The sequence below is a fragment of the Salmo salar genome, chromosome ssa27, assembly GCF_905237065.1.
Source record: "Salmo salar chromosome ssa27, Ssal_v3.1, whole genome shotgun sequence".
Classification (NCBI taxonomy): Eukaryota; Metazoa; Chordata; class Actinopteri; order Salmoniformes; family Salmonidae; genus Salmo; species Salmo salar.
Genome location: NC_059468.1, coordinates 28037006 through 28108865, shown reverse-complemented (window position 1 = coordinate 28108865; position 71860 = coordinate 28037006). Strand labels below are relative to the sequence as shown.

General features: G+C 42.4%; 3 protein-coding genes across 9 annotated transcripts; all 3 read right to left on the bottom strand.

The window, feature by feature from the left end:
- Window positions 1–2734: 2734 nt before the first annotated feature.
- LOC106588844 (sorting nexin-10B) lies at window positions 2735–21432 on the bottom strand. 3 transcript variants are annotated; one of them, XM_045709779.1, is made up of 8 exons: window positions 21116–21432; window positions 20709–20867; window positions 8693–8732; window positions 7862–7948; window positions 7580–7680; window positions 6431–6529; window positions 4127–4333; window positions 2735–3911 (listed from the first exon to the last, which is right to left on the bottom strand). In XM_045709779.1, exons 2-8 carry the CDS (start codon window positions 20726–20728, stop codon window positions 3740–3742), a joined length of 726 nt encoding a protein of 241 aa, XP_045565735.1. In that variant the 5' UTR covers window positions 20729–20867; window positions 21116–21432; the 3' UTR covers window positions 2735–3739. The 3 variants fall into 3 exon arrangements, with proteins under 3 accessions (XP_045565735.1, XP_014033799.1, XP_014033800.1); XM_014178324.2 differs by lacking the exon at window positions 20709–20867 and having other exon boundaries at window positions 21116–21431; XM_014178325.2 differs by lacking the exons at window positions 20709–20867; window positions 21116–21432 and having other exon boundaries at window positions 7580–7660; window positions 8693–8738.
- Window positions 21433–34200: 12768 nt separating this feature from the next.
- On the bottom strand, window positions 34201–38055 carry LOC106588845 (chromobox protein homolog 3). Of its 2 annotated transcripts, none has more exons than XM_014178326.2 (5): window positions 37881–38055; window positions 35756–35934; window positions 35357–35525; window positions 35099–35193; window positions 34201–34806 (listed from the first exon to the last, which is right to left on the bottom strand). In XM_014178326.2, the coding sequence occupies exons 2-5, from the start codon at window positions 35932–35934 to the stop codon at window positions 34680–34682; spliced, it is 570 nt and encodes a 189-aa protein (XP_014033801.1). In that variant the 5' UTR covers window positions 37881–38055; the 3' UTR covers window positions 34201–34679. The 2 variants fall into 2 exon arrangements, with proteins under 2 accessions (XP_014033801.1, XP_014033802.1); XM_014178327.2 differs by having other exon boundaries at window positions 35756–35904; window positions 37881–38034.
- Window positions 38056–46964: 8909 nt separating this feature from the next.
- LOC106588843 (endoplasmic reticulum membrane sensor NFE2L1) lies at window positions 46965–58528 on the bottom strand. 4 transcript variants are annotated; one of them, XM_014178321.2, is made up of 5 exons: window positions 57633–58528; window positions 54660–54764; window positions 54310–54417; window positions 53590–54046; window positions 46965–49466 (listed from the first exon to the last, which is right to left on the bottom strand). In XM_014178321.2, exons 1-5 carry the CDS (start codon window positions 58146–58148, stop codon window positions 48694–48696), a joined length of 1959 nt encoding a protein of 652 aa, XP_014033796.1. In that variant the 5' UTR covers window positions 58149–58528; the 3' UTR covers window positions 46965–48693. The 4 variants fall into 4 exon arrangements, with proteins under 4 accessions (XP_014033796.1, XP_014033798.1, XP_045565733.1 ...); XM_014178323.2 differs by having other exon boundaries at window positions 53590–54043; XM_045709777.1 differs by lacking the exon at window positions 57633–58528 and adding an exon at window positions 56651–57620.
- Between the last annotated feature and the right edge of the window lie 13332 nt (window positions 58529–71860).

The following is a 71860-nucleotide window of genomic DNA, read 5'->3' as shown; positions in this document are numbered from 1 at the left end:
AGCTAGTAACTGAAAGGTTGCTGGTTTGAATCCCCGAGCTGACTAGGTGAAATAAATCTGTTGAAGTGCCTTTAATTGCTCCTGAAAAACCGCTCTGGATAAGAGCATCTGTTAAATCCCTGAGAGGACGGGCTGGCTAGGTCTTTGGTTAAAGTGGGCTGCAGGACAGGAGTGGAGGGAGACTGATGCCATCTTATTTGAGCCTTCACCTGTTTTTCCCACTTACCAATGTATGTGCTGCCCAGTATTCCTAACTGCCCCAAATTGACACACAGAAGCACACACAGGTCCTGCTGCTGACAGGTAAATCCTTGGAGCATTTAATAACAGATGAATTACCCCCCCCCCCTTTAAATTAGTACAGCTCACCTGGCAGAACTGACTGGGTGCTGCTGGTGACCAGCTCATGAGTAGCGTAGCAGGAAGAAATACACCCCAAAAAATGAACTCATCAGCATACACAAACCAAGGCGCATGTTCGGTCTGCTGGCCTGTCTTTGTGAGAGGGGAAGTGACATTAGCCAGCAACTGTGATACATTGTCAGAACGCCCAAATCACAGCCCAGTCAGCACTCTGCCAGACCTGACACACACTTTAATAAGCTAGGTAGCCTACACACATGCAGCCCCCCTCCCCGTCAAGGGAGAAATACTCCCAGAGCTTAAGACATCTCTACACAGTGTGTGAGAGAGAAATAGATGGGAAACACTCCTCACACCACTTCAAATACAGAAATTACTTTTTCGTAGGTTAGAACTCACAGAGTAGGTCAGTAAAATGAAGCAGTTGGAGACTGAGGTTAAGGTTAGGAAAAGGGCTAGCAAACAGAGTTAGAGGGGAGAAAGGTTGACTCACCTTGACAAGGGTTTGGACTATAGAACACTGTCCAGCCATCCCTACCACAGAAGACCTGGGATTTCAAACCCACAATATGCCTCAGAAGCACAGACAACACCATGGTACTGACCCAGAAAAGCTACATCTTGGCAATATAGCAGTTTCTCTAAACCCAGAGGTGCAGCATGGCAAGACTTCAGGAAACGCTTGCAAAGCAGACCTGGCTGGAGTTTGAGAAGTCAATAAGAGAAGTGAAAAATTATTCCTTAGTTCATTCTCACAACCTAGAGTCGAGCCAATGTCTTAAGTAGTTGAACATTATTCCAACCTAGTGAAATTTGCAAACCGACACGTTTTCATTAGTCAAAAACGAATCGAAGGCGTGCCGTTAGACCCGATTGTGTTTATGTGCATGAGTTCAGCTAGCCAATGTCGCTTCCAAGTGTGATCAGGGATTTCCTTTGGAGAAGCAGTTTCTGCACAGCTTCATACTGTACTGTCTGACTATAGTTTCAGGATTTCTTTGAAGACAGAGATTCTTTTGAATCTCCAAATCAGACAAACATTGTGCATCTTAAACTGTGGACATTAAATGAAGGGGATGAATATATTGAACTGGTTTAATAGATGTTGAACTCATTTTAGATGTTACAACACCCTCTACAGGGCTGATAAGCACATCTGGTGAGGCATCCAAAAGCCAACTACACTGAATACAAATAAAACGCAATAAGATTTGAGTTACAGTTCATAAGGAAATTAGTCAACTGAAATAAATAAATTAGGCCCTAAACTACGGATTTCACATGACTGGGAAAACAAATATGCATCTGTTAGTCAGATTTAAAAAAAAAAAAAAAAGTAGTGGTGGATTAGAAAACCAGTCAGTATCTGGTGTGACCACCGTTTGCCTCATGCAGCGTGACATCTCCTTAGCATCGAGTTGATCAGGTTGTTTGTGGCATGTTGTCCCGCTGTTCAATGGCTGTGCAAAGTAGCTTTTTATTGGCGGGAACATGCTGTCGAAGACCTCAATTCAGATCCGAAACATACACAATGGTGACATGTCTGGTGAGTATGCAGGCCATGGAGGAACTGGGACATGTTCAGCTTTCAGGAATTGTGTACAGATCCTTGCATTATCATGCTGAAACATGTGATGGCGACAGATGAATGGCACGACAATGGGCCTCAGGATCTGATCACAGCATCTCTGCATTCAAATTGTCGGGGAAAAAAATGCAACTGCTCATAGCTTCTGCATGCCCATCCCATAACTCCACCATGGGGTACTCTTCACAACGCTGACATCAGCAAATCACTGACCCATGACACAAAACTAGGTCTGCCTGTTACAGTTGAAACCAGGATTTAGCCGTGAAAAGCACACTTCAGCGTGCCATCGAAGGTGAGCATTTTCCCACTGACATCCGTTATGACGCCGAACTGCAGTCAGGTCGAGACCCTGGTGATAACGAGCACGCAGATGAGCTTCCCGGGGACTTTTTGACAGTTGGTGCAGAAATTCTTTGGTTGTGCCAACCCAGTTTGATCAGCTGGATGTGGTCCTGGGCTGGCGTGGTTACACGTAGTCTGCGGTTGTGAGGCCGGTTGGATGTACTGCCAAATTCTCTAAAACCATGTTGGCGGCTCTGGACATTCCTGCAGTAGCACGTCAATTGCATGCTCTCAACTTGAGGCATCTGTGGCATTGTGTTGTGTGACAAAATGACACATTTTAGAGTGGCCTTTAGTCCCTAGCACAAGGTGCACCTGTGTAATGATCATGGTTTAATTAGCTTCTTGATATGCCACACCTGTCAGGTGGATGGATTATCTTTGCAAAGGAGAAACGCTCCCTAACAGGGATGTGCACAAATTGAGAAATAGGCTTTGTGCATATTGAACATTTCTGGGATCTTTTATTTCAGCTCATAGGACCAACACTTTACAGGCGTTTATATTTTTGTTCAGTATAGATCACTCATAACAGAAGACATCTAGGCCAGAGAATGGTGGGAGGAGCTATAAGAGGACAGGCTCATTGTCATGGCTGGAATCGAGTCAAATGTGGTTTCCATGTGTTTGATACCATTGCAGCCATTAAAATAAGTCTGTCCTACAGCACTTCCCACCAGCCTCTTCTAAGCCTACTGAAGTTAATGCTGAAGGAAAGCCCAGGGATAACCTTAACAAGAAACCAAAGCACATTTCAACAAAAATTACTTGGACATTCCAGGATTTCAAAGGGCACCTACCACTAAGTCAATAAACCATCAAGTTAGTTCTTAAAAATAAAACATTTGATACTTGGAATACTTAAGATTTAACAAATCTTTTTTTTTTTTTTTTTTAAGTGAGCCTATACAACACTCAGCCTCCCTTGCTAACCTTAGAGCAGTTAAATCGTGCAAATATTATTTTTTAAGTATAATTTAAGAATCTTTCCCAGTATGATTGCAGGTAAACTGATTCCCATAAAAGGAACAAAATGTAAGGCACAAGTTAGACTTCAAGAATGAGATACTGCATTAAGACAACGTTCGGTTTTGGACATTCACTAGCAACACCAGTCGGGCCGCAATAGAGGGTAGGTCAATATAATAAAACATCCTTTAAGAAAACATAGCTCAGTAATTTTAAAAAGACGGATGGGGACGCAGAGAGAATTCCAACAGAACCACATAAATATACCTTTCTACGCCACCAGTTAATCAGAGGTTTGAGAAGCGCATCAAGAACAGTAGCAAACAGTCTTTTGAGTGGTTTCCCAGACAAAGATTAAGCCTAACCCTGGACTAAAAAGAACTTAAAGCAGAATCTCCATTTAGCATGCAGGACTAGGCTTAATCTTTGTCTGGGAAACAGCCCCTTTGTGCGCGTGTGTGTGGAAGTGGTGTGTCAGGGCTCCGTGTGTTCCTGGTCACACGACGACTCTGACAGACCGCTGAAGAATCCCTCATCCCAGATGCGAATGTTGCTGTCAGAATTTTCACAGGTGCTGCAGTCAAAGGGTAGAGGGCTGGGGCTCTGGGGGACCCCCGAGTCATGGCTTGACGTGGTGCTGGTGAGGCTGAAAGCACAGAATAAAAAGGGCAGAGGTCATGTCGGCTTGCATCATTTCTCCAACAGCAGCTGATATCAAATCATGCATTTTTTCATAGACAATCTCTGTTGTGAGTCAATCAATGGATGTCATTGAAAAACAGTCTCAAGCTAAAATTTAGGACAAAATCTGTAGCTTCTTGATATGCCACACCTGTTAGGTGTGGCATACCGTACTCTTACCTTTCGCAGTCTGAGTTGAAGTACACCTTGCTGCCCTTCTCTATGGGGAAGCGTGTGCGGTGACAGTCGGTACACATCTGGATGGCCTGTGCCACTGTGTAGCGTGTCTGGCCCAAGACACATGCCTCCATCTTGGTCATGCTCAGCTGGGACTGGAGGAACAGGTGCACTCTACTGTCAGACAGCAGCAGGGGGTCCTGGACGATACTGGGGACGAGGAGACAAAGATTAATTTGTTGGCTAATTAAAGAACAGTCAAGAAAACTATCAGTAGATACATGCAACTATCAAGAACACCATACAAGCCGTATTTTCAGTTTGTAACCTGGAGCATTGATTACGTCAAAAACAAAGTGTGGTAGGAGATTAAGTGAATTGTTAGTCTAAGCTCTGGTACCCTATGCCAAAGCTCTATGACAGGAGAAACTAGGCGAGAATGAGATCAACATTGTAATCATCAGAACATAAATGGCTTCTGTTTCAAGTGGAGTGGAGGAAATTAATGAAGTTGCTGGTAAAAGCCACTGGATGGCGTTTGGTGCCATAAATCCATGGATATAACCTCTTATACAGGGCAAGCAGAGGCTTTATAAAACAAATGTCATACTGGAGGAAAATCTGAATTCATGTGATTAGCAATTAAATTCATTCATTTGGGATAACAATATCCCCAAAAAATTATTCCTAATGTACAAAAAGGGATCTACACCACAGATTGCTATGGACTGACCAGTAGTGCTGAGTAACTAACCAGTGGTGTAAAGTACTTAAGTAGTACATGAAAGTATTTTTACTTTCACTTTTTTTGGTATCAGTACTTTATTTTACAACTCTATACATTCTACCCTGACACCTAAAAGTGCATTACAGTTTGAATGCTTAGCAGGACAGAAATGGTTCAATTCACACATAAGATAACATTCCTGGTCATCTACTGGCTCTGATCTAACACGTTTTGTTTGTAAATTATGTTGTTAAGTGTTGCATGCCCCTTGCTTCGCCGTAAATGTAAAAAACAAGAAAGTGGTGCCGTGTGGTTTGCTTAATAAAGGAATTTGAAATGATTTACACTTTTGATACTTAAGTACTTTTTATCAATTACATTTACTTTTGATACTTAAGTATATTTTAAACCAAATACTTTGACTTACTCAAGTAGTATTTTACTGGGTGACTTTGACTTTGTCATTTTCTATTAATGCATCTTTACTTTTACTTAAGTATGATAATGGGTATTTGCCACCACTGCAACTAACCGACATTTCATTTTTGGGTTATTAAACTAATTGACTAACGTCAGTTCAATTACTTGAATTCCATTTAGTTTATTTGTGAGGCCAATGCCGTTTCGAGAGAGATATCAAGTTAGGGGCTGTGGGACACACGCCTGAAGGGAGTTGTAGTTTTCATTAAGCAAATATTCAACCTAATTCAGCGTAGAAACATGGTAACTAACTACAATGACCATAACCCATTTGAACCCGATCTAACATCACTGGAGAGACCTGAAAATAGCTGTGCAGCGACACTCCCCATCCAAGCTGAGAGCTTGAGGGGATCTGCAGAATAGAATGGGAGAAACTCAAACATAGGTGTGCCAAACTTGTAGCGTCATACCCAAGAAGACTCGAGGCTGTAGTCGCTGCCAAAGATGCTTCATCAAAGTACTGATTAAAGGGTTTGAATACTTATGCAAATGTGATTTCCGATTATTTTTAATACATTTGCAAAAATGTAAAAACAGGTTTTTGCTTTGTCATTATGGGGTATTGTGTGTAGATTGATGAGGGAAACCATTTAATCAATTTTAGAGTAAGGCTGTAAAGTAACAAAATGTGGATACAGTCAATGCTCTGAATACTTTCAGAATGCACTGTATAGATGTTAGCTTGTCTGGCTGGCTGCTACTGCCTGAGATGAGATGGTGACTTTAAGGAATGAAAAGTAATAAAGTAATCAAATAAAAACTAAATCATATTATTAAGTTATAGTTCATAATTTTTGGCTCCATTTCCATTAGAAAGCGCAAATCATTGTAATGTCAATGCATTTTTTTTTTTAAATCGAACCTTAAATCAAAAGCTGTGATTTTTTTAAATCTAACCCAAACGACTTCCAAAAGCACTAATTGTTCATCAGTATTGACCAGACGACCACTTGAGGTAGGAAAACATCTGACAGTGACTTTGGTTGCATCAGACCCATAGATGGGCTGTGTCTGGATCATCCCGTCAAGCCTTTTGAACATGCTAAACCTGGCAGCCATTCATAAGGCTGAGGAGAGGAATAAACAAGGACACTCACATCTCTAGAAACTGCCGCAGGCCATTCATCCTCTGGTTGACCTTGTAGGGGTTTTTCAGACTGAAGAAAGGGTTCCAGGGAGGCAGTTTGGGCAACTCTCTGGAAAGGGACAACAGTGGCTTTCAATGTGGCACTGTCATAGGAGGCCACCTTTCCAACAAGTCTGCCCTGCTAGAGCTGCACCTGTCAACAGTAAGTGCTGTTATTGTGAAGTGGAAACGTCTAGGAGCAACAACGGCTCAGCTGCGAAGTGGTAGGCCACAAGCTCACAGAACAGGAACGCCGAGTGCTGAAGAGCATCTATCCTGAGTTGCAACACTCACTACAGAGTTCCAAACTGCCTCTGGAAGCAACGTCAGCACAATAACTGTTCGCTGTGAGCTTCATGAAATGGGTTTCCATGGCCAAGCAGCCGCACACAAGCCTAAGATCACCATGCACAATACCGAGCATTGGTTGGAGTTGTGTAAAGCTTGCCACCATTGAATTTTGGAAATACATTCTCTGGAGTGATGAATCAGGAGAATACTACCTGCCCCAATGCAGTGCAAACTGTAAAGTTTGGTTGAGGAATAATGTTCTGGGGCTGTTTTTCATGGTTGGGGCAAGGCCCCTTAGTTCCAGTGAAGGGGAAATCTTAACGCTACAGCATACAATGACATTCTAGACAATTCTGTGCCTCCAACTTTGTGGCAGCATGACAATGCCCCCATGCACAAAGCGAGGTCCATACAGAAATCGTTTGTCAAGATCAGTGTGGAAGAACTTCACTGGCCTGCACAGAGCCCTGACATCAACCCCATCGAATGAATTGGAACGCCGACTGCGAGCCAGGCCTAATTGCGCAACATCAGTGACAGACCTCACTAACGCTCGTGGCCGAATGGGAGCAAGTCCACAGTAATGTTTCTGCACTAGTGAAGAGCCTTCCCAGAAGAGTGGAGGATGTTATAGCAGCAAAAGGGCGATCAACTGCATATTAATGCTCATGATTTTGGAAAGATTCGACGAGCAGGTGTCCACATACACTACATGACCAAAAGTATGAAGTCAACCCCTGGAAAGACAAGTGCATACATCATTGCAGGAGTGATCAAATGATGTAGTGAAGTGGGCCTGCAGTGAACTATCACTATGGATTATACATACATGAGCATAGTGTTGTCCTGCAGACGCTGCCGGAGCCAAACAAACTCACTGTATCGCCTCCGCACACAGGAAGTCTTCTTCCTAAAACACATGCTATTGGTCTTAACACAGGAGGGTGGTAAATCATATTAGCAGAGGGTTTATAGCCAATATTACCCCACTTCAGATTGTCATGAAGTTAGAGGTTACCAAAAAATACACAGCTTCCTCAATCTCTCAGAAGCTGAAGATGTTAATGTTTAATGATGTTCATCAAGTGAAGCGTGCAGTAGTACTACTCACATGTAAATAGATCTCATAGTCAATGTGCGTGTGCCAGAAGTCATCTTTGTGGAATTGTGGCTCCTGGACCCAAACACTGACAAACTCCTGCAAAAGAAAGAACAGTGTTCAAAGGGGAAGTGTGTGGCATGAGTGTGGTAATTTCTTTGCTCAAGAGCAATGAAGTCACAGGAGAGGAAATATTTCAGCTGAAATGTTACCCAACCTCTGTCATCCAAGTGTGATGATTTTTTATTTATTTGTGCTTTTCTATAAACCAATTCCTGTGTTCATGCAAGTGACTGAACGAATCCTCACTATCAGTATCTGCAATTTGGCAGCACGCCCAGAACCTCGTTTAGAGAAAGGAATCTGTTTCAACGTCCCAGCTTAAAGAAAACTTGAGGTATTGGTTGGTCACATGAATATAGCAAACATTATGAATGATAAGCTAAATCATGCAAATATAACTTGTTAGTATTTAAGGGAACTAACGGGACTGCCATGTTAGAGCTCACTTCAGACCGGTACTTTATGCATTGAAGTTTGGCTGACCTCCAGCTTGCTGACAAAGAGTATTAATTTAAGACTTAGTGTGCGGTGTAATAATTTTCACAACAAGGAAAAACTAAACAGTATAGGCAAAAATACACTAATTTAGTGTGAGGTTTAATAGAGAATGAATGTTGACCAGCTCTGCCTTCGTCCTTGACAACTACAGCATGTGCAGGCTTTCCAGACCAGCACTAAAACCCAATAAGGAGTATTAGCGCTGGGGCAAGAACTAAAGTCAGCACATCCTATAGGTCTCCATGAGCAGGATTAGGGAGTCATGACAGGTCTATCACTCACCTGTTTCATTAGACTGTCAATCTCCATCGTAGACTGGAATCTGGGGGAGATGGGACAGGACAGAACTTCAGTCAATTGGCAAACTGGCAAGAATGAGGTTATATGCTTCTCTAGTAACAGTGTTTCTACAGTTATTTTGCGTAAAACCACACTTTTTTTTAAAGGCAATGTTTGGCCAAACACCTTCTCTGGCACACAGAAAGCCTAACCAACCCATTCAAATTCTCCTCTAAACTAGGGCTGGGAATTTCCAGGTATCTCGTGATACGATATTGGGACACTTAGGTGGCGATACAATATGTATGGCGATTCAATTGAAAATTGAAGTACCAAACATATAGCTCAATACATGTCTACTGCAGAGAGACAATAGAAATGAGTTGATCTGTCAGGGAAATAAAACTGAATTATTGGCTCACCATTTAAATAAAGAATGAAAACAAGCTACAGGATGAAAAATACCAGTTTTAGAGCAGGTACAGCCGACTAGCGCTAACTAACACTAACAGAAAATATATTGTTACTTGTCAAAAATAATATCGCAATGTGCAAGAGATTTTTCACCCATCCCTACTATAAACCAGGCCACAGAGTCAACAGCTGTTGATTCTCCTTCAAATCTACATGCACCTGGATAAACCACATTCATATGCCAGAATCATTTGTCAACTTCCTGTATTCAACACAATACATCCTGATATTCTGTTGCAAACTTGCAACCATGGACGCCAATGTGTGTCTCAAGTCAGTTGGTTCTCACCAGTCGGGTCAGAAGAGTGCTGTTCAATGCGAACACATCAGACCCACAAACCAGCAATACAGGTGTACCCCATGGCAGTGTCCTTTTGCCAGTTCTGTTCACCCTCTACACCAACAATTGTACCCCTATAACAATCAGGATGTGCAACAGTAAAATATGCTGATTTAATAGGTGACAATAAGGGATCATCGCTTTCACCTGATCAGTCTACGGCACAGTCTCCCAAAGTCGGTCCTTGGGCCAACCCTGGGTGCACGTTTTGGTTTTTGCTGTAGCACAACACAGCTATTCAAATAACCAACTCATTATCAAGCTTTGATAATGTGAATCAGCTGTGTAGTGCTAGGGAAAAAACCTAAAACGTGCACCAAGGGAGGCCCTAGGACCGAGTTTGGGAAACCTTGGTCTATGGCACAGAAAGAGCATGTTTCGCAAAAATGTAATGTTCAGTCAATTGAGTTCTATTCGCAGGCTACAGTCAAATGTTTAACGTGTGCAATGATGTGCCAAAGGAATCTGTGATTTGAGTGCATTATAAGGTAAATCAGAATAAGCAGCCTCAGTATTTGCAGCCGTTAAGTGATATGTCTAGGTGCCGATCCGTCAGTATTGTGTAACTAATGTTAGGGAAAGATTAATGGAGAAAGCTGATCAGAGAGCAGCGCTACCTTTATTTTGAACTATCAGTAGCAAAAAAAATATGATCCAGCGACGCACTCACAGAACGTTCTCACCGCGTGGTGTTTTCGGGAAACATGTTACGTCTTCGGCTGTTGTAGGACAGATGCATTGTTAAAAATGGTTCCATTGCCATCAGGAAACCGGGCCCAGATCCACAGACACCATTTCAATTTGCTCTTTGTATTAAACTATGGCACTATACTTGACTCTAACCTCACCTAGACACCTAACACAGAAGTTCAGAGGACAACTACAGTACCAGTCAAAAGTTGACACACCTACTCATTTTACAGATGCACAAGCGAGAGCATCCTGTCGGGCTGCATCACAGCCTGGTACGGCATCTGCACCGCAATCAACCGCAAGGCTCTCCAGAGGGTGGTGCGGTCGGCACAACGCATCACCCGGGGCAAACTACCTGCCCTCCATGACACCTACAGCACTAAATGTCACAGGAAGGACAAAAAGAGCAAGGACAACCACCTGAACCACTGCCTGTTCACCCCGCTACCATCCAGAAGGCGAGGTCAGTACAGGTGCATCAAAGCTGGGACCAAGAGACTGAAAAACAGCTCTCAAGGCCAAACAGCAATCACCAACTCAGAGGCTGCTTCCTACATAGAGATGTCGTTGGCTACTTTAACAGATCACTAGTCACTTCATACAATGCACTCTAAATAATGTTAAAATACCTTACTCATATCACATGTATATACAGCATTTTATACCATCTATTACACCTTGCCGCTCAGCCATCCAAATACAGTTGAAGTCGGAAGTTTACATACACTTAGGTTGGAGTCATTAAAACTCATTTGTTAACAAGAAATGTGGCGTGGTTGACAAACTAAAGTTTTTGCAAGTCCGTTAGGACATTACTTTGTGCATGACACAAGTAGAAACTTCTGATAGGCTAATTGATATCATTTGAGTCAATTGGAGGTGTACCTGTGGATGTATTAAGGCCTACCTTCCAACTCAGTGCCTCTTTGCTTGACAGCATGGGAAAATCAAAAGAAATCAGAAAAACAATTATAGACCTCAACAAGTCTGGTTCATCCTTGGGAGCAATTTCCAAACGCCTTTAGGTACCACGTTCATCTGTACAAACAATAGTACGCAAGTATAACACCATGGGACCACGCAGCCGTCATACCGCTCAGGAAGGAGACACATTGTCTCCTAGAGAGGAACGTACTTTAGTGCGAAGTGCAAATCAATCCCAGAACAACAGCAAAGGACCTTGTGAAGATGCTGGAGGAAACAGGTACAAGTATCTATATCCGCAGTAAAACGAGTACTATATCGACATAACCTGAAAGGCCGCTCTGCAAGGAAGGAGCCACTGCTCCAAAACCACCATAAAAAAAGCCAGAATACGGTTGGCAACTGCACATGTGGACAAAGATGATACTTTGAAGAAATGTCCTCTGGTCAGATGAAACAAAAATAGAACTGTTTGGCCATAATGGCCATCATTATGTTAGGAGGAAAAAAAGGGGAAGCTCGCAAGCCGAAGAACACCATCCCAACCGTGAAGCACGGGGGTGGCAGCATCATGTTGTGCTTTGCTGCAGGAGGGGCTGGTGCACTTCACAAAATAGATGGCTTCATGAGGAGGGAAAATTGTGTGGATATATTGAAGCAACATCTCAAGACATCAGTCAGGAAGTTAAAGCTTGGTCGCAAATGGGTCTTCCAAAGTTGTGGCAAAATGGCTTAAGAACAACAAAGTCAAGGTATTGGAGTGGCCATCACAAAGCCCTGACCTCAATCCCAGAGAAAATTTGTGTGCAGAACTGAAAAAGCGTGTGCAAGCAAGGAGGCCTGCAAACCTGACTCAGTTACACCAGCTCTGTCAGGAGGAATGTGCCAGAATTCACCCAACTTATTGTGGGAAGCTTGTGGAAAGGCTACCCGAAACATTTGACCCAAGTTAAATGTAAAGGCAATGCTACCAAATACTAATTGAGTGTATGTAAACTTCTGACCCACTGGGAATGTGGTGAAAGAAATAAATCACTCCACTATTATAGCCCTCACCCTTGAGAGCCGGGCTCATCGCTGGACATGGCAGAACACTGACATTCCTGTCTTGCAGGAAATCAGCCATACTGCTCGTTCTGTGCGTGGTGGCATTGTCATGCTGGAGGATCATGTCAAGATGAGCCTGCAGGAAGGGTACCACATGAGGATGTCTTCCCTGTAACGCACAGCGTTGGGATTGCCTGCAATGACAGCAAGCTCAGTCCCATGATGCTGTGACACACCACCCCAGACCATGACGGACCCTCCACCTCGATCCCGCTCCAGAGTACAGGCCTCGGTGTAAGGTTCATTCCGTCGACAAGCGCGAATCCGACCATCATCCCTGGTGAGACAAAACCGCGACTCAGTGACGAGCACTTTTTGCCAGTCCTGTCTGGTCCAGTGACGGTGGGTTTGTGCCCATAGGAGACGTTGTTGCCATGTGAGGACCTGCCTTACAAGCCCTCAGTCCAGCCTCTCTCAGCCTATTGCTGACAGTCTGAGCACTGATGGAGGGATTGTGCGTTCCTGGTGTAACTCAAGCAGTTGTTGCCATCCTGTACCGGTCCCGCAGGTGTGATGTTCAGATGTACCGATCCTGTGCAGGTGTTACACGTGGTCTGCCACTGCAAGGACGATCAGCTGTCCGTCCTGTCTCCCCGTAGTGCCATCTCACAGTACGGACATTGCAATTTATTTCCCTGGCCACATCTGCAGTCCTCATGCCTCCTTGCAGCATACCTAAGGCCCGTTCACACAGATGAGCAGGGACCCTGGGCATCTTTCTTTTGGTGTTTTTCTAGAGTCAGTAGAAAGGCCTCTTTGGTGTCCTACGTTTTCATAACTGAGACCTTAATTGCCTACCGTCTGTAAGCTGTTAGTGTCTTAATGACCGTTTCACAGGTGCATGTTCAATAATTGTTTATGGTTCATTGAACAAGCGTGGGAAATGGTGTTTAAACCCTTTACAATGAAGATCTGTGAAGTTATTTGGATTTTCAAACTCTTTGAAAGACAAGGTCCTAAAAAAGGGATGTTTCTTTTTTTGCTGAGTTTACAATGTAGAATAGTAAAGACATCAAAACTAAGAAATAACATCTGGAATCATGTAGTAAACAAAGAATTTGACTAATCAAAATATTTTAGATTCTTCAAAGTAGCCACCGTTTGCAAACTCTTGGCACTCTCAACCAGCTGAGTTCCCACATATGCTGAGCACTTGTTGGCTGCTTTCCCTTCAGTCTGTGGTCCGACTCATTCCAAACCATGTCAATTTGGTTGAGGTCCGGTGATTGTGGAGGCCAGATCGGCTGCAGCACTCCAATCTCCTTGGTCAAATAGCCCTTCCACAGCCTGGAGGTGTGTTTCAGGTCATTATCCTTTTGAAAAACAAAATGATAGTTCCACTAAGTGGAAACAAGATGGGATGGTGTATCACTGCAGAATGCTGTGGTAGCCATGCTGTTTAAGTGTGCCTTGAATTCAAAAAATAAAAAACACTGACAGTGTCCCCAGCAAAGCATCATCACACCTCCATGGTGAGAACCACACATGCGGAGAGCCGTTCACCTACTCTGCGTCACAAAGACACGGCGGTTGGAACCAAAAATCGCAAATTAGGACTCAGACCAGAAGGACAGACTTCCACCAGTCTATTGTCCATTGTTCATGTTTCTTGGCCCAAGCAAGTCTCTTCTTATTGGTGTCCTTTAGTAGTGGTTTCCTTGCAGCAATTCAACCTTGAAGACCTGATTCACACAGTCTCCTCTGAACAGTTGATGTTGAGATGTGTCTTACTTGAACTCTGAAACATTGGGCTGCAATTTCTGAGACTGGTAACTAATGAACTTATCCTCTGCAGCAGAGCCAACTCTGGGTCTTCCTTTCCTGTGGCGGTCCTCATGAGAGCAAGTTTCATCATAGCACTTGGCGGTTTTTGCGACTGCACTGAAATGTTCCAGATTAAGACATGAAGGTCAGTCAAAGTAATGGACTGTCGTTTCTCTTTGCTTATTTGAGTTGTTCTTGCCATAATATGGACTTGGTTATTCACCAAATAGGGCTCTCTTCTGTATATCACCCCTACCTTGTCACAACAACTGAAACGCACTAAGGAAAGAAATTCCACAAATGAACAAGGCACACCTGTTAATTGAAATGCATTCCAGGTGACTACCTCATGAAGATGGTTGACAGAATCACAAGAGTGCAAACCTGGCAAGTAAAATCAGTGGTGTTTGTTTGGTTAGCATGGAAGCACGGGCGGGGTTAAGGATTGCCACCGACCGCACACCCCCACTCAACCGTCAGGCCGCCGATACGCATTGACTACATCCCACAGTGACCGTACGCACATATACCAACCAGAAGCCATGGATTACAGACAACATCTGCACAGAGCTAAAAGGCTAGAGCTCCCGCTGTCAAGGAGCGGGACACTAACAAGAAATCCTGCTACGCTCTCTGATGAATCACCAAAAACAGGTAAAGCCTCAATACAGGACTAAGATCAAAAATCCTCCTACACCGGTTCTGATGCTTGATGTGGCAGGGCTTGCAAACTACCACAGTTTACAAAAAGGGAAACCCAGCCACTAGCTGCACCAGTGACGCGAGCCTACCAGCCTCTATGCTCGCGTTGAGGCAAGCAACACTGAACCATCCGTGAGTGTACCAGCTGTTCTGGAAGACTTATCACGCTCTCCGTACCCGATGTAAGTAAGACCTTTAAATAGGTTATCATTCACAAAGCCAGAATACCAGGATGCGTACTCTGCGCATGCGCTGACCAGCTAGCAAGTGTCTTCACTGACATTGTCAACCTCCCTGACCAAGTCTGTTATACCTACGTGTTTCAAGACCATAGTCCCTGTTCCCAAGAATACCAAAGTAAGCTGTGTAAATTACTAAAATCGCCGTAGCGCTCACATCTGTAGTCAAGAAACGCTTAAAAAACAAAAGGCACCATCATCCCAGACACTTTGGAACCACTCCAATTCGCATACCGCCCCAACAGATAACGCACTCTACACTGCCCCTTCCCACTCAGTGTTCTACACCATAATGCCCTCCAAGCTCATCACTAAGCTTGGTACCCTGGGACTGAACACCTCCCTCTGCAAGTGGATCCTGGACTTCCTAATGGGCTGCCCCCAGGTTATGAGGGTCAGCCTGGCAGATGGGTTGTTGCCCCCTTCTGAGTGTGTGCTTTATCCTCCTCCTGTACTCCATGTTCACCTATGACTGCGTGGCCGCGCACAACACCAACGTCATTACGTTTGACAACACGGCAGTGATATAGGCCTGACAACCAACGATGAGACAGACCTGGCAGTGTTGACAACCTCTCCCTCAATGTCAGCAAGACAAAGCAGCTGATCGTGGTCTAGAGGAATTTTATTAGTCACATGTGCTAGGGCTGGGCGATATGTCGATATAAAAAAATATCGATATATTTTAAATGTGATATGAAATTTGACCATTTCGCATATATCGATATAGTTCAAATTTGCGCTTTGATCCTTGCTCCAAGCAAGCTGCAGACCCGGAGCTCTCTGCGCTGCTCCCCGCCCCTCCTCTTTCATGCACAGAGGGGGGAGGGGCAGGAACAGACACTTCAACAAACATGGAGGAAGCAACAGCGTCTGCGGAGCGTTTTGAGGAGGAATTGGTTAGTAAAAGAAAAAGCATTGGCTCAGTAATTTGGAGAGGGTTCGGATTCAAAGTATCAGATGAGCAACAAAATCACGTTATATGTAGGCAGTGCCATAAAAAAAAGTTACAGCCAGGGGTGGAAGCACTACAAATATTTTTCACCACCTAAAACAGTGGCACAAACTGCAATACGAAGAGTGTGTGAAACTGCGCGCTGCAGAAGCCCCAGCCGCAAGCCGTCGACAACCCGAAAAAGCTCCAGCCCCGAAACAAAGCTCACGGCAAACTTCATTTTCCCGCAGTGTGCCTAATGTCTACCTCAAGACAGCATTACTGTTTATCAAAGTAAAAAAAGAGGGGGAAAATCTTTGAGTTGATAGTCTGTTTCTTGTGCAACATGTTGAGGCTGTTCAGATAAGAAATTGAGTTAACAAAAAGCAAATGGTAATCTCAGGCTGATGTTTAAAAAACATTCTCAAACTGAGCACTTTATTTATATATAATTGCTGCCCTTACTAGGGTTTGTCAAATTTTATAATGTTCGTTATTTGCATCTGTGGATTTGTTAGAAAGGAGAAGAAATCTGTAATTTGATTTTAATAAGCCATTTAAAGTTGTCAAACTAAAAAAAAGTTGACTTCTCATACATTTTTATTTAAATGTGCACCTATTGGAGCTTTGATTTCAAAAAAGGTACTCCTGTTAGAACAGTGTTTATGTTTACATGTTATTGGTATTTGAACAGCTGAGCATTTAATCTGAACCAGGTGAAGAGCCCTGTTTATCATTTATTCATTTGATTTTTCAACTGTTCACTGAAATAGCTGCTTTCAATAAAACTACTTGAGACATGTCATATCTGGCTTTGACTGAACATTTGCTCTCACTTTGCGGAAAAAAAAAAATAGGGAATATATATATATATCTTATATCGATCTTCAGCCTAAATATAGTCGGGATATGACTTTTGGTCCATATCGCCCAGCCCTAACATGTGCCAAACACTACAGTGAAATACATACTTACGAGCCCCTAACCAACAGTGCAGTTTCCAAAAAAATAGGGAGAAGAATAAGAGATAAAACTACTAAAGAGCAGCAGTAAAAAACGTTTTTAAATACATACACAGGGGGTGCCGGTACAGAGTCAATGTGTGGGGGCACCGGTTAGTTGAGGTACATGTAGGTAGAGTTATTAAAGTGACTATGCATAGAAGACAACAGTGGAGAGGGGAGGGGCAATGTAAATAGTCTGGGAAGCCATTTGACTAGATGGTCAGGAGTCTTATGGCTTGGGGGTAGAAGCTGTTTAGAAGCCTCTTGGACCTAGACTTGGCGCTCCGGTACCGCTTGCCGTGCAGTAGCAGAGAGAACAGTCTATGACTAGGGTGGCTGGAGTCGATTTAGGGCCTTCCTCTGACACCGCCTGGTATAGAAATCCTGGATGGCAGGGAACTTGGCCCCAGTATGTACTGGGCTGTACGCACTACCCTCTGTAGTGCCTTGCGGTCAGAGGCTGAGCAGTTGCCATACCAGGCAGTGATGCAACCAGTTAGGATGCTCTCGATGGTGCAGCTGTAGAACCTTTTGAGGATCTGAGGATTCATGCTAAATCTTTTATGTCTCCTGAGGGGGAGCGGCTGGTAGACAGTGTCCTTTGCCCCAGCCTGTCAGGCACCATTTTCCCACAGTTCTGTAAATGACATTGAGGGCAAAGTATAACACTTATTCCCCTTTGACACATGCAAAAGAGCCACAAGTATGACTACGTCACAGTCGGCAGGAGGGGGGGGCAGTTCATGCAGGAACCAATGGGATGCTCAGGGGGGCTCGAATTGTGGGCTGCATTTGCACAAATTAATCCTGATCCCATAACCCTCACAGCTATGCTCCAATCACAAGGATTAACCAAATATTGGAACTAATTCTCACCACCAAACACGTAAATATCCAGTTGCTAAGCAAGTTTGTCTAGAGGAAACCAGTGTCAAAAGAAGCTAGCTCACGTCTAAATTCTCTAATTAAATATACTGCAATTCCAACCTCTGCTTTGATTTTAAGCCTCAAATCTTGCCTAGCTAACTGTTTACTTTGTTAGAATTCTAATTAAATTTGAGGCTACATGTCACGGAACATTTTATTTCCAACAGTCAACTTCACAATAAATCCAGCTGCATATCCATGGTTTGCACCCGTCACAACGTTGCCCTTGTTATCAATGCCGCAGCCATATTGATGCGCAAAAGTAGAACATGGGCTAATGACTCATTTAAATGACACTATAGAGGCTTGGGAATACGATGACATTACTAAAGTAGGCACATATTTGGTAAGAAACAACTTCGCCATCATGTTGTGAAATTTACTTTAGATGGCAATGTTTTCATTAGCTAGCAAAGTTAATCAAATAGCTAGCAATGCTTGTATTGTAAGCATTTCACCATAAATCCACACCAGTTGTTTACAAAGCATGTGACAAAGATTGTTATTTCATCCCAAGTATACCAAACCGCCAGACCCCAGAAATCGTTCACCCCCACCATAAATCTGAACTATATGAAATGTAAATTTATCCGATCCACAGTTTGTGAAACTGCTCATGATTTACATTGTTGAATGTATACTGCTCAAAAAAATTAAGGGAACACTTAAACAACACATCCTAGATCTGAATGAAAGAAATAATCTTATTAAATAATTTTTTCTTTACATAGTTGAATGTGCTGACAACAAAAATCACAAAAAGAATCAATGGAAATCCAATTAATCAACCCATGGAGGTCTGGATTTGGAGTCACACTCAAAATTAAAGAGGAAAACCACACTACAGGCTGATCCAACTTTGATGTAATGTCCTTAAAACAAGTCAAAATGAGGCTCAGTAGTGTGTGGCCTCCACGTGCCTGTATGACCTCCCTACAACACCTGGGCATGCTCCTGATGAGGTGGCGGATGATCTCCTGAGGGATCTCCTCCCAGGCCTGGACTAAAGCATCCGCCAACTCCTGGACAGTCTGTGGTGCAGTCTGTTGGTGGATGGAGCGAGACATGATGTCCCAGATGTGCTCAATTGGATTCAGGTCTAGGGAACGGGCGGGCCAGTCCATAGCATCAATGCCTTCTTCTTGCAGGAACTGCTGACACACTCCAGCCACATGAGGTCTAGCATTGTCTTGCATTAGGAGGAACCCAGGGCCAACCGCACCAGAATATTGTCTCACAAGGGGTCTGAGGATCTCACCTTGGTACCTAATGGCAGTCAGGCTACCTCTGGCGAGCACATGGAGGGCTGTGCGGCCCCCCAAAGAAATTCCACCCCATGACTGACCCACCGCCAAACCGGTCATGCTGGAGGATGTTGCAGGCAGCAGAACGTTCTCCACGGCGTCTCCAGACTCTGTCAGACTGTCACATATGCTCAGTGTGAACCTGCTTTCATCTGTGAAGAGCACAGGGCGCCAGTGGCGAATTTGCCAATCTTGGTGTTCTCTGGCAAATGCCAAACGTCCTGCACGGTGTTGGGCTGTAAGCACAACCCCCACCTGTGGACGTCGGGCCCTCATGGAGTCTGTTTCTGACCGTTTGAGCAGTCACATGCACATTTGTGGCCTGCTGGAGGTCATTTTGCAGGGCTCTGGCAGTGCTTCTCCTGCTCCTCCTTGCACAAAGGCGGAGGTAGCGGTCCTGCTGCTGGGTTGTTGCCCTCCTACGGCCTCCTCCACGTCTCCTGATGTACTCGCCTGTCTCCTGGTAGCGCCTCCATGCTCTGGACACTACGCTGACAGACACAGCAAACCTTCTTGCCACAGCTCGCATTGATGTGCCATCCTGGATGAGCTGCACTACCTGAGCCACGTGTGGGTTGTAGACTCCGTCTCATGCTACCACTAGAGTGAAAGCACCGCCAGCATTCAAAAGTGACCAAAACATCAGCTAGGAAGCATAGGAACTGAGAAGTGGTCTGTGGTCCCCACCTGCAGAACCACTCCTTTATTGGGGGTGTCTTGCTAATTGCCTATAATTTCCACCTGTTGTCTATTCCATTCGCACAACAGCATGTGAAATGTATTGTCAATCAGTGTTGCTTCCTAAGTGGACAGTTTGATTTCACAGAAGTGTGATTGACTTGGAGTTACATTGTGTTGTTTAAGTGTTCCCTTTATTTTTTTGAGCAGTGTATTTATGCACTATATGTGGGGATGTTGTGTTATGTTTGAGATTGGAGAAAAATTTCCCAAAAGGGACAGTGTTCAACCAAAGACACCCAACAGCGCAGACCAGGCATATTTTGTCACAACAGCAAACCTCAACTGCTTAGAGAAGAACTTAAAAAGTAAACGCTCATGTGGCACCCTACTAAAGTGACCCTACTACACATTGCAAAATATACCAGCACGCCTCTCCACAGGTAAACAATGGGGGGAGCTCAGCGGTCCAAGTGCAGAGGGTATTTCAGAGCTAGCGTTTGACAACGGAGTACACTGCCCAGCCTTACATAATTAGGAGATAGTCATGATTAAAATGGTGTCCAATTTAAAAAAAATCTACACACAGCGAGATTTGGCAAAATACAGACATACTTATATTTTCCTATAGGAAACAATGAGACAACCTCAGAGTTCCATGAGTAATTGTTGTTTACATTTCAGCTAGCAGCAACGTGGGCAGGTCTCATTTCCAACAATAGCAAAGCAGGCATTGTGACGTAGAACAATAGGCTGGGAATAGAAAGTTCAGAAGGCGAGATGGTGCCACAGTGACCAATAGCACTAATAGCTGGCAGGGAGGGGGGAATTCCCTAAGGCCTGTTTTTTCATGATCACTTAAACTACATCAAGCAGCTGGGATATAACATATTAGGAAACTGGGCTACATGCCAGATGAAATTAACTACCTTTTATCAGAAATAAACATTTTTAAAAATGTAATGTGTTCAGCCAAGCTTAGGTTGACCCCAAAAGGCTAGGGCCAGCTCTGACTACATGTGTGGGTATGGATTTGAAGATCCTTGAACCACTGCAGCCCCTCATGAGTTCCTTTTGAGGCCCCTAGGCTGAAACGAAATTGAGGAAGCCGAGAGATTAGACCGCCTGCAATAAATACATTTTGCAAACAGAGACAAAATGGTCACGCTCTTGAAATACAGAACAATACTGAGAAATGGTGATTGCATTCCACAGGTTTGTTTGGCATTTGAACCGTTGCAAACGCACCAGAGTCAATATAGTAAACTTTACTTTTTCACAACATTAAAAGCATGTTTATCTCTAATAAAAGGCATAGTAAGTCTACGTGTTTTACCTTTGGTATCGCTTTATTTATCCTTTCGGCTGGTAATTCGTTAGTGCCGCATGAGCAGGATATTCTTCGCTGACTGCTCTGTTTCGTGGGTCTGACGACTGCAGTTTGATTGAATATGATAATGATGCGCGCGCTCTGTTTCCTTTGGTACGTGCACGCTCCTGGTCTGAAATCGTGTGATTTTTTTTGACCTGTTAAAACTGGTGTACAACCAAACCTCGCATTAAAAATAATAAATGAAACAATTATTTGACTGCGCTATAGGAGCGGATGTGTCTTTCTTTGCTGACTTCCCCCCACAGACAGCATGTATTGTTTACTGGTAAAATAACCGCTGAATAGCTGACTTTAGTCAGTTTTAGTTCCAGTGCACACCTGCCCCTAATCGCAATTAGCGGCTAGTACCTGGCAAGGCGATTGGCAATATTGGGTGCATCTCAATAGTCAGCTTGCTTCCCCCCTTGTATTATTTTCCATCATTAAGGACAACTTTTCTGTTAAAATAACGATTTATCAACGATCATATGCAGACAAAAATAAGAAAATGGATGAGAGCAAATCCCCCTCATAAATTTCTGTCATATCGCTGCAATCTATCTGTCCTGTATTTTCAGATCAGTGCAGCTGAAGAAAACACATTAAAGGAAAGGAGCCAGGAAGAGGAAGCCATTTAGACTATTGAGGCCTCTTATGACAACCACAAGACTTGGATGTAGGCTATAGAAGTACATGTTGACTCTGATCCGTATAACTTAATCTATGGCTGTCCCACGGAGATCCTATTAAATTACGAGAGGGGCTACTCTCTTGCCGGACAGTCTTTATTTCGCCCGGTGGGCGGTGCCATACGTCGCAGTGGGCGTGGGATTCTAAGTGAACTACTGTCCAATGCGCGTCCTCGTTCAACCAAGAACCTCAGCCTGGGACATTTTCATAACTTCTTCGTCGACATCACTATGGTATGTTTATCATTGTCAGCTTCATATTATTACATCATTTTGCTTTAGGCTATTTGAACTAAGGATAGCTAGCTGGCAAGTGTCTGGAGCAGTTTTCCCAAAAGTAAACGATGTGTAACGTCAAGTTTTGCTTGCTAGCCAATCAACAACGTCAATGCCGCTGTCAAACCAATCTAGTAAATGTACATGATTGGAATATATGAAACTGATCATGACTATATTTAATCTAATTTCACTGCGATTGGTTAGTCAACATGCAATAATACCTGTAAACTTTGAATCACAGAGATACATTATTTGGGTTTAGATGAACAAAATCAAATTAACTGAGTCTACCCTTTCCCCCGTGACTGTGATGCAAACCAATACTAAAGGTCAGTATGATCAGTGATTATGCCTATATACATTGATATTCATGTTATGTGTGTGAGTTGTACAGTAGTAGAACTAGCTGCATAAGCTGTATGTGAGTGGGCATCTCTCTCTCTCTCTTTCACACAGTCCTCTCAATTCAATTCAAGCGGCTTTATTGGCATGGGAAACATATGTTAACATAAGCCAAAGCAAGTGAGGTAGATAATATACAAAAGTTAAATAAACAATAAATATAAACAGTAAACATTCCACTCACTGAAGTTCCAAAATAATAAAGACATTACAAATGTCATTATGTATAAATACAGTATTGTAATGATGTACAAATGGTTAAAGTACAAAAGGGAAAATAAATAAGCATAAATATGGGTTGTATTTACAATGGTGTTTGTTCTTCACTGATTGACCTCCCACTCTCTCTTTCACACGTCCCTCTCTCTCTTTCACACGTCTCTCTCTCTCTTTCACACGTCCCTCTCTCTCTTTCACACGTCTCTCTCTCTCTTTCACACGTCTCTCTCTCTCTTTCACACGTCTCTCTCTCTTTCACACGTCCCTCTCTCTCTTTCATACGTCTCTCTCTCTCTTTCACACGCCCCTCTCTCTCTTTCACACGTCTCTCTCTCTCTTTCACACGTCCCTCTCTCTCTTTCACACGTCCCTCTCTCTCTTTCACACGTCTCTCTCTCTCTTTCACACGTCTCTCTCTTTCACACGTCTCTCTCTCTCTCTTTCACACGTCTCTCTCTCTCTTTCACACGTCTCTCTCTCTTTCACATGTCTCTCTCTCTCTTTCACATGTCTCTCTCTCTTTCACACGTCTCTCTCTCTCTTTCACACGTCTCTCTCTTCACGTCTCTCTTTCACATGTCTCTCTCCCTCTCTCTCTTTCACACGTCTCTCTCCCTCTCTCTCTCTTTCACACGTCTCTCTCCCTCTCTCTCTCTTTCACACAGTCTCTCTCTCCCAATGTGCTAACATTACATTTTTTTATGAATTTGGTATCAGCTTTGCAGGTTTAATAAAAAATTGTTTATCTGATGGATTTTGGATGACCTTGGACTTATTTATTTGTTTGAGGGCTTATACTATCTTGTTGATAAACAAGGACAACTTTACCATATTATTCTGGAGGCATACTTACAGTCTCATTACTTTGTGGAAATATCTCTCAACTTTAAAAAAATGCAAAATTAGAATACGACATTATTTGTTTAGCGACTAATTCAGCAGTGACATGTGTTTACTTAATCTCTGTGGCTCCCTGATGAAACATTAGGCCTAACATCCATTACTGTAGTTAGGCATAACCTGTCATTCAGGACACCTGTTTTGAGCCCTACATTTTTAGCAAAAATGTGTTTTTTTGGGGGGGGGCTTGCCTGTTTTGCATGTTATTTTGGCATTAATACATGTCACATATCAGTTTGCAAACAATGTAAAAAATATATACACTACCGGTCAAAAGTTTTAGAACACCTACTCATTCAAGGGTTTTTCTTTATTTTTTACTATTTTCTACATTGTAGTATAATAGTGAAGACATCAAAACTATGAAATTACACCTATGGAATCATGTAGTAACCAAAAAAGTGTTAAACAAATCAAAATATATTTTAGATTTGAGATTATTCAAATAGGCACCCTTTGCCTTGATGACAGCTTTGCACACTCTAGGTGTTCTAAAACTTTTGACCGGTAGTGTATATCATTGAGTTAATAAGCCGCAGCTCCAAAATGAGTAAGGCAGCTCCAAAATGCAGGTTTTTCTGCATAGCTCAGTGCTTTCTGTGGTGGTGGGGCAAGCCAGCAGAAAATACGGAGCGTTGCGCCATGATTGGCTCAGTGTTCTGTCACTCATGGGGATTCTAGTCCATTGGGTGCTGCCATATATTATTTAGTTACATTAGAAGTGCCCATCCAAGAAGGCTCAAGGTTATTGGCCACAGATAAAGTGATGTCAAATCACATTGTATGTACAGTAGCTTTGATTGGACTGATTATTTCAACATCATACTTTAAACATTTTAGCTAGCAGTCATCATTATGAATCAAGTCGACAATCTACTAGCAAATCCTTTTTAATCCTTGTTATATGAAGAGAATTAATGAAGAGAAATTATAGATAAAACGTATCGGTGCTCATCAGCCATTGGACATAAACATTACACAACAAGTTGGAAATCGCAAATTCAACAATGAGTGGTTTGGAAGGAATCAGTGACAGTGGCTGTGTGGTCCCAAATCTGAGATTAAGGGGCTCTTTTCCAAATGATAAACATTCAACGTTGGCCATGTTGTCAATGAAGCATGATTTGTACTGCGCTCAAAACAACTGTTAACTCAGAACTACGAAAACTTGACTTCAGTGAGTTCAAGGAAACTGGGAAGTCGAGAATAATCGAGCTCCGACTGGGGAAAATACGTTTTGAACGGTCATCCAACTTGGAATTGTGAATCCGTCCTCTTTCTAGAGCTACGACCTCAAGATCAATGACGTCATCATGATTCAACCTTGTTTTTCTCCGAGCTCCCAGTTGTTTTGAAAGCACCATAAATCCAGAGAATGCCAGACTGATGACAAAAGTTGCCCACGAAGGACTGCCGCACCACCTTCCTGTTCAAGTGAGCACAGCACAACAATGTGAGTCCAAACATGTCTTGTATGCTGCTGCATAAATTATGTAATATGCCAGGGAGATATGTATACTGCTAAGAAAGTAATACTACGTGTATGTTGTGTAGTAAGATGTTAGTTGCCCATGTGCCTCACCCTAATAATTTGGTCTATTTATCCCTCTTAATTTCGCCTAAAGTTCTGGCTGTTCTACTGTAACATTAGCCTCTAGCCTGTTTTAGAGAAATGTAATCATCGAATATTGTAAGCGCTTTCATTGTCTCCTTATATGCCCCTTTTTATTTATCCTATGGTTCTGACTTGGTGTACAGGGAGAACACTGTAAGAACGGCCCATGTTCTGAATTCTGTTGCTGTACATTTCAAAAGTGCTAAACAAGTAGTTATATTGACTACGTCCATCCTAGCTCGCTCATTGATGTCTTTAATCAAAATGACGGATTGCCACTTATCCTCTTGTCGTCCCCTTATGCCATAGTTTGTTCATCGCAATTGCCATTAGATACTACATTTGTTTAAGCAAGTCAGCCATATCATCTTTTTAAAGTAAATTAGTCTGAATGAACTGTTTCGCTGCCAGACAAGGCTCCGCTGATAGCCAGGTGTAGCATTGGTAATATGTTGGGACTGCTGTCTTGACAGCTTTATGTAGGCTTTAACAGTTTGTGTACTGTTTGTCACCGTTATAGTGCAATTAATGTATTATTTCATGTTGTGTTGTGGAGTGGCTTTGCTGGCATGCATCCCACTTTTACATTTTTTTTATTCCCACCAAGATTGACATGCTAAAATCACCACTGGGCATAACTAGATTTACTCTAGGTAACCTATAGCAGGATCATCAACTAGATTCCATGATCTGGATTTGAGCAAGTGCTCGGCTCGTTCTCAACACTGTTGCCGCGTTCAAAAGAACTGGGAACTTGGAAATGGGAACTCGTAAATATACAACTTCCGACTTACAGTTGAAGTCGATAGTTTACATACACTTAGGTTGGAGTCATTAAAACTCGTTTTTCAACCACTCCACAAATTTCTTGTTAAGAAACTATAGTTTTGGCAAGTCGGTTAGGACATCTACTTTGTGCATGACACAAGTAATTTTTCCAACAATTGTTTACAGACAGATTATTTCACTTATAATTCACTGTATCACAATTCCAGTGGGTCAGAAGTTTACATACACTAAGTTGACTGTGCCTTCAAACAGCTTGGATAATTCCAGAAAAATTATGTCATGGCTTTAGAAGCGTCTTATAGGCTAATTGACATCATTTGAGTCAATTGGAGGTGTACCTGTGGATGTATTTCAAGGCCTACCTTCAAACTCAGTGCCTCTTTGCTTGATATCATGGGAAAATCATAAGAAATCAACCAAGAAATGAGCCAAAACATCAGAAAAACAATTATAGACCTCCACAAGTCTGGTTCATCCTTGGGAGCAATTTCCAAATGCCTGAAGGTACCACGTTCATCTGTACAAACAATAGTACGCAAGTATAAACACCATGGGACCACGCAGCCATCATACCGCTCAGGAAGGAGATGCGTACTGTCTCCTAGAGATGAATATACTTTGGTGCGAAAAGTGCAAATCAATCCCAGAACAACAGCAAAGGACCTTGTGAAGATGCTGGAGGAAACAGGTACAAAGTATCTATATCCACAGTAAAAAGAGTCCTATATCAACATAACCTGAGTGGCCGCTCAGCAAGGAAGAAGCCACTGCTCCAAAACCGCCATAAAAAGCCAGACTACGGTTTGCAACTGCACATGGGGACAAAGATCGTACCTTTTGGAGAAATGTCCTCTGGTCTGATGAAACAAAAATAGAACTGTTTGGGCATAATGACCATCGTTATGTTTGGATGAAAAGGGGGAGGCTTGCAAGCCAAAGAACACCATCCCAGCCGTGAAGCACGGGGGTGGCAGCATCATGTTGTGGGGATGCTTTGCTGCAGGAGGGACTGGTGCGCTTCACAAAATAGATGGGGTCATGAGGGAGGAAAAGTATGTGGATATATTGAAGCAACATCTCAAGGCATCAGTCAGGAACAATGACCCCAAGCATACTTCCAATGTTGTGGCAAAATGGCCTAAGGACAACAAAGTCAAGGTATTGGAGTGGCCATCACAAAGCCCTGACCTCAATCCTATAGAACATTTGTGGGCAGAACTGAAAAAGCGTGTGCGAGCAAAGGAGGTCTTCAAACCTGACTCAGTTACACCAGCTCTGTCAGGAGGAATAGGCCAAAATTCACCCAACTTATTGTGGGAAGCTTGTGGAAGGCTACCTGAAACGTTTGACCCAAGTTAAACAATTTAAAGGCAATGCTACCAAATACTAATTGAGTGTATGTAAACTTCTGACCCACTGGGAATGTGATGAAAGAAATAAAAGCTGAAATAAATCATTCTCTCTACTATTATTCTGACATTTCACATTCTTAAGATAAAGTGGTGATACTAAGTGACCTAAGACAGGGAGTTTTTACTAGGATTAAATGTCAGCAATTGTGAAAAACTGAGTTTAAATGTATTTGGATAAGGTGTATGTAAACTTCCAACTTCAACTGTAAGTGCGTTCAAAACAACTGGGAACTTTGGGTGGAAAAAATGAATTCCGACTGGGAAAAATCGATTTGAACGGTCATCCAACTCGATATTCCAAATCAGGGAACTCTGGCCTCTTACTGGAGCTCTGACTTTCTGACCGGAAGATTACTGACGTCATGATTTGATCTCGTTTTTCCGAATTCCCAGTCGTTTTGAACGCAGCATAAGTGCAACAGTATGTGCGCTTAAATCTACACACACTGTGACGTATAGCATCGCCCACTGGGAAAAATGGAGTGAAAAGTGTCTGTGTGTCATTAACCCTCAAAGTTCCAGAATGGTATAAATGGCAGCCATATTGGTCAGGGAGAAATCCAAACCAGTCTAATTAGAATCAATGGCAGTGGAGGCATAATCCTGATTTTAAATGTCTACATTTTTTTTTCTTGGAAAGCTGTGAGTGCCATTATATGATACAATAGCAGCACCGGTTGCATTTGCAACTTGTTTAAGTCCTGTCATTAACTGATTTGAGCCAGTGAATGGCTATGGATTGACTGTATTGCTTAAATGGAATATTGGCAAATTGGCAGTTAATTTTACAGTCAACTTCTGGAATCATTCCTCTAAAACTGTCTGGCTAGCTAGCTAACAAACATACAGTGCTGATAAATTCTCTAAATTATCAATATTTGTCTAATAATGAGGGTCTTAAGGAAAAATTGGCCATTGTGGGGTCCTCTAGAAAAAACATGGGCTGCTAGCTAACTAAACTATATTGACCTGATTGAGCATAGGACTGTCTGACCCCGAGCTGCAACCTGGAAGCCTGGATGCCATTGTGATGCTGCAACACAACATCAACATTCTATGTATAGCCCAGACAGAATGCACTTGCCTATCCTAAATAATCATCTATCTCTCGTAACATATAGAAAGTATGTTGTGGACGTAGAGAACTTGTTGACGTTAACAAAAGTGTCCATATGGAATGTTATCAATGCTTCTAGAAAAAAAGCAAGTGAAATACATAAGCAAAAAATGAACAGTTGACATTACACTCACAAAGGTTTCAAAGGAATAGAGACATTTCAAATGCCACATTAGGGCTACATACAGTGTTGTAGTGATGTGCAAATAGTTAAAGTACGAAAGGGAAAATAAATAAACGTGTGGTATTTACAATGGCGTTTGTTCTTCACCGGTTGCCCTTTTCTTGTGGCAACAGTTTACAAATATTGCTGCTGTGATGGCACACTGTGGTATTTCACCCAGTAGATATGGGAGTTTATCAAAATTGGATTTGTTTTCAAATTCTTTGTGGGTCTGTGTAATCTGAGGGAAATATGTGTCTAATATGGTCATACATTTGGCAGGAGATTAGGAATTGCATCTCCGTTTCCACCTCAAGAGCCTGTTTTCTCTTGAGAGCCAGGTCTGCCACTGTGTTTACATTTATGTCATTTAGCAGACGCTCTTATCCAGAGCGACTTACAGTAGTGAATGCATACATTTCATTTTTTTTTCTTCTCCGTACTGGTCCCCCATGGGAATCAAACCCACAACCCTGGCGTTGCAAACACCATGCTCTACCAACTGAACCACACGGGTGTTCTCTCTGTTTAGTACCAAATAGCATTCTAGTTTGCTCAGTGTTTTTGTTAATTACTTGACACATTGGAAAGAATTATATTTTTGTTTTCTCTTGATTTGGTTGGGTCTAATTGTGTTGATGTCCTGGGGCTCTGTGGGGTGTGTTTGTGTTTGTGAACGTGAACAGAGCTCCAGTACCAGCTTGCTTAGGGGACTCTTCTCCTTGTTCATCTCTCTGTAGGTGATGGCTTTGTTATGGAAGGTTTGGGAATCACTTCCTTTTAGGTGGTTGTAGAATTTAATGGCTCTTTTCAAAATTTGATCATTAGCAGGTATCGGCCTAATTCTGCATGCATTATTTGTTGTTTTACGTTGTACACAGAGGATATTTTTGCAGAATTCTGCATGCACAGTTTCAATTTGGTGTTTGTCCCATTTTGTGAATTATTGGAGGGTGGGCGGACCCCAGACCTCAAAACCATAAAGGGCAATTAGCCAGATCCTAATTGGTATGTCAAATTTTATGTTCCTTTTGATGGCGTAGAATGCCCTTCATGCCTTGTCTCTCAGATCGTTCACAGCTTTGTGGAAGTTACCTGTGGGGCTGATGTTTAGGCCGAGGTATGTATAGTTTTTTGTGTGCTCTAGGGCAACGGTGTCTAGATGGAATTTGTATTTGTGGTCCTGGCAACAAGACCTTTTTTGGAACACCGTTATTTTTGTCTTATTGAGATTCACTGTCAGGGCCCAGGTCTGACAGAATCTGTGTAGAAGATCTAGGTCCTGCTGTAGGCCCTCCTTGGTTGGGGATAGAAGCACCAGATCATCAGCAAACAGTAGACATTTGACTTCAGATTCTAGTAGGGTGAGGCCGGGTGCTGCAGACTGTTCTAGTGCCCTCGACAATTCGTTGATATACAGTGCATTCGGAAAGTATTCAGGCCCCTTGGACTTTTTACACATTTTGTTACCTTACAGCCTTATTCTAAAATTAATTAAATAGTTGTTTTCCCCTCATCACACAATACCCCATAATTTTTGCTAATTTATTACAAATACAATTTACGTAATTATCCAGACCCTTTACTCAGTACTTTGCTTAAGCACCTTTGGCAGTGATTTACAGCCTCAAGTCTTCTTGGGTATGATGCTACAAGCTTTGCACACCTGCATTTGGGGAGTTTCTCCCATTCTTCTTTGCAGATCCTCTCAAGCTCTGTCAGGTTGGATGAGGAGCGTCACTGCACAGCTATTTTTAGGTCTCCAGAGATTTTAGATCGGGTTTAAGTCCGGGCTCTGGCTGTGCCACTCAAGGACATTCAGAGACTTGTCCCGAAGCCACTCCTGCGTTGTCTTGGCTGTGTGCTTACGGTCGTTGTCCTGTTGGAAGGTGAACCTTCGCCCCAGTCTGAGGTCCTTAGAGCTCTGGAGCAGGTCAAGGATCTCTCTGTACTTTATTCCATTCATCTTTGCCTCAATCCTGACTAGTGGAGTGCTGCATGGTTGTCCTTCTGAAATGTTCTCCCATCTCCACAGAGGAACTCTCGAGCTCTGTCAGAGAGACCATCGGGTTCTTGGTCACCTCCCTGACCAAGGCCTTTCTCCCCTTAATGCTCAGTTTGGCCGGTCGGCCAGCTCTAGGAAGAGTCTTAGTGGTTCCAAACTTCTTCCATTGAAGAATGATGGAGGCCACTGTGTTCTTGGGGACCTTCACTGCTGCAGAAATTGTTTGGTACCCTTCCCCAGATCTGTGCCTAGACACAATCCTGTCTCGGAGCTCTACGGACCATTCCTTCGACCTCATGGCTTGTTTTTTGATCTGACATGCACTGTCAACTGTGGGACCTTATATAGACAGGTGTGTGCCTTTCCAAATCATGTCCAATCAATTGAATTTACCACAGATGGATCAAGTTGTAGAAACATCTCATGGATGACCAATGGGAACAGGATGCACCTGAGCTCAATTTTGAGTCTCATAGCAAAGGGTCTGAATACTTATGTAAATAAGGTATTTCTGTGTTTTATTTTTAATACATTTGCACAAATGTATAAAAAACAGTTTTTTTTCACTTTGTTATTATGGGGTATTGTGTGTAGATTGCTGAGGATTATATATATATATTTTTATACATTTTAGAATAAGGCTGTAATGTAACAAAACTTGGAAAAAGTCAAGGGGTCTGAATACTTTCCGAAGGCACTGTAGATAATATACAATATATTATACACACATATAGATAATATACAATATATTTGTCACATAGATAATATACAATATATTACACACACACATAGATAATATACAATATATTACACACACACACACTGAATTACAGTTTATTGACATCTACATTTGTCGTGTGGTCCTGTGTAGCTCAGCTGCTAAAATAGTGGCACTAGCAATGCCAGTATAATGGGTTTGATTCCTGCTGGGGTCACACATATTACAATGTATGCACTCCAATGTATTTGTAAGTCGCTTTGTTTAAAAGTGTCCGCTAAATGGCATATCCATATCTGTCTAACTCTGTGGTCTTGTGGTTAGTGTCCACCCTAAGATTGGTAGGGAAACAATATTGTTGGATAGAATACCCTTCGGTCTCATGACAGAATGGAATAGAAGGCTTGAGAATCTAGACTAGAAGAGATTCCAGGAATCCCATTGATAAAGCATTCCTATTGAGTTATTGTCTCAACGTGTCTTCAATGACCTTCACTCTTTCAATCAGCTGATCTTTGATCATCTGACAGTCCCCAGTGATTAGGAATCAATGGTATTCTTTGTAAACTGGTCAGAGTGCATTGTGAAAGAACTGATAGATAAGGTACAATGAGCTGTACCTAGAACCTACCCAACACAATCTGTTTACATGTTCTACAATGTGTATGTGTTATGTCTCAACACAAGTCTTGTGTGGTTGAGTTACATCCCTGTGAGATTAACACCTGATAAAGGTTGAGATGCAATCAGAAGCTCCAACATTCTGAATGAAAGGCTTAAATAGTGGAAAATGTGTGGAAACTATTTTTCTCTTGCTTGCTCTCTCTGTCACTTTGTCTTGCCTTCTCTTTGTTTGTGACCACAGCTGATCACAAATCAGGTTCTCCGTCTACCCTTCCATTCCATTATTTGCCCGTCACTCTTCCAACAGCCTCTCTGACACCAAGGTCCCATTGACAGTGTGACTGTGTTGCATCCCAAATGGAACCCTATTCTAAAAGTAGTACTCTATGTAGGGAATGGTGTGCCATTTAGAACACAACCTGTGAGATTCCACAACCGGTTGAATGGGGTAAGATATGAGGAACTTTCTCTGTTATATATTTCCCACGGGGCACAGACAATTCAACGTAATTTCATTGAAATGGCATGGAAAGAATGCTGATTCAACTAGTGTGTGCCCAGTGGGTGTTGTTCCTCCCTCTGAGTGATAAATTGTCTATGAGTACGACTCTGACCTATGACCCCTTAGGTAAGAGTAATGATCAAAGAGCAGTGTCACACAGCAAATATGCTGGGACACTTCAACACACGCACACACCTGCCCAGCAGAGGGGTTTTCTACAAAGCAGAATCAATGAGTTAGCCAGCTAACTTTGATAAGCAACCAGGAATAATGATTGATTTTATGGTTCATTAAAAAAGCTAAACTTAGATGGGTTTTTTCTTCGTTTAAATCAATTAGACCATGCCCATTTTAAGCTTCTCTTTCTACAAAATATTTAGGCAAGTTAGCTGGTGAACACCTTGATCCTGTTTTGTAGTCTCTCCTGAGGGGTATACTAAGTCTATATCTTGATATGACAAACGCTGACACTTGAAACATCCTCGAGAGCTATTACAACTCAAGCTGCCTGTATTTGTGTCCTTATCACCTCAGCAGTGGCATCAGTGGGGTCTGTCTTTCAGCTAGGGTCTGTCATTTTTGAAAAAATAGTTGCATGAACGAAGCCCCAGTGTTGAGGATGTTGCTTCGGAAGCTTCCAGAGGCCAGAGAAAGATGCTTTGGAAACTCCCTGTATTGTATCATTGAGGTCTAAAGTCCATCTGTAGTGCCCCAATGCCAGTCATGGGACCCCTAACCACAGAAAACACATCAGAACAGCACTGGCATGTGTCTGTGGGATTCTATCAATCTTTCGTGCGGGACATTCCCTAATTTGGCTTTGTGAACCTGTGACTGTCACTTCCTGAAGACTATTGAGGTCTGAAGAGAAGGCCAACTTCCAAGTCAGTGTATTCTAGAATGTTCAATTACTCCAATGCATTGTATTATGCATATTTACGATGAGCCTGCTAAACATCCAATAAGAACCAAGAATTACAGCAGGCCCATGTTTCCATTTTTATTTTAGTATTCATAGGTCAGAGGTTCAAAGCATGATTCTAAATAGTCAATCATAACGCCATCAGCAGTGAGAAATCTGCCTCGTTTAACTCTGAGACAGTTCTATCTGGAAACGTCAAAGTTGGGTGTCAAGTTCAGATGCTTAAAACAAAAAGCCGCACCAGTATGAGAACTTCGGCCAAGCTAAATGCGATTTAAAATGTTGGTTTTCCCAAATGGAGCAAGCTGCATGTATTTTGAACGTAACAGCGATTAAAATAGCTTAACATTTCACTGTAGGGTCCAGTGTGTATGGTCGTCAGAGTAGGCCAACAGTCTATCCACAAATCACACTTTCATGTCTTCTGTAATATTGCTTTTCAGACTTGTGTATTTCCAATGGGAACACCAACAGTAAACACATGATCACAACTTTCAAAATCAGCTTCCCTAGTATCAATGACTGACTGCTGTCAACTACTGGTATAATTTCACCACGCACATGTTGAGTCAGTAGGTCGAACAATGAATCTGGCAGAGTCTATGGTTACAATTGGTTGAAGTCAGGGTGCATAAGTGACAACCAGTGTTGTCAGCGCTATGTAACAAACCTCAGCACAGGCAGAGGGGGTGGTAAAATGAAGCATATAAACCTTTATTGAACAGCTTTTTGAAAAAATATTTACAAAGTGAATATACAGCAAAAGACATACTGTTCAAGGGATTCAAGTATGCAACATGGGGGGGATGAAAAAAAAAACTAGCTGAATGGGAGGAAGAAGATGTCAAACTACATGGATTATACAAGGTGTACATTTCCAACAGTAACTACATATCAGTTGAGGAACCAGTCCCTACCAGTACTGGATGAGGAATAGGTTCATTAAAAAGCGACAAATTACCCATCCATTTCTCGGTCTTATTCCCAGTAAATATCATCCTATCACTAAAAATGTGTACAAAAGCACAGACTTTCACCTGACCGCTCTGCACTAATACTATGGCTAAACATGCTGTAAATGACAAAAAAAGTGGAGACATGAACAGTCCTGAGAGGCAGGAACAGGGACGGGGGGGGCCCACAAGGGACGTCAGTTGGCTGAGGAAGGGGTGCTATTGGGCCTCGTCCTCGGGACAGGAGTGCCAGGTCAGCCTCTCCTCGTAGAAGGAGATGACCACCTGAGGGCAGCGGGTGTTGGCCTCACGGGCCGGGACCAGGTCCGCCTCATCTGAGTCTTTCCTGTAGAGCGGAGGGACAGTGGTTGGTGTTTATTAGTGGCTATTGATCAGAATAATAAGACTCACCTACTTAGCAAGTAGCACTGTTCAGGATAATAAAGTTCAGGTGCACATCTAGAAAACTACAATGTGGCGGTTACAAAGGCACATGTACAGTAACTTTAGGAGGTGAACAACGTTATACCAGGGAAGATAAATTATGAGGAATGGCTCTTGGGCTGTGCAACCCTGGAAAGGGGTGATATGAGAGCAACAGTACAGGTGAAGAGTTTATTTCGCAATTTGAAACTCACCACTTCATCAAGAACATAAGTTCTCCACTGCTGTCTGTAGCACCGATTATCCTCTCTGGATCCAGGCTCCTGGCGAAGCCCCGTGGCTTGTCACTCTGAAACACACAGTAGTCAACACAGCTCCCATGCAACAAGTCTGGAAACCACAAACTGATAAAATAACTATTGCACACTAGCCTATAGACAAAAAAGGACTACAAAAATAAAATCCTACAACATTGATTTGAAACAAAGGTCCAGGTTAATTCAGACACTCACCACATCCTTCTTCTTCTTGGCTTTGTTTCCCTCCGTCTCTGGCTCATCTGTTGAAGACTTCCTCTTGTTGGAGTCAGGATTCTCCACCACGGTCTTCTGTGCTTCCAAGAAAGCTGAGATCAGCTCTGGACAATCCAGGTTATCCTCTGGCTCCCAAGTGTTATCCGCTCTGAAAGGAAAGATATAGCCACTGACTTTTTCTTCTCCTGCGTATTTCAAGACTATCAGCATACTGTTAAGAGTAAAACATGCTCTAGAAATGCAGCAAATTTCACAAGAGGTATATCTGTAACTAAAATGTCAGTCTTTGAAATTCAATTCAAATGCAGATTTCAACTAGCTAGGTTCTCCAGGATAAGTATGCCACACAGGCAGAGGCCCCCGGAACTGTGCACTCACTCTGTAAATCCCTTCCACTTGAGGAAGAATTCCACCTTCCCGTTGACAATGCGCTGGTCCATCACCTTCTCCACAACATACTCCTCTGGCGGCTCTGCCTCCAGCACCTCCTTCTTCCCTTTGCCATTCTGCTTTTTACCCATGTTAGGCTGCGAAACAAGAGGGGAGGAGGTTTTCATCTTTTTAAAGAGACGAATTTGGGTTTTAATAACATGACAATGCTTACACAGACTAGCAATACAATATTAATATCAGATTGTTTTTCAAGTGATACTTTGACACCTAACGTGCCATTCCCTTATAGGGGATGAGCTAGTCAATCAGCAGTCTACTTGCAAAAATATTTTTGGGGCCTGGTATACAACCACATCATAGAGATCACAAGCTTGTAAGTCCTAAAATCCAGCATTTTCTACCCCTGGTTCATTGGTCATTCCTATGGTGGAAATTAATGGGTTTTTGCTCTATACCCCAAAATATGTTTATTTAACCAGGCAAGTTAGTTAAGAACAAATTCTTATTTACAACGACGGCCTACATGTAGACCCCTCCCCTAACAACGCTGGGCCAATTGTGCACTGCCCTATGGGACTCCCGATCACAGCTGTTTGGGATACAGCCCGGGATCGAACCCAGGTCTGTAGTGACACCTATCGAACTAGAACTACAACATTAGTTGCAAAATTTCTCATGGCACTACGTCGACCACGCATCTAGTCTGCCAAAAATGTAGTTAGCTTTCTGATTACCAGCGTGAACTAAAACACAAGGATGGTATATTGTTTTGCTCAAGGCTGCAAACAACTCTTCAGTGGGAAGGTGCTTGTTTTATTGGTTACCAAACAATGTTTAGGAAACTTTGGGGTCGGTCTGATAATGTAAGCTAAGCCTGTTAGGTAGAAGCCAAAAGGTATACACCCCAAGGTGGTTTTATTTTACATATCAGGTAATATGATATGTATAGTGTTACCCATCGTTTTCTGTAATTATCCTTAACTAGTTAGCTATGATGAACATGTTTCTTTGATAGGTGTTTATTGCCAAGCAACAGATCATGCTCACATGCTAAAAGTGGAGGGGAATCGCTTATGGAAATAGACTAGGCAGCCGACAGTGCAGATCTTGCGCCCTCTATAGTCTAGGATTGATGTGCATCCCCGGTGAACCGGCTCGTGCATAAAGAACCATCCATTCAAGCGCCAATACATAATTTCCCTCCTTAACCATCTAAAGGCGAGCCGTCGGGAAAAAAGACGTGAAAATGTGCACAGTCTTAAAATAATTTCAACCACTATATAGTGCAGATCCAGCGCCCACTATAGGCTGCCTAGGCTGTATGGAGCTCGTGCGTTTTTCACTTCATCAATCATTCCTATTCTGGCAGACAATGGTAACAAAATAACTTTGTTAGCTAAATAAAACGGGCGCATAGGTTGTCATTTTATTTTCTGTAACGTTACTGTTAGCTATATTGGCTTCTAGCCAACGTTAACTGTTTATTTACATCTACAGAATCTAACGTTTTAGTTCCAGATTCCGCTAGGCCCCCTCGTTTCTCCCCCCCATCTAGAATCTATTTTTTACAGGCCTAGGGGCTAGTCTAATGCTTGCATTGATTGTACACAAGCGAAGTAGTTCCTCAAAGCTAACTACTCAATTGAACACAACTAAACTGTGTGCTAACGTTAGTTAACTATACATCTTGTGTTAGTTTGCTAGCGAAGCGGAATTTGCCATCTTAGTTAGCAAACTTCCCAGGCTTAGCTAGCTACTAGACATTAAGGTTGGCACAATGGCCGGTCAAATTGTGATTGCAAGGCCCAAAAGCTGCAAATTGAGTATCCCATTAGCACTTGTTATTTGATTAGGCAGTGAGAATCAGATATTCCTTTGATTAAAAAGGGCAGCTAGCTGACTATCAACCGAACTTATAGTTAAGCGTGCTAGTTAACAAGCTAGCGCAATGAAATCCCTTTGTCAGCGTAGCTTTGGTAACATTAGCTAGCAAAACTGTAACGTTAGTAACTAAATTGGCTACCGTGGCTAGACACATATGCATAACATCAATTATCAGTCTACACTACACCTTGCATAATAATTCGAAGTTGGATCTTGAGGGACTCACCTTGCAAATCAATAAAAAGCTGATGTAGAATGAACGACGGAAAGCGAGCAAGCAACTTCGTTCTCTTCTCACCCGCGTGTGGTGCAGAATATTGCTGCTGCGCGAGCGCCAAAAAAAAACCTCTGCCTTTTTCTACGGGTGCCGCTAGGGTAACTATTAACTCAACTTCGTACTCTGGATGTTTCCATAGAAATCGTTGAATCCTGTCCCAAACAAGGAACTTTAAATACACATTCTGTAATATTTCCAGTAATGACAATTAATGGCATAGGCGTAGCTTTTGAAGAATATATACAAAGTGGTGAAATGATCGGAATTCAGAATAAACTTTATTCGCCAAGTAGGTTACATTTGCACATACTCTGAATTTTACTTTGTGGTAATATGGTGCTGCTAGTGATATACAACATTTAGATACAGAAGACAGACAAAGGAGTTTGCATATATTATGCAAAAATTGGTAGAGTGAGCATAAAACTATAATAAAATGAGCAGTTGACATACAAATATACAGTGGATGACACAGTTGATATAGGATGCATTATGAAAAAGTGGGCCATTACTGGGACAGTTTAATCCTGAAGCGTTTATTTAATTGTATGACAAGTAAAAATCGGAATTATTGTTACTGATGCCGCGTTCAAATACAACTGGGAACTCGGAAATACGAGGTCAAATCATGACCCGGTGATCTTCAGGTCTGATAATCAAAGCTCTAAAAATAGTCCCAGTTTCCGCGTTGAAATTTCGAGTTGGGGAAGAGCAAGCTTCAAACAGGGAGCTCACACCGCCAGGCACTGTGCAAAATTGTGATGTAAATGTGTTCTACTATGTACTGGTTCATCAAAATAAATAAACAAGTTGCCAATATTATGTTACAATTTTGTAATTCAGTCAGTTGTCCCGCTTTACCAACCATAGCTAGCTAAAATTGGACAGCATGGCGTAGCTAAAGTGGGACAATCTGATAGGCTTTTCCAATGGAGGAAAGATATCCAGTCTACATTAGGGACCCCTGTACTTAGGTTAGGCAGGGCTCTGCTTCTTGTAATGCTGTTATTTTGTTAATTTTTGGCACCAAGCAGAACTACAGCAGGGTGAATTCAGAAAAAGTGGGAAACTTTTTGCATTTCCGTCTGCTGTAACCACTTATGTAAAGTTTGTCGGTCCTGTTTTTTTTTATATAAAAGCACCTACCAACGCATGTGAAGCTTGGTTATGTACGATATTCTGTAAGAGCTTTCGTCTCCAAACCACTGCAGTGTAAACATTTTTGGGGATTTGGCCATGTTTTAAGTGTGTGCAGACAGACAGAGTATACTGAAGAACGGTGTGTAATAAAAGGATGGCCATGTTACAATTGTGGTGGGGATCATGATCCCGAATTCCTGGAGTGCCCTGTAAGGGTGAAGGAGATTGAGGTGTCAAAAGTTACAGGCCAATCGAATCTCCTATGCAGAGGTAATTAAAATAGTTGAGAAACAGTGGAGGACCCTCAGTGGAGGAAGGGGAGGACCATCCTCCCCAGGAATTATAAAAATAAAATAGTGAAACTTTAAAAAAATATATCCTTTTTAGATAAAACTATACTAAATATATTAACGTCACCAAATAATTGATTGAAACACAATGTTTTGAAATGAAGGTCTACAGAAGCCTCAACAGCACTCTGTAGGGTAGCACAATTTTGTAGCCGGAGGACAGCTAGTTTCCATCCTCCTCTGGGTACATTGACTTCAATACAAAATGTAGAAGGCTCATGGTTCTCACCCCTTTCCGTAGACATTACTGCATGATTGTAGCAGGTTTACTAACACGTTAGTTGTAGTACCTACACTACCGTTCAAAAGTTTGGGGTCACTTAGAAATGTCCTTGTTTTTGAAAGAAAAGCACATTTTTTTGTCCATTTAAAATAACATCAAACTGATCAGAAATACAGTGTAGACACTGTTAATGTTGTAAATGACTATTGTAGCAGGAAACACCTGATTTTTTTAATGGAATATCTACATAGGCGTACAAAGGCCCATTATCAGCAACCATCACTCCTGTGTTCAAAATGACACGTTTTGTTAGCTAATCCAAGTTTATCATTTTAAAAGGCTAATTGATCATTAGAAAACCCTTTTGCAATTATGTTAGCACAGCTGAAAACTGTTGTCCTGATTAAAGAAGCAATAAAACTGGCCTTCTTTAGACTAGTTGAGTATCTAGAGCATTAGCATTTGTGGGTTCGATTACAGGCTCAAAATGGCCAGAAACAAAGAACTTTCTTCTGAAACTTGTCAGTCTATTCTTGTTCTGAGAAATGAAGACTATTCCATGCGAGAAATTTTCAAGAAACTGAAGATCTCGTAAAACGCTCTGTACTACTCCCTTCACAGAACAGCGCAAACTGGTTCTAACCAGAATAGAAAGAGGAGTGGGAGGCCCCGGTGCACAACTGAGCAAGAGGACAAGTACATTAGAGTGTCTAATTTGAGAAACAGATGCCTCACAAGTCCTCAACTGACAGCTACATTAAATAGTACCCGCAAAACACCAGTCTCAACGTCAACAGTGAAGAGGCGACTCCGGGATGCTGGCCTTCTAGGCAGAGTTGCAAAGAAAAATACATATCTCAGACTGGCCAATAAAAATAAAGATTGAGATGGGCAAAAGAACACAGACACTGGACAGAGGAAGATTGGAAAAGGTGTTATGGACAGACGAATCTCAGTTTGAGGTGTTCGGATCACAAAGAAGAACATTCGTGAGATGCAGAAAAAATGAAAAGATGCTGGAAGAGTGCTTGACGCCATCTGTCAAGCATAGTGGAGGCAATGTGATGGTCTGGGGGTACTTTGGTGGTGGTAAAGTGGGAGATTTGTTCAGGGTTAAAGGGATCTTGAAGAAGGAAGGCTATCACTCCATTTTGCAAAGCCATGCCATACCCTGTAGACGGCGGTTAATTGGAGCATATTTCCTCCTACAACAGGACAATGACCCAAAGCACAGCTCCAAACTATGCAATAACTAGTTAGGGAAAAAGCAGCCAGCTGGTATTCTGTCTATAATGGAGTGGCCAGCACAGTCACCGGATCTCAACCTTATTGAGCTGTTGTGGGAGCAGCTTGACCGTATGGTATGTAAGAAGTGCCCATCAAGCCAATCCAACTTGTGGGAGGTGCTTCAGGAAGCATGGGGTGAAATCTCTTCAGATTACCTCAACAAATTGACAACTAGAATGCCAAAGGTCTGCAAAGCTGTAATTGCTGCAAATGGAGGATTATTTGACAAGAGCAAAGTTTGAAGGACACAATTATTATTTAAATTAAAAATCATTATTTATAACCTTGTCAAAGTCTTGACTATATTTTCTATTCATTTTGCAACTCATTTCATGTATGTTTTCATGAAAAACAAGGACATTTCTAAGTGACCCCACACTTTTGAACGGTAGTGTATGTTGACTATGATGTTACTAACATCGATGGCTAATATGGTGATAACAATGTAAGCTGTGTGTAGCGGTTAGCGGTAATGATATAAAGGTTTGGCTTGGAAAGGTTTTTTGCTTGGCCACAGAGAGCTCATGTGTTGTGCACTGAAGTCCATAAGCGAAGGGAAAAGGTGAGAAAAGGACAGCGCGTAGATGCGACAAGTAATAATACAACAAGCAAAATGTTCATGCTGTTTATATGTATGTGGCTGCTATGAAAGTGAACCGTTTTTGCATGCGATCAGGGGTATATTCATTCCACTGATTCTGTTGAAAAACATTTCTTAAACAAAAGCAAACTGATCGAAACGGGGATAAACATACCTGAATTTGTCCAAAAGAAACTCTTGTTTGCAACTGTTGGACTAATGATTACACCCTAGATCAGCTAGATGCAGGCAAGTGTGTTCATGGCGGTATTGAATGTGTCACTGTCTGTCACCTTGATTACAAAATTCTCTCGCACCTATGCTGTACATTTTCATTCATAGGACAGGTTGTAGCAACCCCAGCTGAGTGAATGGAATATAAATGACAGTCATCCAACATGCTGTAATAAAAATAAGGCCATGTTCATAATTGTTTTTATCTGAAACGTCACCGACTGCCACTGGTATCAAGAATGGTCCACCACCTAAAGGACATCCAGCCAACTTGACACAACTGTGGGAAGCATTGGAGTCAACATGGGCCAGCATCCCTGTGGAACGTCGGAGTCCATGCCCCGACGAATTGAGGCTGTTCTGAGGGCAAAAGGAGGGGGTGCAACTCAATATTAGGAAGGTGTTCCTAATGTTTGGTATATTCAGTGTATAACTAAATGCTGAGAGATGATCAGAGTGCAAATGCAGGATAGTGCAATGTTTTTTTTGTGCAGTTCAGATGTCTTGATGTGGTGTGCAGCATAGAGTGCATGGTCCTTTAGTCTCTATTGGCTAGATGGCTGCTAGGTGAGGGCCACAGCACAGGGAAAGAAAATGTTCAGTTGGTGGATGGTTTTGACTATGATTTACCTGAACCGCCTGCCACAGGTTAGTTTTTGTAAAAGGGAGTGATTGGGGTAGGGTTTGGCAATTATTTTTTCTGCATACTTCCTTGCTCTGGAGTTGTGCAGGACCTCGGTGGATGGCAGCTGATGTCCCTCCCTGCAGACCGGACAATGCATTGCAGCATGCCCTTGGAGCGTGGGCAGACCCAAACCATACAGTGATTCGTTTTGGAAGCCCTAATGGGGGTCCGGGGTCATGCATCCCTAGAGAAACAATGAGATTTGAACAATGTAACTGTCTTACCTTATCGTAAAGCAAATAATCTATGAATTACTACATTGTTTGTTTTTATCATATAAGTCGCAGCCGCACCGAAGGATGCTAAAACAAATGTTCCCTTACAGCGGATATTTCATTGCAAGGTTGTGGTTCTCCTGATCATGTCTTATACCTAAATAGTGATGTGTTGGCTAAGGTTTCAGAATGTATCTCAATTACTAAGCAAAACCTTGAAGTCATAGTTCTTCTAACAGATATGAAGAAAATGTCATTTGATTTGTCATTCTGTTTTTACAACAAACTCCTATCACTCAGTTTCTCTTATCACGCAGTTTAATTCTACCGATTTTAATATGGACCTGCTCCAGTAGAGAAGCCGGTGTGGATATTCAGTGTGGATTCCAGGTTATTCTTGAGAGGTGGGATAAACGTACAGTAGACAGGATTCCACATAGAAGTGTTCAACCTAAAGACCTACCAGAGACCAAACGCAGGCAACTTCATTCTTTTTTTCATTTGATTTATTTTCTTAGGAAAGAATCATGTCACCAAGAACATCATTAGTGCTCTTAGAAAAATGTAATTTAAGTCGCATCAGTTTCATATCCTTCCCCATACAGCTTTAACACAATCAATCCCAGTTGAGCAACAACTAAACTAAAGAAAATTTGGAAAAATCCAAATAACTTCACAGATCTTCATTGTAAAGGGTTTCCCATGCTTGTTCAATGAACCATAAACAATTAATGAACATGCACCTGTGGAACGGTTGTTAAGACACTAAAAGCTTACAGACGGTAGGCAATTAAGGTCACAGTTATGAAAACTTAGGACACCAAAAAGGCCTTTCTACTGACTCTGAAAAACACCAAAAGAAAGATGCCCAGGGTCCCTGCTCATCTGCGTGAACGTGCCTTAGGCATGCTGCAAGAAGGCATGAGGACTGCAGATGTGGCCAGGGAAATAAATTGCAATGTCCGTACTGTGAGACGCCTAAGACAGCGCTACAGGGAGACAGGACGGACAGCTGATCGTCCTCGCAGTGGCAGACCACGTGTAACAACACCTGCACAGGATCGGTACATCTGAACATCACACCTGCGTGACAGGTACAGGTACACCGGCAACAACGTCGCCTATGGGCACAAACCCACCGTTGCTGGACCAGACAGGACTGGCAAAAAGTGCTCTTCACTGACGAGTCGTGGTTTTGTCTCACCAGGGGTGATGGTCGGATTCGTATTTATCGTAGAAGGAATGAGCCTTACACCGAGGTCTGTACTCTGGAGCGGGATTCATTTGGAGGTGGAGGGTCTGTCATGGTCTGGGGCGGTGTGTCACAGCATCATCGGACTGAGCTTGTTGTCATTACAGGCAATCTCAACGCTGTGCGTTACAGGGAAGTCATCCTCCTCCCTCATGTGGTACCCTTCCTGCAGGTTCATCCTGACATGACCCTCCAGCATGACAATGCCAACAGCCATACTGCTCGTTCTGTGCGTGATTTCCTGCAAGACAGGAATGTCAGTGTTCTGCCATGGCCAGCAAAGAACCCGGACCTCAATCCCATTGAGAACATCTGGGACCTGTTGGATTAGAGGGTGAGGGTAGGGCCATTCCCCCCAGAAATGTCTGGGAACTTGCAGATGCCTTGGTGGAAGAGGGAGGTAACATCTCCCAGCAAGAACTGGCAAATCTGGTGCAGTCCATGAGACGCACTGCAGTATTTAATGCAGCTGGTGGCCACACCAGATACTGACTGTTACTTTTGATTTTGACCCCCACTTTGATCAGGGACACATTCAATTTTGGTTAGTTACATGTCTGTGGAACTTGTTCAGTTTATGTCTGTTGTTGAATCTTATTATGCTCATACAAATATTTACACGTTAAGTTTGCTGAAAATAAAACGCAGTTGACAGTGAGGACGTTTCTTTTTTTGCTGAGTTTATATATTTTTATATACACACACACGGTCAAAAAATGTTGAACATCTACTCATTCAAGGGTTTTCTTTATTTTTACTATTTTCTACATTGTAGAATAATAGAGAAGACAAACTATGAAATAACACCTATGGAATCATGTAGTAACCAAAAAAGTGTTAAACAAATTCAGATTCTTCAAATAGCCACCCTTTGCCTTGATAACAGCTTTGCACACTCTTGGCATTCTCTCAACCAGCTTCACCTGGAATGCTTTTCCAACAGTCTTGGATTTCCCACATATATGCTGAGCACTTGTTGGCTTCTTTTCCTTCACTCTTGACTCATCCCAAACTATCTCAATTTGGTTGAGGTCGGGGGGATTTTGGAGGCCAGGTCATCTGATGCAGCACTCCATCACTCTCCTTCTTGGTAAAATAGCCCTTACAAAGCCTGGTGGTGTGTTGGGTCATTGTCCTGTTGAAAAACAAATGAGTCTTACTATGCCCAAACCAGATGGGATGGCGTATCGCTGAAGAATGCTGTGGTAGCCATGCTGGTTAAATGTGCCTTAAAGTCTAAATAAAACACTGACTGTCACCAGCAAAGCACCCCCACACCATCACACCTCCTCCTCCTCCATGCTTTACGGTGGGAAATAAACATGCGGAGATCATCCATTCACACACACTCCAAATTAGAAATTTCCAATGGTCTAATGTCCATTGCTGGTGTTTCTTGGCCCAAGCAAGTCTCTTCTTCTTATTGGTGCCATTTAGTAATGGTTTCTTTGCAGCAATTTGACCATGAAGGCCTGATTCACACAGTCTCCTCTGAACAGTTGATGTTGAGATGTGTCTGTTACTTTAACTCTGTGAAGCATTTATATGGGCTGCAATTTCTGAGGCTGGTATCTCTAATGAACTTATCCTCTGCAGCAGAGTTAAACTCGGGGTCTTCCATTCATGTGGCGGTCCTCATGAGTGCCAGTTTAACTATAGTGCTTGATGGTTCTTGAAATGTTACTTATTGACTGACCTTCATGTCTTAAAGTAATGGACTGTCATTTCTCTTTGCGTATTTGAGCTGTTCTTGCCATAATATGGACTTGATCTTTTCCCAAATAGGGCCATCTTCTGTATACCCCGCCTAGCTTGTCACAATAGAATTGATTGGCTCAAACGCATTAAGAAGGAAATAAATTCCACAAATGAGGCATACCTCAAAGCTGGTTGAGAGAATACCAAGAGTGTACAAAGCTGTCATCAAGTCAAAGGGTGGCTATTTGAAGAATCTCAAATATAAAATATATTTTTATTTCTTTAACACTTTTGGTTACTACATGATTCCATATGTTTTATTTCATAGTTTGTCTTCACTATTATTCTACAATGTAGAAAAGAGTAAAAAAAAAAGTAAAACCCTGTTCTAAAACTTTTCACCGGTGGAGTGTGTGATATATATATATATATACCTGCTCGTTGAACATCTCATTCCAACACCATGGGCATGAATATGGCTTTGGTCCCCCCCGGCTGCTTTAACAGCCTCTACTCTTCTGGGAAGGCTTTCCACTAGCCGTTGGAACATTGCTGCAGGGACTTGCTTCCATTCAGCCACAAGAGCATTAGTGAGGTCGGGAAATGATGTTGAGCGATTAGGCCTGGCTCGCAGTCGGCATTCCAATTCATCCCAAAGGTGTTGCGATCAGGGCTCTGCGCAGGCTAGTCAAGTTCTTCCACACCAATCTCAACAAACCATTTCTGTATGGAACTCGCTTTGTGCACGAGGGCATTGTCATGCTGAAATAGGAAAGGGCCTTCCCCAAACTGTTGCCACAAAGTTGGAAGCACAGAATCGTGTAGAATTATTACTCCTCCTCCACCAAACTTTACAGTTGGCACTATGCATTTGGGAAGGTTGCGTTCGACTGGCATCCACCAAAACCAGATTGGTCCATTGGACTGCCAGATGGTGACGCACGATTCATCACTCCAGAGAACGTGTTTCCATTGCTCCAATGGCAGCAAGCTTTACACCACTCCAGCCAACTTTTGGCATTGCTCATGGTGATTTTAGGCTTGGGTGCCGTTTTTACACGATTCACCGGTCCTGTTCTGTGAGCTTGTGTGGCCTACCACTTCCCGGCTGAGCCGTTGTTGCTTCTAGACGTTTCCACTTCCCAATAACAGCACTTACAGTTGACCAGGGCAGTTCTAGCAGGGCAGAAAGGTGACATCCTAGGACAGTGCCATGTTAAAATTCACAGAGCTCTTTAGTAAGGCCATTCTACTATCAATGTTTGGCTATGGAGATTGCATGGCTGTGTGCTCAATTTTATCCACCTGTCAGCAACAGGTACAGCTGAAATAGCCAAACACACTCATTTGAAGGGGTGTCCACATACTCTTGTATATATAGTGTATATTTTATGGTCAAACAAATTAAGGATTTGTAAAAATTCATTCAGACTCATTTACTCCCACACACAGCAAAAAAAAAAAAAATAGAAGTGACTAAGAAAAAAATAAATAGAAAATGAAAAATAACTGTTCAGTGTATCTTGGAATCTGATTGGTTTTGTCCAAGGCAAAACTAACTTCTGAGGTATAAAGAACATTTTCAATATTTATCTAAATAAAAGGACAACTGAATAGGTGCTTTCAATTGCTTGAAGTAGGTACTATAGCCTACCTCTGTTTCTTGTAGAACTCTGTAGTGTTTTTTCCTGTTTTATCTTCCACTACACTTCTTCAATCTCGAAGTAATTCTCAAATAATATAATACATACATACATACATACATACATACTATACTTCTGAACACAAAAGCAGGTGAATGCATTGCTCCACTAAGTGGATGAGGGTTACATCAGTTTTATCATCAACATTGACCTACTACAGTGAAGCATTTGCAGTGGCTTAGGTGCACTTGTGTACCTCAACCAACCCTCTCCCCATGCAATAAAAAAAAAAGATCGCTTCTACAATCTGCCCAAACCCTCCATATAGATCTGCTGTAGTTGAGGTAGAATGAAGTCAAAGCCCTGCTTCATATCAGAGAAAAGCATAGTGCTTAAAAAAAACAAACATTATTTAGATTTTTTTTCTATTTTTTTTTTAAACATACAAAAATTGATCATACATAAAGCAATAGCCATGTACATCTGTGGATCACCAATACACAACTACCAAAACATGATTCAAAATTAAATTAAGGCCTTTCAAATGACATGTCTAACATATCGCCAGTTAGATTGAGTTTTGAAACATTTCAACTTTAACTTCAACTTAGTATCTATTGATAAAGATTTCTAAAATTCTGACCTATGTTCCCTCATAGACCTTAGTTCTGGAGTTTAAGGGGTACTTCAGGATTTTGGCAATGAAGCCTTTTATCTACTTCCCCAGAGTCAGATGAACTCGGGGATACCATTTCTATGTCTTTACGTGCAGTCTGAAGTTAGCCGCTAACTAGCGCTAGCGTAATTGCTAACGAGTCTATGGGTATCTGTTAGTATAGACTTCCAGTCATTGAGCTAACACTAGTTAGAGATAGTTTCACAAGCCAATGCGAACTTCCTTCATACAGGACACAGATATACACATGGTATCCACGAGCTGGTCTGACTATGGAGAAGTAGATGTATTTTATTTTCTCAGATAGATATATGGCCTCATTGCCAAAATCCCAAAGTGTCCCTTTAAGATATAGAATTGGCATTTTGTTTTTCATTTTAACTGGCCTACAATTTATTTTTGTAGGAACTATACAAATGATACTGCAGCCTGACATCCTCAGGACAACAATATGTCCTCCTTGTAAGAAATGCTTTAATGATAATACAACCCTTTCCTTTACATAGTGAGGAAAACGTTAAGAGTCCAGTGTTTGAGGTACGTTTCTTTTTCTAGAAAAGAAAATCTCCATTCTGTAATATTTGTATTTACATGTACGTTTTTGGGTGTATTTATTTAAACATAAGTATCTGCCCTTTTAGGCTCCCAAGGTCGGAGAGTCCAGACAAGGAGGAAGAGAAAGATCCGGAAACAGTCACAAGACCAGAATCTGGCCTGTAAGTTCAGAAAAAAACCAATAACACCCCTTAAAGTATCAAGCGCCAGCAGCCCTTGCTGCATCAAGGCTTCTTCTCCTTCTTCCTTTTGTCCGGTTTACCTCCAGCTGACGTCGTGGCAACACTAGGCCGCCTGATATGCTGCACCACGACCCTCCCGTTGGCCTCGCACTGCAAGGTGTATCTCTCTGGGGTCAGGGGTCGTCCTGAGCCGTCCCTCAGCCTGGAGAAGATGTCCCTGGAGAGGTGCTCCATGCGCTGGCCCGCGGCACCAAGAGCCTTGGCCGTGTGCTGCCTCTCCCTGAGCAACCTGCTCCTCTGGGCCTGCAGCCTCTCCACCTCCTCCTGGAGCCCCGTGATGGCATCCAGCTTGCGCTTGCGGCAGTTCTGCGCCGCCAGCTTGTTCTTCCCTCGCCGCCGGATGTCCCTCAGGAAGGCAACCTGGGCGGGCGAGAGGCCACGCCCCTCCAAGACCTCCAGGAACTCCTCCACAGGCATGCTGACGATTTCCGCCGCAGAGAACGGGACATGCAGGGCCCGGGTGCGGAGTTCGTCGCGGCTAAGCTCCCGGTCTTCGTCATCTTCCCCGTCTTCGTCGCTGAAAGGCTCCTCTTTGATGGCTTTGTGGGGGAACGTGGTGGCTGACGGTTGGGAGAAGGCTGCGGAGGAGTAGCTGTGGTCGTGCCACACACTCTCGCTGAAATCCACAGGCGACCATGTGTCATAGTTGGCGATGCTCTTGGAGGGGAGGGAGTCCACCTCACTGCTGTAGCCCGTAGCTCCACCCTCGTCCTCAAAAAACGAACTGGAAGACGATGATGACACCTCAGACGCACCTGGGGAGTCAAGTGTACATACGAATATGTAAACTAATTTACAATGTTTAGAATGTTGCAGATATGTGATATACAGTGCCTTCGGAAAGTATTCAGACCTCTTGACTTTTTTCCACATTGTTATGTTACAGCTTTCTTTTAAAATGGAAATCCTCAGCAATCTACACACAATATCCCATAATGACAAAATGAAAACAGGTTAAGAAATTTGTGCAAATGAATAAAAAAATAACACACAAATACCTAATTTACTTAAGTATTCAGACCTAGGGTTGCAAAGCGTTGGAAATTTTCCAGTACATTGGCTTAACTTTCCATGGAAAATTCTGGAAGAGAATTTTGCTTAAATTCATTTAAAAAAAAGTTAGCTTACAACAGTGAAACTTTTTTGTGGGATACACAAAGGCAATTCTAGGTCTTGTGGCATATTTTGGTTAAACTATCCCCAATTCAATGGAATTGCAACCCTCTGCATGCACAGTGCATTCTTCCATCACATGTGCAGCTGATTCTCAAGATCTTGCACACTAATGAGATGCTATTGAGCCCACACTACAACGCTGTCTGAGCCCAGGACTACATGCTTTCTGGTAAGTTTTGATTACAATACTGGTTAGGGTGAATATATTTTATATGACATACATGATTTTTTGTTAACTAGTAAATAGTAGACTGCATCAAAGTGTTTAAATAATTTAGAACTTGTTAACAATTTCTGCTAGTTAGTTTTTGCTACCATGTGGGTTTTAGCTTGCATGAGCCTGCTAACTGTTAATTCAACTGTTTCCATACACGTTTCATTTAAAAACATTTATCTCACAAAGGAGTTGTTTAATCTAACTGCTTAACTATTTATCTGTACTTATATTTACTCATTTGTTTCTAATCTTTACAGGAAAATGCCACGGGCACTATCTGATGTGTGGAGACATTTCACTGCAGCTAATGTAGAAGGAAAAGCTGTGTACATTTGCAAATACTGTGCCAAATCATATGTGAAGAATGCAACAGAGCTGCAGAATCATCTGGCCAAGTGCATGAAGTTCCCTAAACTCTCACAACAAGCAACCTCTGACAAAAGTCCCTCTACTTCCATTAGAGGTGAAAATGATGAATCAGACACCTTATCGATAGCAACAGCTCATGGTCTTCCTGGAATCAGAAGTTATTTTTTACTCAATGGAGGAATGTAGTGGGAGAAATGCTGAAGAATGGCTTGCTCGAGCTGTGTATGCAACTGGTTCACCTCTGATGCTCACAGGCAATGTGTATTGGAAGAGATTTCTGAATGTTCTTCGCCCAGGATACACCACTCCAACCAGACATGCTTTATCTACTCATTTGTTGGATGCAGAGTTCAAGTGAAGGTCAAGCAAATCAGAGAAAGCAAAGAGAAAGCAAAATAATGAACTACATCATCTCCACCCCTCAACCAGGATTCTACAAGAGCAGACACAAGGGACAACAGACACACCGGTCTCTACATTGCAGATGTACTGAAGGCACCACAGAAGGTATTTGCACTGGTGAACATGAAGGCTGCTTGGTCTAAAGTGGAGGAGTCCTACCTTCACATCACACCCATTGGCTGTGCTGCTCATGCATTGAATCTGCTCCTCAAGGACATCATGGCACTAAAAACAATGGATACACTCTACAAGAGAGCCAAGGATATGGTTAGGTATGTGAAGGGTCATCAAGTTATAGCAGCAATCTACCTCACCAAGCAAAGTGAGAAGAATATGAGCACCACATTGAAGCTGCCCAGCAACACCCGTTGGGGTGGTGTTATCATCATGTTTGACAGTCTCTTGGAGGGGAAGGAGTCTCTCCAAGAAATGGCCATATCACAGTCTGCCGATATGGACAGCCCCATCAAGAGGATCCTCCTGGATGATGCATTTTGGGAGAGAGTGGTAAGCAGCCCGAAACTCCTGAAACCTATAGCAGTAGCCATTGCATGGATTGAGGGAGACTATGCCATCCTGACTGATGTTCAGACACTGCTTGCAGATGTAAGGGAAGAAATCCGTACTGACCTGCCCACTTCACTGTTGCTCCAAGCAGAGGAAACTGCAGTTCTGAAATACATCAAAAACCGTGAAGACTTCTGCCTGAAGCCCTGGAAATTGAGCTCAGATGTATCCTGTTTCCATTGATCATCTTTGAGATGTTTCTACAACTTGATTGGACTCCACCTGTGGTAAATTCAATTAATTGGACATGATTTGGAAAGGCACACACACTTGTCTATATAAGGTCCCTCAGTTGACAGTGCATGTCAGAGCAAAAACCAAGCCATGAGGTCGAAGGAATTGTCCGTAGAGCTCTGAGACAGGATTGTGCCGAGGCACAGATCTGGGGAATGGTACCAAACAATTTCTGCAGCAGTGAAGGTCCCCAAGATCACAGTGGCCTCCATCATTCTTAAAGGGAAGAAGTTTGGAGCCACCAAGACTCTTCCTAGAACTGAGAAATCGGGGGAGAAGGGCCTTGGTCAGGGAGGTGGCCAAGAACCTGATGGTCACTCTGACAGAGCACCAGAGTTCCTCTGTGGAGATGGGATAACCTTCCAGAAGGACAACCATCTCTGCAACACTCCACCAATCAGGCCTTTATGGTAAAGTGGCCAGACGGAAGCCACTCCTCAGTAAAAGGCACATGACAGCCCGCTTAGAGTTTGCCAATAGGCACCTAAACACTCTCAGACCATGAGAAACAAGACTCTCTGGTCTGATGAAACCAAGATTGAACTCTTTGGCCTGAATGCCAAGCATTACGTCTGGAAGAAACCTGGCACCATCCCTATGGTGAAGCATGGTGGTGGTAGCATCATGCTGTGGAGATGTTTTTCAGCGTCAGGGACTGGGAGACTAGCCAGGATCGAGGCAAAGATGGACGGAGCACAGAGAGAGTACAGAGAGATCCTTCATGGAAACCTGCTTCAGAGCGCTCAGGAAAAAGTTCACCTTCCAACAGGACAACGATCCTAAGCACACAGCCAAGACAACGCAGGAGTGGCTTTGGGACAAGTCTCAATGTCCTTGAGTGGCCCAGCTAGAGCCCGAACTTGAACCCGATCGAACATCTCTGACAATAGCTGTGCAGCGACGCTCCCCATCCAACCTGACAGAGCTTGAGAGGATCTGCAGAGAAGAATGGAAGAAACTCCCCAAATCAACTCCCCAAATACAGGTGTGCCAAGCTTGTAGTGTCATACCCAAGAAGACTCGAGGCTGTAATCGCTGCCAAAGGCGCTTCCAACAAATACTGAGTGTAAAGGGTCTGAATACTTATATAACTGTGATCTGTTTTTTTTGTTCTGTTTTTTTTAAATACATTTGAAAAAATGTCTAAACCTGTTTTTGCTTTGTCATTATGGCGTATTGTGTGTAGATTGATGAGGGGAAAAAAAAGTGGTATCCATTTTAGAATAAGGCTGTAACGTAACAAAATGTAAAGGGTCTGAATCCTTTCCTTAGGCACTGTATATAGCACAACAGAGGATCATCATGTCCCCTCTCCGCAATGCATTACTATCTCCACCAGTGTTAACCCTATTCTTTTTAAGCAGTGGTTGCAACTGTCCTGGAAGGGAGGGTTTGTGGGTGTGGCTTAAATCAGTCAGGAATTGGTGGAAGAGAGAAGTGTGCTGTTTTTCAGCTAATTTCCTGCAATTCTATAATTTATTTCCATGGAACTTTAAGAATTTTGCAGTTTGAATGATAATTTCCTACAATTCTACATCACTTGCCATGGCTATTTCTGTGTTCTTATGCTCAAACATAACAAAACCAATGGGGACCCCGATCAGGGCCCCTGGGATGTACCCTGTGTGGCCAGTCAGTAATCCAGCCATGGCAAAAAAAACCTCCTAAATTCATTGATTTTTGAATTTTCAATTCTCCCCTACAGTGTAGCTTTAATTTGACTTATTTCTAGTTCAAGGATTATATTATTTAGAAATATCTAGGTCAATTATCTTTTCTATATACTTTGTCTGGGTTTAGTCATTTAAGTATTTTTTATTTTTTTGGTGTGGCGGCAACAATTTAGCAGCAGTACAGGGGAAACACTGAACATTGCACCTCCCTAAAGCAGCCCCACAAGTCTTCCAACTCACTTGGGGAGTCTGGGCCTCGAGAGCTGCTCTCCAGAGAAAGGCCGGAGTCTGAGTCGAGGTCCTCCAGGACACGAGGGTCGATGCCCTGTAGAATCCCCAGCAGCTGTGCGTCCATGGTTTCCAAGCAGCCACCCAGCCCCAGGAGGTTTATCTGGTCAAACACTGCCTCATCCAAACAGCCTTCCAGTGCACCATGGGACGATGACCCATTTCGTGTTCCGTTGACCACCGCAGCGTTCGGTAGTGCTGCCAGCCCTGTCGTCATACCAGGCGACGAGTTGGAGGAGTTTGTGGACTCGAGTCGGAAGAGGGGCCCTCTTGGTTGCCGTGCCACCAGGGTCCTGACTCCACCCCTTGGGGGGATCATGTCGTAGACGGAGCCTGTTACCATGGCATCACGGAGACTGACATCCTGGCTGATGGCGCTGGAGATGTCGGTGTCGAGGTCAGACAGCTGCTGAGGAACCACACACACACACACACACACACACATTATAAAAGGCACGGACATAGACACACCCTGACATACACAGTAGCTCACAGGTAAATCACAGTAGCTCACAGGTAAATCACAGTAGCTCACAGGTAAATCACAGTAGCTCACAGGTAAATCATAAAACCCTTGGAGTTCGAAACCAATATTCGATAACTGACATTTTCAAATCGCCTTCTCTTTTCACAAATAGTACCAAGACATCATTATCAAGGGATACCACTTACGTCAAATTCATAGATGGGCAGGGACAGGAATTGGCTCCAGTGCTGGTCGATGTCAGGGGGATGGTGGTCCTCAGGGCTGGAGAGAGGGGCTCCGCTACTTAACAAACCCTGGAATCAACAACACACAGTCAAATCGTCACACACTGTGGAAAATCTGTGATGAAAAACATGGCAAGGCAAGCACAGCGCCTATTACAAACACACAAAACATGAGGGCCATCAAACACTGAGCAAAAGGTATGTTAAACAAAGGCACGCCTACAGAGCTGAACGTTTAATCTAGCTAGCTAGCCTATTCCAAGACAGAATAAAAAAAAGAATGACTTGTTCTATGTCATCGCTGTATGTACCTCATGTTCTAGTGTGGAACTGAGAGCCAGCTGGGTCAGAGAAACAGGTTCCTCTCTGCCTTCATCACCATACTCTTGGATTCGCCCCTTCAGTTCCTCAACCTCCTGATAACAGGAAAGACAGATAGAAAGAAGGGTGGACCAGAATACATTTAGGTACGGATCATGTTTCCATACCGTATACAAAAACAATTACGACAGCTATGATGGAAACAGGAAGTGTCGGTACAATTTTATAAATGCAGACAGATCATTTTTTTGTTCGACATGGTGGGATATTTGTGTCTAAAATTGGGGAAGAAATGGAGGTGGAAACGCCTTTATGCAGAGAAATATTGATCAAGTATAAAATGCAACATGTAAAGTGTTGGTCCCATGTTTCTGGAGTGAAAATAAAATATCCCAGAAATTTTCCATATGCACAAAAAGCTTATTTCTCTCAAATTTTGGGCACAAATTTGTTTACATCCCTGTTAGTGAGCATTTCTCCTTTGCCAAGATAATCCACCTGACAGGTGTGGCATATCAAGAAGCTGATTAAACAGCATAATCATTACACAGGTGCACCTTGTGCTGGGGGAAAAAGGCCACACGTGCAGTTTTGTCACACAATGCCACAAATGTCTAAAGTTAAGGGAGCGTGCAATTGGCTTGCTGACTGAAGGAATGTCCAACAGAGCTGTTGCCAGAGAAGTAATGCTTATTTCTCTACCATAAGCTGCCTCCAGTGTCGTTTTAGAGAATTTGGCAGTATGTCCAACCGGCCTCAAAACCGAAGACCACGTATAACCACGCCAGCCGAGAACCTCCACATCCGGCATCTTCATCTGCGGGATGGTCTGAGACCAGCCACCCAGACAGCTGATGAAACTGAGGAGTATTTATGTCTGTAATAAAGCCCTTTTGTGATTGGCTGGGCCTGTCACCCAATTGACTATGCCCCTGCAGGCCCACCCATTGCTGCTCCCCTGCCCAGTCTTGTGAAATCCATAGATTAGTGCCTAATAAATGCATTTCAGGTGACAGAAGGAAATCAATTAACTGTAACTCAGTAAAACCTTAGAAATAGTTGCATGTTGAATTCATATTTTTGTTCAGTATAATAAACATCATATTGAAGTAAACTTGGAGTCATGCGATGATCCGTTGTGTTCCTCCCACTAGGACTCGGGAAAACACGCAGTTTATTAAGTTCCAGATGAAATAAATTCTGAACTTCACAGGGCGGTGAAAGTGCACAGCGATCTTGATGTTCCTTTCCAAAACATAGCAGGGGTCTTATTCTGGTGACATGACGATCGATGTTTGACTGCCTTACCCATAATCTCATCATGTAGACTAGCCTACCCACACTATCTGTGAGCTGTTGGCTAGAGCGCACGTGCTAAGACCCGAGTATTTAACGCAACAGTTTGTGACAAAACTACTACTGGGGTTGAAAATGCGATGGACACTTAAGCAACAAAAAAAAGTACATTTTGTGCACTACTTCATCACCCACTGATTTTTATCCACAAGTCAATTTGGTGGCAACACACCACTGGTGGGAAAAGTAGAATATTTTATTTATGTGGATTCTAGAATTTTGGAGTGAAAATATGTCACCAATTGAATGCAAAACTAGCTATTGATAGGCAGAGAGAAAGAAAAATGTGTGAAGATAATGAGGCAGTCCAGAGAAAAGGGGTAAAAGATGGGGAGAAGGAGAGAATGGGACAAAGACAGCTTTGTAAGCAGTGTCAGCCATTGTGATTAAACCAACTGTTACAGGCCTATTCAAGGTTGAGGGAGTCTGAAAAACCCGGAAAAAAACCGTTAACTTACATGGGCTAGTTGATCTGGACATTTCTGACAACTTATAAATACTTCTCTAAAGTATGCAATGACCTAACATGACAAGAGGAGCTGATAATGCTCTACCCAATTTCAAAATTGCACTTGTCTGGGACTTTGTAGGTGTGTCAATCCCAGAAGTTTAATTTACTACTTACCATTAGCCTAATGTTGTAGGTTTCAGCTGTGTGTTTGTAGGGCTGTGACCGTAATGGAATTTTGGAAACCCTGTTAAGTGGGGGGAATTTAATACTATTCTCCTTTGGTCCTTGGGTGAGTTTTTGTGGGGCAAAGGCTCCTTATAGTTCAGGAGTGTCTAATGGTGAAGGCTGTGTTATCTTATCGACCAAGAATTCACTTGCTGCTTTTGGGAGACTTGTATTGTGTAACACCCCATTTATATAGGCTACACTCACACACACCTGCTCATACACATTCCTGGGTCTAAATCATATTGTGGCTCTAGACACAGTTGAAACAAGTTCATGCATCAACCTGTTGAACTACCCCAACCACCGTTGTCAGATTGATAACGTTGTGGTTAACAGCAGTGCAGTAACAGTTAAGTGAAGCCTCAGTCATTTAATGGTCACAATTGGTTCATTGTAGCAGAAAGCAGATGCCTAAGCCGTTCCTCCTATAAAGCTACAATATAAGGGGCATTGTTGCAATGTTTAAGACATTCTTCTTAGGAGAAGATTGCTGGGCTGCTGCATTCCAGACCAAATACTGTTGTAATTCTTTAGTCACTCAAATATCACGACTAACATTAGACATAGCAAAACGTAAAGAATTGCAGGAAATAAGTTTTAAAAATGCAAAAATTCTCTCTACCAAGATGAGGGTAGTGAACAGTTTCATGAACACTGCTTGTGCCCCTAGAAATAAAGGTGGCGCGTGCGCACCCGCGGGGCGCTGGATGTTCCCCAGTGCTGGAAGGGGGGCCCGATTGAAACAGTTTGGGAACCCATGAGTTAGCCAAATAGTATAGGCCTATCAGAATACACTTCTCAGTCCCACCGTCAGTTTGCTATACTTGTTGAGTAGTTAAAGGCCTGGGGGTTAGCATTTCGTCACAATAACTTCACATTAGGTAGCTTTTAGCAAAATTAGCTAATGCCATCTCGCTGCAGCACTCGCCTCATTGGGTATCTCGCAGGCTCCAGTGCTGGGATAAGGCCCCGGCTCACTTAGCTGGGCGGCAGTATGGCTTTCGTCGACGGCGAGAAGTTCAGTGTCGTTGGCCTCTTCTCCGGTACTCTCTGACAACAGCCCCGCGCTAACATTACTGTCACTCGTGCTGTTTGGTGGCTCTCGGAGCTCCGAGCTGTCAGGTACTTGGTGTACGAGCCACGCGCTCAACTGCGTAGGGAACCGGATGGGCGACCCAAGCGCCCTCACCTCATCCAGGAGCCGACGGCAGGCGAAGAAATAATCCAACTCGGGACATTTGGGGTGCACGCTGTACCCGTCCCAATTGTCCCTTAAACTGTGAAACGGTGTCTGGATGTAGGCTGAGCTAGGACCGTCGTTAATCTCTAGCGGTGAGTAGGGGCCGTTCAAGTAACTGTCGACATCCACGCGAACTCCGATCAAACTGAGTAAGATCGTAAATTGGATCAGTCCTTCTGTGAAGTATTTCTTCACGTTTTGCATCTTTTTCACACTTTTGGAAAAACGTCCGTGGAGAAACGCTGGTCCCAGAGTTCACTTTAGACGACTAAACAAAGAAAATGCCAAACAAAAGACCACGCTTTCCCAGTCAGACAAAGAGGTCCGCCTGACTGTACGCGGCCGGCGAAAGCTTTAGATAGCTAGCTACTGCACTACCTGTTTCTGATAACTTCCTGACAGAGACATGTCCTCAAACGAAGAACTGTACCACAATCGCATACAATAAATCATTTAAACCTAAATAAAACTATGATCTATGGGAATATCCCGTGTTAGAAACGAATTATAATACAAAGTAAATATCCCGAACCTGTTCTTTCACTCCCTATCAGCTGCAAGGAGACTTGGGGAGGGATTTGCATAATTCACATAAAATAGGCCCAAAGCTTCCATCGCAACAGGGTCCGATTGGTTGAAAAGGTATTATGTTATGGAGGGAGCCAATCGTAGCGTCCCACCGGCTGTTTGTTGGATGCAAAATGTCACCCCATTCATTGGATTTCCGCTACAAACAAGACACACAGCCGTATGTACATACATTTATACTTAGAAATGGTGCTTAAAACATATTGTATTCAATCTTAGACTGTTTCAGTTAATTCGTCACAAGAACACTACCATTATTTTAAAACGGAACCTTGTTGTCAGGGGCGGGACCGGGACGGTACTTCTGGTGACTTAAAAAAAGAAGTTTGGCCCACTGACCTACTTCGAGTCCAGTAGACCAGACCTACCATATCAATGAATAAACCATTTTTGAATGAATGGAGAAGTTAGAAGCCACCCAACTACAAGATATCAAAATACCTTTAGGCCTTTTAAACTCAACATTACACAATATGTACAGGACAGTGTGTTCCCATCCATGTACCAACAGTAGTGATGGGGGGAAAATAGATCGTTACATATTGTGATATTATTTTTGACTATATCAAATTATAATGTATTGACAATATTGCAATATTATTTTTGCGATGGTTGGCTATACCTGCACCAAATCTCCAGTATTTTTCCTTCATAGCTTGTTCTCTATTTAAAAAATAAAAAAAGGGGGGTCCTTTTAGTTCCAATACTAATGCTCACCAATACTGATCAAAACTCGTTTTCTCATGGCTCTCTCTTGTCCCTCTGCAGTAGACATATGGTGAGCATTATGTTGTGAACATCGAATTGCAATAAACTCACAGTATCGAATCGCAATACATATCCTATTGGCACCAAAGTATCGTTATAACATTGTATTGTGAGGACCCTGGCAATTCCCAGCCCTAACCAACAGGTCCTGTTGATCTTGGGTAGTCAACTTATGCAATCCATTCAAACATGCTTCAATAAAGTCTTAGTTATGAACGACAATGACTTAATCCTCTTCATACCTATGTGGAACATAAGGCTTCCACTTGTTCTATAGTCTCTGTTGACAATCTTTTGTCTGTCAAAATTCGCTAGGCCTGTATAAAATCTTGAATAAGTGCATGACAAGTTCCTCTTTAAAGGTAGAGACAGGGTAATAGTAGGCCTAACTACTGCAAGTAGAATAGTCAAAAGTTTGGTTTGAAAGTACCACACTGCCTAGTGCCATCCTCTCTTGCTTGGTCAGTCTAGCCCAGCCCTGACAACAGGGTCATCCCTAGTAACCACCAATGATTTATATATACACTAGATGACTGATAGGGGGCGTCATGTTGAAACCGCAGTGCCTCCATCTTGCCCCCCACCCCCAACAATGTCTACATTCGTTTCTGCCACATTTATTCTATTAGACACATTAGCGCATACTTGTATATTATATTATGTGAGCTAAACATAGGGACCGAATGGCACAGCGTTCTAAGGCACTGCATTGCAGTGTTAGAGGCGTCACTACAGACCCGTGTTCGATCCCGATTTGTATCACAACCGGCCGTGATCTGAAGTCCCATACGGCAGCGCACAATTGGTCCAGCGTCGTCCGGGTTAGGGGAGGGTTTGGCCGTCCATCTAAATAAGAATTTGTTTTAAACTGATTTTCCTAGTTAAATAAAATAAAAAATAAACATAATAAATAAATAAAAAACGACATCACCAAAAACAACATTGTTATGTGTAATTGCGGGCTATTCTTTGGATGCTGAAATCAGTAGTTTTTGATAAACATAATTTTATGTAACATTGGATCTCCGGTCTACCCACAGTAGTCACCGCTCAACTCTATCGTAAATCGTGGAGTTGAGTTTAGTCGGCTACACTAGACCACTTGTTCTATAGTCTTTTGGAAAACCATAAACATAGGATGTTTTCCCTTATTATTTTACCAGGTAAGTTGACATTCGCTTTTACAGCACAGACCTGGGGAATAGTTACAGCGGGATGAATGAGCCAATTGGAAGCTGGGGATGGTTGCCATGATGGCATGAGGGCCAGATTGGGAATTTAGCCAGGACACCGGGCTAACACCAATAATCATACAATAAGTGCCTTGGGCTCTTTAGTGACCACAGAGAGACAGCAGATCTGTTTAACATCCCATCCAAAAGAAGGCACTCTATCCAGGGCAATGTCCCCATTCACTGCTCTGGGGCATTGAGATCTCCTTAGACCAGTGCCCCCTACTGGCCCTCCAACACCACTTTCAGCAGCATCTGGTCTCCAATCCAGGGACAGACCAGGACCAACCCTGCTTAGATTCATGAAAGTGATATAGAACAAAACAAAACATTACTTTTGGTCATATGGCTCATACACACCCCCTGCTGGTAGTTAAAGGTATACTGCGAGATTCGGGCATTTATAATTTTATGTTTCTGTGTGCAGTATGGAAGAAGTTAGTGGTAGTTTCGAGAGCCAATTCTAACTAGCGTTAGCGAAATTCCTGGAAGTCTACAGGTACGTTAACATTGCTTTAAATGCCAGAATCTGCTATCCCTGGAACGTCATATTCTATGGAACACAGGGGGTTTTGCATGGGGGTTTGCCATCACTTTCATGGAGGACCATACACGACCTAGGTATAGACCTAGGGTGAAAAAACAAAACACTTCGGTATAGATGAACAATATTATACTTATTACTGCATATTATGATATTTCCTCACCAAAAGATCCCATCTTTCCATTCCATATTCCATAGCCTATACAGCAAGTGTGTCTACAGGCCCACTCTGTTAATCACCTCTTTTGATCCCATTGATTTAATTTTGTGCCATTGATAAATCCTGCTGTTTACTAAATGCTCCAATGTATTAAAATGCTTCCCCCCCAAAAGCCTGTAGTTGTATTCATTTCTTAAATGTGAACAACTGTCTATTTCCCCCTTTAGTCATTATGAAGAGTTCCCCCGTTTTTGCCCATTTAAATGTATTTTTACCTTTTATTTAACTAAGCAAGTCAGTTAAGAGCAAATTCTTACTTACAATGACGGCCTAGCGGGGAACAGCTCGGGGATTGGGTTACTAGCTCTAACCACTAGGCTACCTGCCGCCCAATTTAAGGACTCAATAATACTTTTTTCAAGCATGTAGGGAAATTTGATTGGCTATTGATTTGGGCTATTTTACTTTTGAAACAGTCACTTTGTTGAAGACTTTTAAACATTTATTTCTGAAGTGATGATTATGAATTTATGTCTCTAGAATAATCACTATTTATCTTAAGTAATTGGTCAATATAAATATATACAATATGATACATATAAATAACGTTAGGCTATTCTTTTGTCAATAATTGCCTGTAAATGTTGTTTGCTTAAAACCATAGGATCATAAAGTTTCCCTGAAATTCCTTCACATCACTGACGTTCTTTTCTGTTGAAAACTGTGGTATTTGAGGCAGAGATGACAAAATAGGGCAGGAGAACATCTCAATCGCGCCCACTGACTGCTTCTTCGATTTGTCATTGGTTAAATTTAGTTCTGACCTCGCCCAGGGGTTGGAAAATATTATTAAGACCACTCCCACATCACCCTCTGATTGGTTTAACTGTATACTAGGACTGCCCAGCTGTTGAATATTATGTGACCTACTTAACCACTTCGATGCTGGCGTCATCCTGTCCAGGAATTCATAAAGCATATAAATGTACATATTTCCGTTAGTTTTGCTCAATAATAAATACGTGTATTTGCATGTAAAATTGAAATTGTCTTTCCTGAAAATGTCTCCAATATATTCCCCATGTTTCTGTAACCTAAATAGGTTTACTAAACAGGCCTATATTGTTATAGCTTTTGTGGTGCAGAACTACTTACCCAAAAATGTTTAGGCAAAAATGAATGCATAAAAATACCTGCAAACTCAGCTAGGCATTAATGTGGAATACAAAACATTATTAGAAATATTATTACAAATGAATTACTACACAATAGACTACAAGTGTGTAAAATTACATATTTTAGTCCATGACTTTTGCTAAAACATTTTCATAATGTAAAATTGATGACTGACAAAATAATATAAGCCTACAATTTTAATAGGAACGCAGCACATAATACATAGGCCTAATTTACCTTATCTTACATGAATGACCTGGAATTAAATTACACTTAGGCCTAAGGCTATTAATCACATCGGAAAAAAAACAATAATAACTTTGTTATTAACACTTTCATTTGATTAGTCTATTAGATTTTACTTCAGGGCCACTGCATGAACAACACACAGAAAACAAGTATGAATTAAGTAATTCAAGTAAAGAAAACTAATTGTTTTGACTCAAACAGCTTCAATGAGTTGCCCTGCTAGGCTATAACAACTCAAGCGCAACAGTTTGTCAAAGAAGAGTGACATTTAAGATAGCCTATGTCAATAGAGAACATGCCAGTTTTACAAATCGACCAGGTGGGACATGTCAGAAATGCGTAGAGGCACGATCAAGTTGTGGAGCTTAGCTTTGAAATCCACTGAAGAATGATACGAGCTAGTTGATCTAACGCCAGCATCCAGGGCTTGATTAATCCATAAGTATTTTCATAACGACGCAAAATACATTTAAATCACTTCTGAGACATTCTGGACAGATTTATTGGGTAAATCTCTTAAATCACAACCGGAGCTGCTCGTAGAGAGAAGGTGATTGGCCGGCAAGCAAGTGACGTCTTGAAGACTGACATGAACCATAGAGCATGCGCAGAAGTTGGACATTGCCGCAAGGCATCGTGGGATCTCAAGAGTAACAAATTGTAGAGAGGAAGTAGAATTCAGTGCGCCTTTGGACTTCACTTCGGCTTCGGCTAACTTCCTAAATGTTTTCATACCAAGTTGTGGGGCCACTGAGATGTGAAAAGACACATTTTGTAAAATGATGGATGAAAGGCCTACATTGCAGAAAATCTGTCTTGATTTTTTCATATGCTATGTATAATAGAGTAATAGGCCTATAATAAACAGTCTATGCCAGTTGAGGGGAATAATGAATGCATACATGTCTGTAACTATTGACTGAGAGAAACAGAAACCATAGGCTATAATATAAACAATCGATGAAAGCATGTGAAAATAACAGCAAATGTTCAATATTTTATCATTTTCTATTATTGATTATTTAGGCTAATTGCCCAAATAAAAATAACTTATTATACTAAACAACTTACTTCCAATGCTGATTGTGGTGACAATGTGGTGATTTTATGATAACATATAATTTCATTAAATATGAATACATATTCTGATTTATTTAATATGTTTTCAAAATCTATTTCAGAATGTATTTTATCTCAATATTTAAAAACATTGCATTTTAACCTATAGCCTAGTTTCCCCTAAGCATGATTCTACTTATTGTGACAATTTTAGTTCAAATAGATCAGTGGCCAATATTTGTGTTGTTATCTGGAATACGCTTTTTATTTTCAAATGAATCAATCTATTAATCAAGATTAGATTCATTTTAAAACAATAATAAATAGCGACCCTCCCATTCTCATCTGTTAATTGTGTATGCATTGTTTATGCATGCAGATTGCAATTTGGTGCATAAACATCAATGAAAAAAATAAGCTATTTATAGCTAATATTCTTGACGTAATGTTTTATCGCATACAACATAAGTTTTCCCATATCTTTCCAGTCCTCGGAGCTCCGTCGCCCAAAGCTCCAAACATCGAACTGGCGGCTCTCCCCCTCGATAACCACAACTGCTACTTGATTGACAGCAAGCGCCATCCAGTAAAACAAGTGTGATTCAGATAAAAACATTTCATTGGAAAAGTATTACTTTCGTCAGAGGTGAACTAAACCAATCACACATGGTATATTACCATAGTTTCAAGGCCACATTTCTGGCAAGCTCCGTGGCGCCCCGCCGTGGACATATGGAGACAATTTTGAAGCGCTGTTCTTTTCTCCGAAATGAGTAATAACAGTGAAAAATGTTGAGCAGTTTTCATTCCTTTATTTATTTCCCTTTCAATACTGGTCTTTGTTTTATGTTGATGGAAGAAGCAGCCCTCTTAACTTAATGTTTCCCAACGGTCTCTAGGAAATTGATTGAACATGCTTTAGGTTTCTTTCAATTAGGATAAAATGTAGAGAACTACAGCGCTTTTGCGATAATATATATTTTTCCCCAACAGTTTATCCCAGGGTAATTTAATAATTGACAAAAACAGACGTTTATCATCATCAGCCTATCTGTCATGCTGTTTGATAAATGCTTGCGATGTACTGACTAATTCAAATATCTAACAAGGCTACTGGGAAACATCATCTTTTTTTCGACAACTGCATTATTTTTGTTACCACAAGGGAGCGCTAGCCTACTAACCAATACCAAAACCAACCAAGGCCCTCAAACTGAGAATGATCACACTTTTGCAACCCCCATTCAAATAATTAATGAATTAAACTCTGCACCAATGCACTATATTTGTTGTGTTACTATGGAGTTAAAATACAAAGAATGACAACCACTACACAATTAATGATAGTCCTATAAGAGCAATGAATGAAAAAGCTAAACTGGTTGAGTCCAGCATTCTCTCTCTCTCTCTCTCTCTCTCTCTCTCTCTCTCTCTCTCTCTCTCTCTCTCTTTTCCCTCTCTCTCCTCTTTTCCCTCATCCCTCCCTCCCTCCCTTCTGTGGGCCTCTAGAGTTGTGGACGCCAGCACTCGCGCCAGGCGTTGAAAGAAGTTTTTTCAGCCTGGGCAGCGGCTGTGGATTTGATGTGGGACTGTGAGATGGCTGCCTTGATAAAGCTTGTCTGGCTCACAGAGATTGGCAGCTTTCTCCCTGGAAAATAAAATAAAAACCTCTTATGTAAATAGCAGAAAATGTCCCGACCTCGCAGGAAAACAGCCATATGTGCCGTGATCTGTGGTGCTGTGGAGTTATGTCAATTATAAATACACATCACACGCACACGCACACACACACACACACACACACACACACACACACACACACACACACACACACACACACACACACACACACACACACACACAGTTCATGAAGGGTAATGTCATTTCAGTGCTGACCAGGGTCAGTGAAGCAGATGCCAGCTGTATCACTATCATAAGCTTCTAGAATACAGAACATCAGACACTTCAGAGTGTTCTAGAATACAGAACATCAGACATCTCAGAATGTTCTAGAATACAGAACATCAGACATCTCAAAATGTTCTAGGTTACAGAACACCAGACACCTCAGAATGTTCTAGAATACAGAACATCAGACATCTCAGAATGTTCTAGAATACAGAACATCAGACATCTCAGAATGTTCTAGAAGCACAAGGAGCCTTTCTTCCCCAGGAGCTGAATGGTGTGTAATACGTCTGTTATAAAATGTGTGTTTATTGATGTAACGGTGCCTATATGGAATCGCTGTATATGTCTGTGGCTACCGTGTCTGTTCCACTAATGGACACTCCTAACCCCCCCTCCCTCCCCCTCACCCCATATCATATGCATGTACTCCCATGGGATCTGATTAAAAGGGTTTCCAGTCAGAGAGAGGAGGGGAGGAAGGGGTATGGGACAGTGTGAGAGTGGTCCTCATGACCCCCTGTCTGTGTCCTAAATGGCAACCTATTCCTTATATAGTGCACTACTTTTTTACCAGAGCCCTACAAAAGGGAATAGGCTGCCATTTGGGATGCACGCCTATGTCGGGATTGAGGGTAGAAGGGGTGGGGTGGGTACTCTCCTTCTTGCTAATCAATACAGATACCCCACCCCCAGGTCTGCTCTCTTTCCCTTCCACACTAGACTAATGTGTCTGGTACTGAGGCTACAGTATTACACAGGGATTCTATATCAGTGCAAACAGAATGGGAAATATTCCCAGATACAGATGACTCCTAGTCCTGAACTAAAAACACCATCTCTGGTCTAAACGATTGCACTATAAAGATAACAGAGGGCCTTGTAAACATTGCTATGGTGCTTTCCATTGCATTCTAGCCTCAGTCAGTATTATTCCATTGTTGACCTGGAGGAAGGGGTTACCACCATCTCCCCTGCCCGAGGGTTGCCTGGGTGTCACCCTACAGGACCCAAAGGGCCCAAGACCAAGAGCCGGAAACTTCTGAGGGATGCCTAGGGTGTCTTTGTAGGATGACCTTTAATCTCTGTGACCTCCTGACCTGGGGTCAGAGAGGGTGTGGTGTTGGGGGAGGTGGGGTGGGGGTAGAGGAGAGGGAGTAATTGATGGGGTGATGGAGGGAGGCCTGGGGGTATGGGGAGGAGGGGAGAGCTAGGACATGGACACCAGGGATGGGAGTGGTGTGTATGAGTGTGTGTGTGTGTGTGTGCGTGTGCGCGTGCGCGTGTGCGTGTGTGTGTGTGTGTATATGACTCAATCTGAGAAAGGTCCAGTTCGATGGCCAGTGTCTGGTCTGTGTGTACATATGCACGTATCTCCCAGGATAAAATATATATTCGGCACGAATCAATGAATATTCCTATTGTTCTTGAGTTATCTGTTAGAATCATATAAGCCACTCAGTATAACTCAGAGTTGCATTATTTTTGGTTTGAGGTCAAAGGGCAGGCTGAATTGCTGGAGTCATGGAGGGGGGAGAGAGAAAGTGGGGGGGAGAAAAAGACATCGGGGGAGGGACAAGGGGGGAGTCTGTAATGGCTGACAGATGTTTACAGGGGCCTGACTGCACCTCTGATTAGGGGGAGGGGTGAGGTAGTGTGTGTGTGTCTGTGTGTATGCAAGTGTGTGTAAGTGAGGGGTAGTCACAACCCCCCAAAATTACATCCCCACCCCTGTCAGCCATGGAGACACCATGAATGCCCCTCTTTTCTGCAGCTCAAACACCCTAACACTAGCCTCCCCTGTCAGTCTCTTCAGCCCAACTTTGTCTAGATGGCTCAGGTCTAGCTAGCTCGGGGCCCAGGGCCCGGTGGTACTGGGTGGGCCTCCTATCCCCCACACTCTGGTCAGAACCACCACTCTGACTGGACCCTTTCACACAGATGGGATTCCAGGATTCCTCTGCGCTCTGTATTCTACCCTGGTGTTCTCGGGTTACCAGCGGCCCAGTGTGGGTCGTGCCAAAGCTGTTATTTTAGAGAGTTGGACCTGGAGAGAGTGTTGTATGTGTGTGTGTGGTGTGTGTGTGTGTGTGTGTGTGTGTGTGTGTGTGTGTGTGTGTGTGTGTGTGTGTGTGTGTGTGTGTGTGTGTGTGTGTGTGTGTGTGTGTGTGTGTGTGTGTGAGTGTGTGTGTGTGTGTGTGTGTGTGTGTGTGTGTGTGTGTGTGTGTGTGTGTGTGTGTGTGTGTGTGTGTGTGTGTGTGTGTGTGTGTGTGTGTGTGAGTGTGTGTGTGTGTGTGTGTGTGTGTGTGTGTGTGTGTGTGTGTGTGTGTGTGTGGTTGACCATAATAAGTGCCTTTCCATCTAGTCTGTCTACATCACAGTAATCCACAATGTTCTGGCAACCACATAGAGAATCTGTCACACTGTGAAACATCTACATGCTCTCCACAAATAATCAAAACAAGGCAGATGAAAATGTTTTTCAATGTTCAAAATCGCTGATTCACTGTTCAGTGAAGTATATGATTCTATCCATAATGCAAAGCTTCCCTATGTGGTTCTTTTAAAGAAAACAAACCTGGAATGGTAATAAATGTATTTATAGTCAGCGTTAACAGTGTTATACTTGCTTGTGAATGGAGAACTTTCCCATCTGATTCCCCTCTACATCAACCATGCAATAGGCTTATGGGTCTCAGTTGGTCCATCTGTCAGCCCTGAAGGAGGCACTTTCCACAGATTTTTTTGTTTTTATCCTTCATTTAACTAGGCAAGTCAGTTAAGAACAAATGTTTATTTTCAATGACAGCTTAACTGCCTTGTTCAGGGACAGAACGACAGATTTTTACCTTGTCAGCTCAGGGATTCAATCTTGCAACCTTTCAGTTACTAGTCCAACACTCTAACCACTAGGCTACCTGCCACATTGGTGCTTTCTTCATGTTAACATTGGGAGCATGGACTGAGTGTGCAACATTTTTTCATCTGTCAAACTGAAAATGAATACATTCATCCTCACCTCAATGTTTTCCCATGGTGGACTTTTTCAAATTCCCAATCATCGCTGCGGCTGTTTCCTATTTACCCAAAACAGCCAGTGGATTGACATAATGACATACCGGAATTAAAAATCAAAGTATTGCCATTTTACATAAACTCCTAATGTATACTTGAATAAATGTGTTTAGAAGGTTGTTATGAATGATAACATTCATGAAGGTGTCATAACTGCTTTCATCAAGGTGTTATGAATGCCGTACGTATACCCCCTTCAAGTAAAGTGTTCCCTAGAAAGAAATCATCACAATATCAAGTGGAGACTTCTGGGTATTTCCATGTCGTCGAGGGGGAATGGGATTTAGCAAACACACATACTAATGCTGATGACCCTTGATTTGCAACGCTTGGCTGAGAGAAAACAGACAGTGTTATGAGAGAAACGGTCTGGCGTGTAGATCTGTTCTCTCCTCCAGGACCAACGGGAAGTCAACCCACAGAGAGAGAGAGAGAGAGAGAGAGAGAGGGGATTCAGTTTACACAAATTTTAGTCCATTTACTCCTGTCTGAATCATAAACACTTCCAAACAAGCAAAAGCTAATTGAGGAACAGGGGAAGCATCCCAAATGGCAGCTTATTCCCTATATAGTGCACTACTTTAGACCAGGGCCCCATAGGGATCTGGTCTAAAGTAGTGCACTATAAAAGGAATAGGGTGCCATTTGGGACATAAGAAGGGTTTCTTGACCAGCGTTCCCACTTACTGAAATATTAATGCAATGTTGTGTAACTTCTCCAAACAATGTTTTTTTACATTTCCCTAGAAGACTACAGAGACACAAGCTACCCAAAACCCAAATACTAAGATGTATGGAACACTCATTTAAATAATAGGGTTTTCTTTATTTTGACTATTTTCTACATTGTAGAATAATAGTGAAGCCATCAAAACTATGAAATAACACATATGGAATCATGTAGTAACCAAAAAAGTGTTATGCAATTCAAAATATATATTATATTTGAGATTCTTCAAATAGCCACCCTTTGCCTTGATGACAGCTTTGCACACTCTTGGCATTCTCTCAACCGCTTCATCTGGAATGCTTTTCCAACAGTCTTGAAGGAGTTCCCACATATGCTGAGCACTTGTTGGCTGCTTTTCCTTCACTCTGCGGTCCAACTCATCTCAATTTGGTTGAGGTTTGGGGATTGTGGAGGCCAGGTCATCTGATGCAGCACTCCATCACTCTCCTTCTTGGTCAAATAGCCCTTACACAGCCTGGAGGTGTGTTGGGTCATTGTCCTGTTGAAAAACAAATGATAGTCCCACTAAGCCCAAACCAGATGGGATGGCGTATCGCTGCATCATTGGTTATTACATGATTCCATATGTGTTATTTCATAGTTTTGATGTCTTCATTATTATTCTACAACGTAGAAAATAGTCAAAATGAAGAAAAACCTCTTGAATTAGTTGTTTTAAAACTTTTGACCGGTAGTGAATATATATATATATATATCTTTTTGCTTTTTGAAAGAGTGTGTTACAATATGGTGATTCAAGTGATTCAACATAGTCATCATCATAGTCATATACTCTAAATATCCATCTGTTGCTACATGATGAGCCACAAAGGCCCTCCTCCACCCCTCTCTCTCTTTGGAGTGGACCGGTCCATGTAGCAAATATCCATGTTGGACCAATCAATGTGTCCTGCCGTCTGAGTGAGAGATACCACTGTTGGGGGGAGGAGTGGGGTCTGGGCATGGTGTTGTATTCACAGGGGTGTGACTGGTGGATTGCAACGCTGATGAAGACGTAATCAACTCTGACGTGAGAGACTGACCCCATCCTCTGTCAACACTCTCTCTCTCTCTTTCTCTCTCTCTCTCTCTCTCTCTCTCTTTCTCTCTCTCTTTCTCTCTCTCTCTCTCTCTCTTTCTCTCTCTCTTTCTCTCTCTCTTTCTCTCTCTCTTTCTCTCTCTCTCTCTCTCTCTCTCTCTCTCTCTCTCTCTCTCTCTCTCTCTCTCTCTCTCTCTCTCTCTCTCTCTCTCTCTCTCTCTCTCTCTCTCTCTCTCTCTCTCTCTCTCTCTTTCTCTCTCTCTTTCTCTCTCTCTCTCTCTCTCTCTCTCTCTCTCTCTCTCTCTCTCTCTCTTTCTCTCTCTCTTTCTCTCTCTCTTTCTCTCTCTCTTTCTCTCACAATTCAAGGGGCTTTATTGGCATGGGAAACATATGTTAACATTGCCAAAGCAAGTGAAGTAGATAATAAACAAAAGTGAAATAAACAATAAAAATGAACATTATACATTCTCTCTCTCTCTCTCTCTCTCTCTCTCTCTCTCACACACACACACACACACACACACACACACACACACACACACACACACACACACACACACACACACACACACACACACACACACACACACACACACACACACACACACACACACACACACCACTATATAAAATGCCCTGTCTTTGTTTGTGAATGACGATGCAGTCCTTCTGAAAAAAGCACAGAGGGAATAGAGTGGGAATAGAGAGCGGATTTTGGGGTTGTTAAACGGTGCATTAAAGGGCTTGTGACTGGCAGTTATAGCTATAAAAGCTACATGTTTTAGTGTATTGGCTCAGAAGCAGACAGCTCTGCTGTTTAAACGTCATTTAGGGCATAGTTTAGTGTCTGTGTGTGTGTGTGTGTGTGTGTGTGTGTTTACACTGTTCGTTGAGCTTTGGGCCATTTCAGGACAGTGCAGAAGGGTGATTTAGAGATAGCTGTACACTCTGAACCTTCTTACATGGTACTTCTTCACCAATTTGAATGATATCAAACGTGGATACAAAACATACATCTGCTATTTTAATTTGATGACTATTGTCGCAGGTCATTTTCTATGCAAATTGTAGTGTATTCAAGGTTTAAAAATGCTTCTGGAGATTGTTATTTACAATTAACATTTCAGACTCGATTGTCCCTAATGAAAAATGTATCAACCCATACAAAAATGTCCATTATTTATAATGTACATAATAATTCACATTTCCTGTTGCTGCAGGATTATTTTCCTGCTTTTAGAAGCAGGGTCAAATTAAGGGCATCTGTATCAGACTAGGTCCAGGCTGTCTGTTGTTCAGTTTGTGATTTGCTGTACTTTCGATTTGCCAACTTGTAGGTCAGATTTCTTATATTTAGGACAGAGGCACATTTACACACACACTCGCAC

Bases quoted from the DNA above. Each gene is read 5' to 3' on its own strand.
- LOC106588843 (XM_014178321.2), bottom strand. From the start codon at position 58,148: ATGCAAAACGTGAAGAAATACTTCACAGAAGGACTGATCCAATTTACG. The intron at 54,418-54,659 runs GTACATACAGCG...TGTTGATTCCAG, and splicing joins GTTCCACACTAGAACATGAG to GGTTTGTTAAGTAGCGGAGC. The intron at 54,047-54,309 runs GTAAGTGGTATC...GTGGTTCCTCAG, and splicing joins TGCCCATCTATGAATTTGAC to CAGCTGTCTGACCTCGACAC.
- LOC106588845 (XM_014178326.2), bottom strand. From the start codon at position 35,934: ATGAAAACCTCCTCCCCTCTTGTTTCGCAGCCTAACATGGGTAAAAAG. The intron at 35,526-35,755 runs GTGAGTGCACAG...CTTTCCTTTCAG, and splicing joins AAGTGGAAGGGATTTACAGA to AGCGGATAACACTTGGGAGC. The intron at 34,807-35,098 runs GTGAGTTTCAAA...TCCGCTCTACAG, and splicing joins CTTATGTTCTTGATGAAGTG to GAAAGACTCAGATGAGGCGG.
- LOC106588844 (XM_045709779.1), bottom strand. From the start codon at position 20,728: ATGTTTATTTCTGATAAAAG. The intron at 6,530-7,579 runs GTATGTATAATC...GTCCCTTTCCAG, and splicing joins CAGGACAACACTATGCTCAT to AGAGTTGCCCAAACTGCCTC. The intron at 3,912-4,126 runs GTAAGAGTACGG...CTGTGCTTTCAG, and splicing joins TTCAACTCAGACTGCGAAAG to CCTCACCAGCACCACGTCAA.